This window comes from Falco rusticolus, chromosome 17 (genome assembly GCF_015220075.1).
Source record: "Falco rusticolus isolate bFalRus1 chromosome 17, bFalRus1.pri, whole genome shotgun sequence".
NCBI classification, from domain to species: domain Eukaryota; kingdom Metazoa; phylum Chordata; class Aves; order Falconiformes; family Falconidae; genus Falco; species Falco rusticolus.
The window spans coordinates 1,736,228-1,797,175 of NC_051203.1; the positions used below are offsets into that span (position 1 = coordinate 1,736,228).

Genomic DNA, 60,948 nt, shown 5'->3' on the forward strand with positions numbered 1-60,948 from the left:
CCCCAAGCTGGCAGCACCCTCATGATGCTCCGAACTGCTGGGGGCTGACCAGGGTGGGATTCTTTCATCCCTGCAAATGTTGTGTCCATCCCTGCTCTCTGTCCATCTGGGTTTGTCCGACTGTCCCTCCCTCCCCGTGGCTCTGCCAGGTGTCCCTGCCTGGCTGCAGAGGGTTGGGAAATGCAGGCTGTGCCGCATCCCTCTTGCGAAGGACCGCTCCATCCTCACCCACTCGCCCCGCTGTATTTTTCTCCTCCCCCAATCACAACTTTCACCTTTTAAAAAGCCTTGGCGACGTCTCCCCCATGCCGGGCCCCCTCCCCTGGACCAGTCTTATGAATGAATGGTTGGTGGCCCTGTGATGCCATTTCCATGGTGACAGATGGCAGCCGAAAATGCGGGGATCAGGGTCACATGAGAGCAGCGGTAAATTCAGGCGGTTATTTATAGGCTGCTGCTCCAGCGTTTATGGAAATGCGTCTGTGTTCAACCGTGGTATCAGCCCTTCGCTGGCTCTCCGGAGCACTGCTCTTCCAGGGGAGACATTACTCATGCTCTGCTTTAATCCAGACTGTTCCCGCTGCTCAGGCTGGTGTTGGAAAAGTACCGGGCTCTCTGGGGTTTGGGGTATATATATTTTTTTTTTTTTCCTTTGGAGCCCAAGTCTCTGGATCAACCTCAGCCATAGCCAGAGCTTCTTGCCTGTGGCATCTTCTGTGCCCATCACTGGCACCGTCTGCAGCATGACAGCCTGGGCCATCACCTGAAATTCCAGTCCTGAGCGTGCACGTTCATGGCAGAGCCCGGACCCAGCCTTGTCTAGGTTTTTTTTTTTTGTTTTTTTTTTTTTTTTAGCTCTGATACAGCTGGGGAATCTTTCTGTGCCTCGGTTTCCCAGTCAGCAACACACTTTGGTGATGGTTGCTCAGCCAAAGGGAGTTCTTTACATCCTCAGGGGAGGGTTGGTGACACCTCAAGGTGTCATCGAGTCCCCTGTGCCCCAGGAACTGCCCCCTCCCCAGCTCGAGTAGGCTCATCCCTGCTCGCTGTGGAGATGCACAGGAGCAGGGGAGCTGAATGGCTGGTTCAGCCCCTCTTAATAAGGTTGCTTGATTTCCCTTTGCTTAAGACCCCCTTAATAAGGTCACCTGATCTTCTTTTGTTTAATCTCTGGGTGTGCAGAGAGCTTTCTGCTGCCGGGATTTGCAGCCCATGGGCTCTGCAGCTTCCCCAGCCCTCCCAAGCTCATACCTATCTCCCTATGGAGACAGTGTCGGGGTGCAATAAAAACCTCCACCTCTGGAAATGAGGAAGTTTTTTCTCCCACCGCTGGGCACTTCCCGGTGCCTGTGACGAGCCTGATGCTGGTCTGCACTGGGGTGTCTGGGAGAGTCTGTCCTCACGCCAGCCCTGCATTGGGTTGAATTTCAGTGGGGGCAGGAGCCCCTCCACAACCTGTGATGTCTCCTGGCTTCTCTCCCCCATGGCTTTGTCCCAGACCCCCGACTGCACCCCAACCCCTGGGCAGTTCCCCCATGGAAGTGACATGCTGTGGGGCACGTTTCTCTCTCCCTGCTGACGAATACCTGAGTGCCTGTCCCCTGTGTGTCCCCACAGGAGGGGGCAGGGGATCCCGTCGAGGCTCCGAGCCTCACTTTCCCTTCCCAGCCCAGCCCTCCATCCTTGCCCTCCAGGTTTGCTTCTCCCTGCAAGCAGCAAGCGTGCTCCGCAGGAGGGACCGCAACAAGATTCCACATCAAAAACACGGAATGCATCGTGCCTTCGGAGAGGGGGTGAAAGCTGACTGCAAACCTGAGGGGCTCCTGGCAGGCTTTGACCCACACCGCATCCCTCCCAGGCTGGTTTGCATCCGCCAAACTCCCCTCTGCCCTGCAAAGCTCTGCCGGGGCCCCCGTGAGATGCTCGGAGCCGTCGCAATGAGCTGAGCAGACGCTGGGGATTTTGCAGGGCGGTAAATCAGGAGCACGATGCGTCTCTTCCACTTCCAGCACGTGTGGAGCTGCCTTTCCCTGCCCGGGACAGGCTTAACGGAGCGGAGCCTGGCTTCATGTCTCCCGGGGGGCAGGGGGGAGAGTTACAGCCATCGCTCTGCCGCTGGCTCTCGGTGCAGGCGCTGGCGGAGCTCCCAGCTACCTGGGAGAATTGATCATTTTGTGCCCAATAGGCTGGAAAGGGAAACGGGACCAAAGGCCAGAAACGTGCATCGACATCGGGATCCGGGAGCTGGAAAGAGCGTGGTTTGGGGATGGAGGTCTGAGTCCTCCGGGGTTTGTCTCTTCTGAATATGTTTTTCCTCCCGTCAGGGTTTCTCACAGGCCTGGGAGCTGGATATGGGTACCAGTATCCCTGGCACCAGTAATGCACTGGTTGTGGCAATGTGTCTGGGCTACCCTGCTAGGACAGACTGAATCTGGGTTTTCAGGACCCACAGACCTTAATCTTTCCCACGGGATACTGAATCAGCAAGGAACTCCTTTGAAAACTCCCTTTCCCCACCAGTAAACCAACCCAACAGCCTTCTGGCTTTCCTCATTAACCCAATTAGATGTTTTCTGAGGGCAGGATTGTGGGCAGCACTGAATGGAAGGGGAGGGCTGATTTCTCCAGGTGTGCCACACCGCAATGACTGCATCAAAGCAGCCTAAGTGGCCGTTTTAATTAATTAAGCCTGTCTCAGAAGCTGGGTTTGGGGTTTGCTTGCCCCAAATTGCTGTGGGTGCTGCGTATTTCTGCCTTCCGATGAACCGCCCGGTGCCGCTCCGTGTCCTCTTGGGGTGGGGAGCGGGACCCCTTTGCCTGCAGAATTGCACCGTTGGCATCAAAGGTGGGTTAATTAATGCAAATCCCTCGTCCTGCAAAGCTGGTTTATGCCCCTCGCGCAGCCTGTGCTGCCCTGGGCAAGAGGGAACTGGTGGGGCTGGAGGGGGACATTGATGGAGACTGAGCCCAGCATTGGGTCTGGGGTTCCTGAGTGTCACCAGGCTCTGGGCCAGCCCCCAGTGTCACCGTGTTCAAAGGCTCCAGAGTGACACTGGGTTATGGGGGGCAGCACCTGGGTCCTGGCAGCCCCTCCTGCTTCCATCTGTCCCTGGGTGGGGGCTGAGACAAAGCGACCCCTCTAATATATCTGATCTATTATATATATCTCTGATATAACTGATCCTTGGGGGAAAGGGGTGACCAGATCCGCCCCCCCGAAGCACTCCCCAGGGCAGAGCTGCAGCGGAGGGGCAGGGGGGCACCTCTGGGGCGGCTCTTTTTGGGTAGGGGGGAGCATAATAAAAGGAGTTTTGCTTTTCCCGGCAGCACCAGGGTGGGCAAAGCTGACCCCCCTCCCCTGCCCGCGCTCGCTGCTATTTTTTATTTTAAATACAAGAGCTCCCCTTGGAGATCTGGGAGGGGGGGGTGGTGTGTGCAACCCGGCACCCCAGCTTTGACGTGCAGCCCTGGTGACTCAAGCCTGCGTCAGGGGCTGCGTGCCCCTTATTATTTATTAATTAATTTTTTTTTTTTTTAATTGCTTTGCTTTATTTTTGCATTTTTTTCCCGAGCCGAGGGAGCCGCCTCCCCCGGGCGGCGGTGCCGAGCCCAGCGCGCATCCGCCGTGGCGGCGGGGGGCGGGGGGGGAAACGAGCGGCCACCGGGCTCGGAGCTACCGGTACCTCCCCGCCTGTCCGCCGCGGGGGGCGCAGGCAGCAGCGGCGGCTCCCGCGTTACCGGCGGCTGCCCGGGTCCCTCCAGCACCGGGAGCCACGCACCGGCCCCGCCGCCGCCCGGGCTCAGCCCCCTCCCACCCCGGGGCGGCCGAACCTGCTCACTGTCTGCCGGGAATTTGCTCCGTTTCCACCGGCACCGGGTCGGTTCCACCCCTCCGGGCAGCCGCCGCGCCCAGGTAAGGCTGCGCCCTCCGGTCCCCCCCTCCCCCACCCCCCGGGGTCCCGCTGCCGGGGGTCCCCCCGCCTTGTTCGCCCCCTCCCCAGCGCTGCTGTCGGGGGCAGGTGCTCAGGGCCAGGCTGGGGGGGCTGCTGGGGGGCACACTTAAGCCTGGAGGCACCAGGCGTGGCCCTAAGGGTGGTGGCATCGAGGGCTTGGGGAGGGGGGGACACGGACATCCAGGGACAGCAGATGGCCTCGGTTACCCCGTAGAGGCTGGGGGGAGCCGCCGGGGGGGTGGCAGCGGCTGTGGGGCTGGGGGTGGTGGTGGGCTCATCCCCTCTGAGGATGGGCAGAAATGCAGCTTCCAGGTTGACCTTGACAATAACATTGGGAAGGGAGCAAGCGTGCGGCTGCGAGAGGTGTTTCACTCCCGGCCCCTGAAGTGTTGGGGGTTTGTTTTCCCGTCTTTGATTTTTATGGTGTTCCCTGAATGCGGATGGCTGGGCTGGAGGCAGAAAAATGGGGATTGGGGTCCTGGTTTTGTGCGATTCCCGATACTGGGTGTGGGGAGTCCTCATTCCATGCTGTGCATTTATTGCATGGTGAGATGCGCCCAAAGGTGCATGTTTCAGGGTGGTGGCTCGGCCAAGCGCCGATTTGCATCGCTCCAGGGACGTGGGGCTTAGACCGGCTGAGAAATCTGGTCCTAGCTCTTTGTGAAGGACCCAGAAGGTGAAATCCTTTGGCTTTTCGGCTGCCTTGTGCCTGAGGCACCTGAGGTTTGTATCCATCAGGAGCTGATGCAACTATTTCTGGTTTTGGTAGGAAAAAACCCGAAATGCCTGAGCTATTCTCGGCAGGGCATAGAGTTCCTTGTGGATGTCTCTCTAGAGGTGTCGGGACTAGGTCAAGGAACCTGGATGGCGGTTTGACTGCGAATCAGCTGCCTGGAAGGGAAATAAAATGTGGGTCTGAGCTGTCCTCCGGGATCAATTGGAGCCAGCTCCGCTGAAGTCAATAGGAATAAAAGGGATTGGTTTAAATCCGGAGTGACTCCCCTGCTACTTCAGGCTTGCACAGAGCTGGGAATCTGGGCTTACACTAGAGCCAGAGTCACGAGGACCAAATTTACCCTGGATCAGATGCTGACCTGTGTGTATCCAGACTAAACCGTTGCCTTGGGAGGAGAAGCTCTGCTTTTACCCTCTCCTGGGTTGCGTTTGGACTCGTTTGTTTACAAACGTAGCAGCAGCTTCGTGAATGACAATAGGGAAAAGCAGAGCTTGCAGGGGGATTTGGGTGCTGCCCCTTTGCTGCCTTTTAGGATAAACCTGGGCTGGGTTTGGGTTCAGTTGCTAACCTTCAGCCGGAGGGGATGAGTTAAGGATCGCGGAGATCTAACTGGAAAAAGATCATCTGGTGAATCAAGCGGAGCCCTGAAGGAATCATATGATGGTTGGCTTTGATACGGTGTCACGCTACTGCAGCTGATGTATGTTTTCATGATACTAAATGAGACATGAAAGGAGACTAAATTCGATGAATCAACGGGCTCATACGCTTCGTGACAAACCCAAGCGCCAAGTCTTCCCTTCCTCCGGCGCTGTTGTGTCTGTCTCATGACCCAGCCGCAAAACTGCCCTTTCCGCAGGTTTCTTGGCACCTATTGAAGAAAAGGCTTGGTGTAACGTCACAGCCTGCCACGGGGAGGGTAAAACCCCCTGAACTGGGGGCAGTGGGAGATGCCCCCACCTTTGGGGTGGAGCGGGTGGCTGGGGTAGCCCCACCTCTGCTTGCCTTTGTCGGGGCTGGGGGTTATTTATAACATCTGGGCGCTTTTGCTGGCGAAAGCCACTTAGGTAGGTGTAAGACAGAAGCGGAGGCAGCTCTGATTCATCAGCAAACGTGAACTGCTCCTGTGTCATGATGCAGCCTTCCAGTACGTAACAGGGCCGACAGGGAAGCTGGGGAGGGACTTTTTACAAGGGCATGTAGTGATGGGACAAGGGGAATGGCTTTGAGATGAAAGAGGGGAGATTCAGATTAGATATTAGGAAGAAATTCTTTATTGTGAGGGTGGTGAGGCACAGGCAGCCCAGAGAAGCTGTGGATGCCCCATCCCTCGATGTTCAAGGCCAGGTTAGACGGGGCTTGGAGCAACCTGGTCTGGTGGAAGGTGTCCCCACCCGTGGCAGGGGGATGAAATCAGGTGGTCTTTAAGGTCCCTTCCAACCCAAACCTTTGTGTGAGTCTATGATCAAGCAGGCCTGAGTGCCTGCACGGGAAGGATGCGGTGCAGAGCATCTCCAGCACCTCTGGCAGGGAAATGCCCGGTGTGTGCCATTGAGCTGCTCTCAACCCGGTGCCGGGAGCTTGGTTTCCAGAAAAGCTTCTTGCGGGTGCCCTTGTCCTTGGGCACCCCTGCGCTCTCCCATCTGCTCACGCCAGCCCTGCCCAGAGTTTGTGCCTCCCCACACGTGGGTGTAGGGGAGGGAGCACACCGGGACGCAGCTTGGCTGGTGGGACTGAGTCACAGTGTGTCATCTCCACAGGGCGGTGAGAGCCTGGCACTAATTAACAGGGATCGTTTAAAGAAGGGGAGAGAGGGAGCAGCCCTAATGAGCCCAGATGGCAAAAAAATCTTCCCTGTGCAGCCAGAGAGGATGAACGGGGAGGAGCAAGCCCCAGCACTGAACAGATTTAAGATGGAGGCATCCTGGACCAGCCTTGGCTGGTGGAAGGGAGGTTTGCATGACCGAGGCTGGAGGAAGGTCCTTGGGGCAGGGCTGGCGGGGGGGCGTCAGAGCTGCAGGGCTTCTGCGTTGGGCAAAAATCTCTTCCTGGGGCTTTGAAGCGGAGCTTGGATGCTGCTGGGAGCGTCCTGCCCTTGGTTCCTTGTGGCTTGTAAGAGTGGGATACCCCCCAAAGGACCTGCTCCGCACAGGCGATCCCTCTCCCGTTGCAGATGCGCTTCTGACCATGGGGAACAGCAGCTAGGGGCCTGGGGCTGGTTTTCTCGTGATTTGGCCTCAAAACCGGGATGTGCATCCAGGGCTTCTTCCCTGTTCCGCTTGGCTTTGCAGCGTACAGAGGGATGCTTGCTCCTTCCCTCTGCCTCTCCTTCCCGGGCTCTCTGGCTTCCTGGGTGACCTTGGATCCATCCCTTCCCCTCCCTGCTTCGTTTTCCCCATCAATGCCAAACAGCCTGGCCCCGGTGCAAGGTTTCCCTGGCCCTGTGCGTGTTGGGGAGGATGGGGAGCTGCAAATGGATGCTCAGATCTCCCAGCCTGAACCCGAGAGCAGCCTTCCACCTCCTGAAATCCCTCTGTGCCTCTGGCTCCTTTGCTCTTCCCTCCCTTCCCTGTGACCTTGATGGACTGAGCTGAACCTTCCCGGGTCTGGTGAGCTGGATGCTTCACCAGGAGCATCTTCCCTCTCTCCTTTAGGAGCTGAGGGGATTTGCCTGGAAGCTGAGTGCAGCGGGGATGCAGCTGAAGGAGAAGAGGCAGCAGGGTAGGGAGGGACCAGCAGAGAGTCCCCATGGTTTAGATGTTAATTTTGATTTCACCCAATCTTAGCCTGTGTTTTTTCCTGCCTCAGTTTCCCCTTTATGGACCCAAACAGGGTATAAGTATAGAATTTGGACACAGGAAAGGAGAAATCTTCCCCTGTGGCCATCCTCTAGACCCAGAGCATGTTTGCTGGTGGTGGCTGTTTTCCCCGGAGGCTGCTGTAAATCCCCATCTCCTCGCCTGCCTCTGTGCTCCCAGGCCTAGCTGAAAGCCTTGCTGACGTGCTTCCAGCCTGCATTTATTGCTCCCCAGCCAGCATCCCGAGAAAGCAAGGACGGGCCAAGCCAGGACACACAGCTTGGAGCATCTCTCCTCTGCTGAACCATTTGTGATGCTGCTGGCAGGGCTGGGCTGGGTGATGCAGTGCCCTCTGCTCCCGGAGCAATTCACTCATCCCAAATGGCAGCTTTTCCCCAGTAAGTGTTTCCGTCTCCAACTGGGATCGATGGGAACCTCTGGGCAGTGGTTAAACCCCCGGGGTGTAGCAAAGCAGGAGCTTCTTAATCTCTGGCCCTTCCCTGAGTGGGGTGAATCCAGCTTGTACCACAGCAAACCATCGCTGTGTGCCTTTGACCTGCTGCAGTGGTGGCTCCTGAACTGTCAGTGACACCTGTGTCACCTGGGCAGGGGGAACATGGATGGGGGATTGCTGCTTTGTGCAGGCAGAAGCCCCAGGCTCAGCTGGTGAGTCTGGGGCAGGAGCGGGGCTCGGGGGGTGATGGTTGCTTTGCATGGAGGGTGAGGTCCTGCACGGGGTTAGACATGAAGGCACCCACTGGGGACCGTGAAAGCGGGAATCCCATTCAAGGAGATACCCAGGGACACCGCGCAGTGGGAGATGTAGGAGGTAGGTCATTCCCAGGGACAACCCAGTGATGCTTTCCTCAACATCTCCCTTTGTAATGCCCTGCAGGGTGGTGGCGTCTGCTCTCAAGTGGTCTCTAGAGACACCGTCACCGACCGAGCACAGACTGGTCCTTTCCCTGGTCCTGCTGTGGGAAAAGCCGTGGTGCCTCTCCAGGCACCTATGTGGGTGGCATCAATGCTGGTTTTACACGGGCGAGGTGGCTGGTGCAAAGGCACCCCTGGTCTGGTGGTGCAAGGGAGGTTATTACAAGCCGTGGGCTCTGAAAGACCCTAATCTGTCTTCTAAAGGGAAAGAAAAAAATGCACATTTAAGAAAATTAAGGCCATGAGGGCTAAGTAAACAAGCTGAATCTCCATCTGTCAGTGACAAGGGTTTTCTATCTCTTTCCAGCCCGGAAAGCTCCTGGTTGTCAGCTGATCTGCCTCGTCTTTCTCACAGGGTGGTTATTATTTTTGGCAGATGAATTTTTGATTAAATTGCCTTTTCAATCAAAGAAATGAGTGGGAATACTTTTCTCAGATGGATTTGGACTGCGCTTTCCAGTTTGAGGGGTGTGGGCCTTGGGGCTGATGCAAAATGCTGGGAAAGTTGATAGGAAGAGCCCCACTGGCCTCACTGGTCCCTGGATTGTTCCCTGGATTGGGTCCCTGTGCCCTGTGGGTTGGTGGCTTTGTGCTGGTTCTGGCTGGTTTCATCCCACGGTACCAGCAGGGATGTGGACAGCAATGGTTGAGTACGCTCAGGACATTGCTGTAGGGAATGGTCCTCTCTCCTTTAGACCTGGATCTCCTCTGGGCATCACCACCACCTCCAGGCTGGGGCTGAGCCATCAGGGAGACAGCAGGACCTCCCGCAGGCAAGCCGTGGGGACACAGGGACAGAGCCATGCCAGGACCAAGATTTGGACCTCTGCCTTGGGTTTCTCCTGCTCTAGTGCAATTTGGGTGCATCTCCCACGGGGAGGAAGACTTGTACCTCTGCTCCTTCATCTTCACCTCATCCCCATGCCCAGAGAGCCCTTGCCATAGCCCCAGAAAAGTGGCCAGGCACCCCTTTTGATTCCCATTGATGGGAAAGTTGCTGTCTTGAGCATCCTCCAAGGCTCCGAGAGCCTCTGAGGCTTGGAGGTGTTTGAAGAAAACTGTTCCTCAAGGACCCTCTGTCCTGCTGCCTCTCAGCTCCTAAGGATAACACTGGGGGGGACCTAAACTGAGGAGGGGGGAGAGGTAGAGATCCAGAGAGAGATGCTGTGGGTCTGTCCTGACCCCGTCACACTGGCCTGGCTCAACACCACCTTCCCCGGGGCTGGGCACCTCCCAGACTTTGTTCCAAGGGGTTGAGCTGTCCCAGGAGAGCAGTTTGTGTGCCCTTGCCATGGGCATCGAGCTGTGGGGGCTTGGCCAGCAGATCCTAGGTCTTCTGGGCGCTATCCCTAATGTAAAGAGATAATTTATCCCCCAAGGCTGGGCTGTCCTGAAGGTCTGAGTCACCTTTGCTCCAAAGGAGCTTCAGTAGCTGCTGAGCAGACAGGGTGAAGCAAATAATTTGGGGGTGATTCAGCCAGGTCTGTACTAATTTATCCAGAGCCTAATCCAAAATCGATGGAAATCCCAATGATTTCCTTTCCTGGCTGCTGGATGAGGCCCTTCCCCACCCTCTGTGCCTGTCCCCATCCTGGCTGAGGGTGCTCCAGCCCTGGGCAGCCACGTGCCGGTAATTGCCTCTATCAAGCCATGAGCGGTTTACGTGAATGAGCCCTCGTTAGGAAATTAAACATTGCTGGGCCAGGCTTGAAAGAATAATTCAAACGGCTTCTCTGGAGGAGCCGGATCCAGGAAAGATTTGGAGCTGACACAGTTGCCTGGCAACGGATGCAGCCGACAGCCGAAAATAGCTTTTCTAATAGGAGCGATGCCTGGCAAAGGGAGAACTTTCTTCAGGGGTGAAAAACCACCGAGGTGAGGGTGATGAGGGTGACGTTTCCTGCTGCAGGTGCTTTTCTTCCTCCCACACCACGCTGGGACCTCGGTGTGCTGGTTGGGGATGGGCTGAACCTGCTGCTGTGAAAAGATTTGGGATTGTGGGCTGAATTGGGTCAAAGAGCTGGATGTTTGTCCAAAGGAAAGAAGAGCTGGGGATGGCTCTGGAAAATCACGGGAGAGTTTTCCTTTGGCTCGCCAGAGGGGACAGCAAGGAGATCCATCCCACATCGCCCATCCTGCATCATCCATTGTGGTAAAGACCAGCACGCCCACGCTGCCCCGAGCCTGTGCTGATGGGTTATTTGTGCAGCGTCACCTGTGAGATGCCACCTGGGTCTTGTACAAGCTTTGAACTGAATGAGAAAGCCCCCGGAGTGAGGGGGAGATGATGCTGCAGCCTGGTCGGGGTGGGACAGGTCCTAGAGCACGGCACCATCGCTCTGCCAGCGGCCAGTGTCCAGCCTGCTGTCCCCTGGAAAGTAGGGGTGGAGGGGGGAGGAAAGAAAGTGTGACCCTTGGGGATAGTCATTTTTTCAAGACATGGGGCTTCTTTTGCGCTTTCTGTGTTTTCTTCCCAGCTGGGGTGGGAGCTGCCAGTCTGACCCCAGTTCTCCCAGTATGAAGAGGAGGGATGTGGTTCATTCCTGGCTTGGGGATCCCCAGCAGAGTGGATTTCTCTGATGCCCCCAAGCTTTTTGAGGCAGGGGCAAGCACTTCAGTGCTCAGCTGGGTTGTGGGCACCCCCTGAAATGCCTCTGTGCAGCATCGCTCCGCAGCTGGAGGAGTCCCCGGTGCAAACGTGCAGCTGCCTGTTTGCAAACGCAGCTCACCACGCGCACCCGCTCGTCACCACGCCGGCGGCGAACCCACGCTCCCACCCACGCTCCCTCCGTGGGTCCAAAAATCACCCTGACTGCACCCATGGCATCTGCTGCCGTTGGTTTTGGGAATGAGGCGGTGGGGGCAAACTGGTGTTAACTGGTGTGACTGGTGTGGTGCTCTCCGGACAAGGTGGGTCCGTGATGAGGGATGTGTGTTACAGGATGCTCTGTGAAGGCTGAACCAGGGGGTTGCTCCTGGTCCTTCATGGAGAAGGGGGCCCTTCACATCCCCCAGTCCAGAGGGAGGTCCCCAAGGTGTGGGGTGATGGGGACCCTTCTCCCCCTTGTGCTGCTGGTCCCACCAGCACCAGGACACCCTGGGGGTAAGGCAAAACCCATTCACCCTCTGTTGACCCCTTCCCCCCCACCCAGGTCCTGCTGATGAAGAGGAGGTGAGACCTGAGCTGTAGCTCACACAGGTGCCATTCCCTGCGGGACGTTTATCTTCTCCCTTGACGCCATCCCGCCCCCCGGGGCCACGTGGAGCCGTCCCGATGCCAAAGAACAGCAAGGTGACGCAGCGGGAGCACAGCAGCGAGCATGTCACCGAGTCGGTGGCCGACCTGCTGGCCCACGAAGAGCCCGTGGACTACAAACGCAGCGTCCTCAACGTGACGGGGGAGACCTGGGATAAGCAGAAGGATGGAGATGAGGATCTGGATGCGGAGAACCGGCCAGCGTGGAACAGCAAGCTGCAGTACATCCTGGCACAGATCGGCTACTCCGTGGGGCTGGGCAACGTCTGGCGCTTCCCCTACCTGTGCCAGAAGAACGGAGGAGGTGAGAGATGGGCAGGGGTGGGCTCAGCCCTTGGGGAGGGGGATATGGCCCATTCCTGCCTCCTGGCATGTCAGGGTGTGGGTCCTGGGGCAGGACGGGGGTTACTGGGGCTCTGAAGGAGGAAAGGGGCCACCAGGAGCTGCTCACGGCTGCACGTTCATCAGTTCAGCGATGCGGGAATGGCCTCTTCCTAAAGGGTGTCCACCTGCCCGCTCCAAACTCGGCGTGAATCCCAGGCTGGGAGCCCGGATTTCTTGCTGGAGCCCTCAATTCCTGTTGGGGCAATGTGGGAACTAGGGGTGGGGTGGGGGGAAAGGAAGAGAGAGTCCCTCCATTTCCCTAGGTCCTGAAGCCACTTTGGGTAGGCACCAGTCCCTTCCCAGATCCTCCTTCCAGCCAGCCTGTCCTCCCATCCCACCCTAGGCTTCCAGGAGCAGCCCAGAGGGCCGGGTCTCTTCCAGCCAGGCTGAGACCTGACACCCTTCATGACAGCGATGAGAGGGCATCATTAGGTGCTCATCGTTAATCCAAATGCAGCCCTTGAGACCGCTCCACCGCAGCCCTGACCTTTGCCGTGATGCGAAGCAGCCGCTGCCGAGAGGCACTGAACACGGCCGGGATCAGCCCAGCTTTCCCCTCTCCCGCTTGCCCTCCCCTTGTTCCCGGCACTGCGTCATTTGGCGTGCCCCCAGCCCCAGGGCTGGCAAGCCTGCAGCGCTCTCAATAATTAAAACATCTCTGGTGTCATCTTCACGATGAGTCATTCTCCCAAAGGAAGACCTGTGCAGTCAGCACTTCCCACCCGGGGGCTGCTCGCACCCCCGTTGCCTTCCCGGCTGGGATGGAGCACACTGCGGCCGGTTCCTGCATCCCAGCATCTCCCCAGCCGCTGGCACACTTAGCTCCCTGCGCCCCAGTTTGGGTCCAGGCCAGGCTGGGTTTCGGTGCAGCACAGCTTTGCACGGCGCGTTGCAAAACTGACTGGGGGGTGTCTCAGCGTGGTCTTGGGTTGCAGCGAGTATCCGCAGGTGCTGTGGGGCTCGGGCACCCGTGTTAGCTGCGTTGCACGTGCTGGTGCACGTGTGCGTTGGATGTGGCGGGGAGGGTTGTACGCTGGCCTGAAGGAGGGTGGGGGCAGCACCCCGGTAAATTCGGGGCTGGGATAGATCGATACATCCCTGCTGGTTTCATTACACAGCTCTCAGCATCTGGCCTCTGACTTCCAAGCAGATTTTCCTGATTAAATGAGATTAGGAACGAGCTCAGACCCAGAGGCTGGAGATCCACGGTCCTGCTTCTCTGTAAGCACTTAACCCAGCCGTGCCTCAGTTTCCCCACTGGCACAGCAGTCAATAGCTAACTGTAATTAGTGCAATGAATGAAAATTTCTCAACTTATGCCAAGGTCTCTACTGTCCTGTGTGTCTGCGGGGCTTTAGCCTCGGCTGTCTCAGGTGCTGGGTAACGGGAGGAGCAGCTTGTATTCCCAGGCTGGGATTCATCCTGGTGTATTCCCTAGCAAACCCAGGGCTGAATTTGCTGTCTATCCGTGGGGAGCATTAAGCAAGTGGTTTTAGACAAAAGGCCAGATGGGGACAGAGAACTGAACGTACAGCAGCCCGGAGACCTGCTGCAGCAGAGGAGACGGGTGTGCTGGGTTTGAACCTGGCAGCTTGGCCCCATCCTGCGGTGGGATGCAGGGGCACGGAGCCAGGCAGGGACCAGGACAAGGAGCTGGTTTGAGGTGCTCCTTGCTGTTGCAAAATATCTTCCTGCAGCGGGTCTCAAAAACGGCTTTACAAGCTGCCCCAAGCATTGCTCTGTTTTACAGGTGGGGAAACTGAGGCACAAACTGGGAACTGCCTTGAGCAGCAGATCGCTGAGCTTTCCTGCACTTTTTCTTTTGGCCAAGTGGCATCATCTCCCCTGACCCGTGGGGCAGACACTGAATTTCTGCCTTTTCTTCCAACCATATTTAACCCTCTCGGCCCCTGACTGGGGTTCCCACCGGGCTGTGAGGCCGATGCCAGATGGATGCGGGAGCTGGGTACTGATGGTCGGACCCCCCTGGGTGTGCTGAGCAGCCCCGGGATGGGGTGGTGGCTGCTGCTTTCTCTCCTGGTCCCCAAGCAGGTGTCTGCGGGGGAGGACGGCTGCGTGCTGGTAGGAGGATGGGCTGGAGCCAAATTTCCAGGACTTGGTGTGCCAGGAGCCAGCATGGGCTGGCAGCACTGCCTGCCGTGCTTCCACGCTGGTGCTGCCGAGCGCAGTGATGCGCGGATCGTGTCTGTGGTGCACCACCGTGCTGGCGCCCGTCTTCCCAGAGATCACAGGAAGAAATTCTCCAATATTGGACAAATTTGCATTTGAATCTGTCCATCTGTCTCATCTCCATCCGTCTGTCCACGGGCTGAGTGTGGATGCCCAGGAGGGTTTTGCAGTGACTCGTGGTCCTTCCCGAGTTACACCACGCTCTGTCCTGCTCTCTGCCTCTCCTTTCATCCTCCTCATCATGCTGGGCTGCTGCCTCTTCATTTCTCTCCCCACCTGTGTTCCTAACACATTCATCCCCACCCTGCTGCCACGGCGCTTGGCTCGGGACACTGTTGTGGGCTGAGCTGCTTTGTGGTTCCACTGCGCGGAGCAGCATCAACTGCCACAGGTCCTGTCTGCGGCCAGGGGGTGGTGGCTGTCACCGAGGTGTAAATCCAGCCGGGAATTTGCTCAACACAACCAGGCTCTGGTGTACATATGCTTTTGGATCGCCTGCCGCCCTGTGGGAATGAGCCACACGCTTCCGAGCCTGTTCCTCAGCCCCTGGCAGGAGGTTGGAGTAATTTACGCTGCAGCGTGAGTCATCGCATCCTTTACGGCCATTTGGTTATGCTTCAGGAACTGCTAATTTCTCTCTGGCCTCTTCAATTAGGTAGAGATTAACCGAGTTTCTAATTAGAGCTGTTTCTACCTCTACCGAAGGACCTTGCTGTGTGCCGGGTGGCACGTGGTGGGGTGAATGCTGCTGCTGGGGACATGGGGTGCCTGTGGGGGGGGGTGTGTTGGTGCAGGGGGCTTGGCTGTGCCCACACACGCCTGTGCAGGCAGGACCCGGGTGGACAGGAGGGCTCCTGCACGCCTGTGTGTCCGAGACAGCTGGGAACACGTGCGTGTCCCCATGGATTGGCTTACGGAGGGTCTCCTTGTGCATGGGGCGATGTGCCCGTAGGGATGTGCGGTGTCCTTAGGTGCCTTGGGATCTATCTCACATGTACCCACACTGGCAGGGGATGTTGCACCCTTTCCTTCCATGCGTGTTTGCTTCTCTCCATTGCTGCCTTCTCTGCTCCCAAGCACTGATCTGCACTCCCAGATCTGTTGCAAACGAACCGGTGGACCAGGCAGCGCCTGTCCCAGCTCTGCTCTGCCTGTCCATCCCTGTCCGTCCATCTGTGGCTGCATGAGAGCAGGCAGAGACGGGTCTGTGATGAGCTTTCTGTCCCCTGCCAGGTGCCTACCTGGTCCCATACCTGGTCCTGCTCATCATCATCGGGCTCCCCCTCTTCTTCCTGGAGCTGGCAGTGGGGCAGCGGATCCGGAGGGGCAGCATCGGCGTCTGGAATTACATCTGCCCCCGCCTGGGAGGCATCGGCTATGCCAGCTGCCTCGTGAGTGCACCCATGGGTCCCCTCGGACCCCCACCCTGGGGTGTGCGGGATGGCTTTGGAAGCTGCAAAGCTGGGGGTGGTCTGCAAGCAAACCTCGAGGGGTCTCATGCAGAGGTCTGAAAGGTCAAAGGGAGTTTTTCCAGCTCCACTTGTGGGTCTGGGGCTGGTTTGGGAATGGGCCCATCCCCTGATCCCACCCCCAGGTCCCTGCCCAGTGGGAGGTGTGTTGGGGACGTGGTCACTGCCCTGTGACAATACCGTGTCCTCCTCTGTCCCCCCAGGTCTGTTTTTTTGTCGGTCTCTATTACAACGTCATCATTGGCTGGAGCATCTTTTACTTCTTTAAGTCCTTCCAGTACCCTCTTCCCTGGAGCGAGTGTCCCATTGTGAAAAACGGCTCCGTGGCCGGTAAGGGATGGCCACCGGCATGGTGGGCTGCGAGGGGACAGTTCCCAGTGAAGGGGGGCTGTGGGACACTGGGGACTCCAACATCTGTAGCTATCAGGCTGGGGACACCGGAGGTTGAGGTGTCTCCTGGGGCACTGGGTCCCCTCCAGTCCAGCTGCCTGGATCGTATGGAGATGGTTCCCTTGGACGAATCTCCCCCATGCTTTCCCCTTGGTGTCTGTCCCCACTGGTGGGATTTGATGCCAACTGGGAGATCCAGAGCTTGGGTCTCCAGGCTGCCTCGGTGCTTGGGGCCAGGATCTGACCCGGGGCCGTGGAGGGAGGCGGTGAGACCCAGGCAGGGCTCACCTGGCTGCTCCATCAGTGCCTGACTGAGATGCTGATGGTGCTAATGGTTTTTAATCACATCGGAGCATCTCCTTGGGACACTCTGGGAGGTTTTATAGCAAATGTAAATGTCTCTCCCTGTATTTAACATCTTATTTTTACCTGACGATGGCTTTATGTCCTGTCTCTTCTTCTTTCTGCTAAAAATGAGCCCCATTAATTCCTGTCCTTTAGTTACGGGGGGTGCCTGCCTTCCCTGGCTGGCTCTGGCAGGAATTTTACATTAATTGATGCTCATTCCCTAAGAGACAGCGAACGACTCTCCCCCAGCCCCTCACGCTCTCCTGCCTCTGCTCGGTTGCAGTTGTGGAGACCGAATGCGAGAGGAGCTCGGCCACCACCTACTTCTGGTACCGGGAGACCCTGGACATTTCCAACTCCATCTCGGAGAGCGGCGGGCTCAACTGGAAGATGACCCTGTGTCTGCTGGTGGCCTGGAGCCTTGTTGGCTTGGCTATGATCAAAGGCATCCAGTCCTCGGGGAAGGTGGGTATTGGTGGCCACCTGAGCCTGGCTGGGGTCTGTCCTCAAGGCAGAACCCTCCTGCCTGGACCACACTCTCCTGCCCAGAGCTGGGGTGGCTGGAGGATGCTGTGTCCCCTGGGATGCTCACGCCTGCTCCAGAGCTGGGGGCATCTCAAAAAGGTCAAAAGAGGGTGTAGGGAAGGGGTTGAGTCCAGCTGCCACCTGTAGCCATGGCCCAGGGCTCAGCCACGTCAGGCCACCAAATCTGCCCAGCCCCTGCGTTCAGGGGCCATCAGCGGTCCGGTCCCCTGATGTGTGCCACCTCCATGGATGCTCGGAGGATGCAGGGGTGAGGGCTGAGCCCCCCCTTTGCACAACGAGCATGGGGACTCTGCACAGGAGAAGCAGGGCAAGGAGGAACAGAGAGCTTTGGGAGAGGGATGCCGTTCGCGTGCAGAGGCCACTGACGTTTCGAGCCAGGCTGCGTCCGCAGTGGGGTCAGGTGCAGAGGGGTATGGTCTCCCCGGACACTTGAGCATCCCTGTCTCCAGACTTGCTCTGTGACAATCTGGTGTGTTAGCAGGTAGCAGAGGGCAATGAGACCCCTGCCCCATGGCCCTGAGAGTGGTGGGGTGGGAGGGAGCTGCAGGCACAGGACCACGGCAGCAGGTCTCCCCCAGCCAGGATGAGGTCCCAGGTGCTCATCGCAGCCCTGGGAACGCGCCCCATGCCGGGGCCAGCTGGGGCTGTGGGCAGTGCTGATGGGAGGGGGTGTGGGGGTGCAGAGCTGTCCTTCCCTCGGGCTCCCCCAGCACCACCAGTTTGTTTCAGGGATTTTGGGAGCCAACAGCAGCATCTTCCTGTTCAGCAGCCCCAACAGATTTTCTCTCTTAAGTGTGCCCAAGCACTTTGCACACCCACCTGAGCATCAACGCTTGTTACATCCCGCACTGAGGCGCCCCACAGCTCAGCCATGTGCTGCCCGAGGAGCAGACCTCATCTGGGGGTGTGACACCCCCTCCTCACCCCTGTTGTGCTGTCCCTGGGTTGGATGGGGAGGTGGCTGAGCTCAGCAGGCAGTAAAACGAGCCCGTGCCCACACTGCATCCCTCTTCCCCTAGGTGATGTACTTCAGCTCGCTCTTCCCCTACGTGGTGCTGGTTTGCTTCTTGGTGCGGGGACTTCTGCTGCGTGGGGCGGTGGATGGGATCATGCACATGTTCACACCCAAGGTGAGAGCCCCCTGAGCAGGTTCTCCTAACCAGACTCGTAAGCAGCTTCTCCTCCCGGCTGGTTGCACCCTGTTTTTCCGCATGCTCCCCACCCCAAAAAACCTGAGTACCAACCCCAAACCACCTCGGAGATCCTGATACATCATCAGGATGTGCCGGTAGCACCCTAAACGTGGCCAGGACAGCCAAGAGCCTCGCAGACTCACCGCCCTGGAGCTGCTTGGAGCCTTAGTATCACTCCCGTCACCTTTAGGTGCCCAGGGTGGCGGGGTGGGGGTGCCCAAGGCGATATATTTAAAGACTTCATGGGAAGATGCTGGCTGGCAGCAAAACCTCCGCTGGTGGTATACATCCATTAATTAACAAGCTAATTAATTCATTAAGCAGAATATAGATGAGCCAGCTTAGCTGGTGAGGCTTTTAGAAGATACTAATTATGATTTCTTGACAAATGATGCTCGGAGGCCTCCAGCCTGCAGCTCTGGCTCGCGGGGTGGGGTGGGGGGGATGTGGTGGGGGGGAATGGGAGGCTGAACAAACCCGCTGGCCAAGACATTTCATTTCCAGAGCTCCAGACACTCTGGAGGCAGCAGATGGCCAGGGGAGGATGGAGACCCCATTGTTGGGTGTCATGTGGCTCCCTTGGGTGGAGGGACGGGGACGTCAGCTCTCCAGGGCAGCTGGGGTGGTCCACTGGGAAGCTGTAGGGCTTTGCACTGGGAGACTGGGCACGCAGCTTGGGCTCTGGGGCAGACGGAGTCAGGTAAAACCTTCATCTACTTTTCTCTGCCTCAGTTTCCCCATCTGTGGGAAGACACTAAGGACCTACCAGTGCTGGGTGATGCAAGACCTGATCATGGTGGGTCAAAGCATCCCCATGTCTGTTGCAAAACCAGCCCAGGCTGTTGGCACAGCAGCCTTCTAATTTGCTTCTGGCACCACTGGAACGAGTTGTGGGACCACCAAACCCCCTAACTTCTTCTTATGTCTTCCTTCCAAGCTGGACAAGATGCTGGACCCCCAGGTGTGGCGGGAGGCAGCTACGCAGGTTTTTTTCGCCTTGGGCCTGGGCTTTGGGGGAGTCATCGCCTTCTCCAGCTACAACAAGCAGGACAACAACTGCCACTTTGATGCCACGCTTGTCTCCTTCATCAATTTCTTCACATCTGTCCTGGCCACGCTGGTTGTGTTTGCTGTGCTGGGTTTCAAGGCCAATATCATGAATGAGAAATGTGTGGTGGAGTAAGATTTGCTTTTTTCTCTCGTTGGGGTGGGTGGGTCTTTGCTGCTGCTGGTCGTGGTGGGTCTGGAGGCAGTAGAGTCAGTGCTCTGCAGCTGGGTGATGCTGTGCTTTGGTGGACCCAGGTTGCTGATGGTCAAGACCTGGGATCTCCAGCGATGTCCCATTGTAGCCGAGGGAGTTGGGGATTAGCTCCTCCAAGCTAAAATCCAGCCCTAAGATGGGCTCTTAGTCTGTAAATTGAGGTGAACCCAACATGCCTGGTCACCTCACCTGGGATCCCCCAGTTGCCACTCGTCATGGTCCAGTTGCCTGCAGGGTTAGGGGAGCTGCTGTGCTGTACCCCAGAAGCAGCTGCGGGAGGGTGGATTTGGGCACCTGGTGTGACCTTTAGGCAGTGAGTTGCATCCATAAAAGTCCGGGCTATGCAGTGTGGCGTCCCGGAGCAGGAGATAAACCTGGGATGGACGTGTAAAGAGCCCGTTCACTGGTGGGACCCCGTCTGCATTCTCTGTCTGTGGCCTTGGGAAGATGCGAAGAGGTCCTCGGGCTCAGACCTGGGTAACGCAACCCAGGGAGGTTCATGCTGCCTGGTGCAAAGGGCTTGCACGGTCAGACCCTGTCCTTCCCCCCGGGAGGAAGGGGACACCTCTGGGTAACCAGGCTCTGCTCTCCCTTAGGAACGCTGAGAAGATCTTAGGCTACCTGAACACCAATGTGCTGAGCCACGACCTCATCCCGCCCCACGTGAACTTCTCCCACCTCACCGCCAAAGACTACAATGAGATGTACAGGGTGATCATGACCGTGAAAGAGGGGCACTTCAAAGAACTGGGCTTGGATGCTTGCCTCTTGGAGGACGAACTCAACAAGGTACCTGGTGGCACTCCTGGTAGGACCAGGAGGTCACCTATCCCGTTGCCTCCCCCTGGTAGGAGCTGCTCTACTTGCATCACTCCTGGCACATGGATCTGGAAAAACTGTTTTTAGAGACTCTCCAAGGATGAGGGTTCCCTGTTGCTGTGGTCTTCCTCAGCACACAGTGGTCCTTCCTGGGGTGGGGGAAAGGTTTGCCCATAGCAAGTCTAGTGGGGTCATCACTGCTTCCAGGCTGGTATCCCAGCCTGGAGTTTTCTTTCCTTGAAGAGGGGTTCAGTGAGAGACACCTGAGGCATGCAGGGGCTTGCAGGCTGTGTCCCTGACATGTTTTTTCTCATCTTTTGGTGCTCTCTCCCCCTGAACAGTCCGTGCAAGGAACTGGTCTGGCCTTCATTGCTTTCACGGAAGCCATGACCCACTTCCCAGCCTCACCGTTTTGGTCCGTCATGTTCTTCCTGATGCTGATAAACCTGGGGTTGGGCAGCATGATCGGGACCATGTCAGGCATCACTACGCCCATCATCGACACCTTCAAGGTGCGGAAGGAAGTGTTCACAGGTGAGGTCTTTTCTCCTGCCACCTCCTGGGGAAGGGGTAGAGGGTCGCCATTGCCCTGGGGAGTCACCCCAGAAGAGTGTGGACATAATGGATGCGTACTGGGCCCTGCTGGTGCAGGGAACGGACCTCATGGTGGAGACCTTGTTTCCCCTTGGGGTGCTCTGCTGACCATGCCTGTTTGCTCCCCACAGTTGGTTGCTGCATCTTTGCCTTCGTAGTGGGACTGATCTTTGTGCAGCGCTCTGGGAATTACTTTGTCACCATGTTTGACGATTATTCAGCCACGCTGCCGCTCACGGTGGTGGTCATCCTGGAGAACATCGCCGTGGCCTGGATTTACGGCACCAAGAAGTAAGACGTTTAGTACAACAAAAAGAATAACTGCACCATAACTCCTGGCTAAAAACCCCAACCTCCTTCCAGCTCTTTTCCATATGACTTTTTCCCCAAGAGGCCAACTCCGATGGAGTGAATGCCCCAGGGGCAGCTGCCTTATAGAGGCAGGAACTCAGTTCACCTTGATCCTCTGGCCCTGCCCTAGGTGTAACCCAGCCTCAGGAGCAGGTCCTTCCCGGGGGTATCTACTGTTGGTTGTGATGCTCTGTTGCTTGTGATGACCCTTTTGTCTGAGGTTTGAGGTCCTTCTGGAAGGTGATCTTGTTCCCTGCAGTGCCTGCTTCTGTTGCTCATAGGTTGGCCAGAGCAAAGGAGGTTGTGGCTAATGCTCAAATGTCCTTTTCCTTAGGAGGTTCCCTCCTACAGGCTTGAGGGACCCTGACATGCTCACCTGGATGAGCTGGGTTCTTCTTCAGGCTCTACCTTGAGCATTATTTACAACGGGGGTTCCTGGGAGGGAGCTTCTCACTTGAAGGTGGGGAACGGCGTGGTTCCATCTCTTCTTCTCGGCAGGTTCATGCAGGAGCTGACGGAAATGTTGGGTTTCCGGCCCTATCAGTTCTACTACTACACCTGGAAGTATGTCTCTCCCATCTGCATGGCCGTGCTCATGACCGCCAGCATCATCCAGCTGGGGGTCAGCCCGCCGGGCTACAGCGCATGGATCAGAGAGGAGGTGAGCACAGCTCCGCCCCCCCCAGCCACCTCCAGCCCAGGTCCGGGCTGAGCAGGGGCAGAGCTAAGAGCTGCAGACCACCCTGCTCTTCACAGCTCTGCTTGCTTCTCCTCCCTGCTCCTGCTGGGAGACACCTTGCCTGTGGCTGTTTATCCTCTACAAGGAGCCAGGTTTGTCCACGCTGCCCAGAAGTCTCCAGCTGGGTCTGACCACAAGTTTGAGCTTGGATTTTGGTTTGCTTCCACAGCTACATGCTGTGTGAAGGACCATGTCCTTTTCCTTGATTTGAACCCACCCTCTGATAGCTTCATGTGGTGACCCTGAGGAGCTGCTCCTGGCTGGAGATGTACCTGTACTCTGTCTGGCCACGGAGATGTTGTACCTGGTGTGCATCACCCTTGCTGTAACAGCCCCTTGATGCTAATATCTGTCTCTTCCAGGCTGCAGAGAAGTTTCTTTTCTACCCAACCTGGGCCATGGCTATCCTCATCTCGCTGATCATCCTGGCATCCCTCCCTCTGCCTCTGGTCTTCATCCTCCGGCAGTTCCACCTCGTGTCGGATGGCTCTAATGCCCTCTCGGTCACCTACAAGAAGGGCCGGATGATGAAGGACATCTCCAATCTGGAAGATAATGACGAGACCCGCTTCATCCTGAGCAAAGTGCCCAGCGAGACCCCATCCCCCATGCCCACGCACCGTTCCTACCTGGGTCCTGGCAGCAATTCCCCCATGGAAATGAGTAGTGCCCCCAACGGACGGTACGGGAGCGGGTACCTACTGGCCAGTACCCCTGAATCCGAACTGTGATGGTTGCCTGCCAACCACCCCCACCGGGAGAGGAGGTCACGGGGGAGTGGATCCTGGCTGTCCAGGCAACAGGAAAATTAATTAATAAGGAAGACGAAGAAGAAACCCCTCTTAAAATCGTAACCAAAAGCAGCCATTTCTAAGGTGACATCGGGAAGAAGGGATTGCGGGAGGGGCAGGACTCCTCCGACAACCCTCGGCTGGAGGGCAGGATCCCCCGGGCTTGACTTCGGGGAATGGAGGAGGAACAAGAGAAGCTGCAATATTTTTCCAAGAGTTGTTCTCACGCAGCTCGAATCTGAAGCAAAGAATCTCTCTTTTCTAAGCAGCTGATGGTTGGAAAAAGGACCTGGCATCCCAGTGCTCTTCCCTCCCAGTTTGTTGTCCTTTAGCCGGGAGGAGTCATGGCCTTATTCCAACGAGCACAATTAACCATCGATGTTCATAGCACAAAAAGGTGCTGTTGTTGTCACCATCGTTGTTGTTGTTGTATCTCCTGTAGGTTTTTATAGCTGTGGACACACCCGGACAACCCCCAGGTTTTGGCCAGGGTTGGCAGGGAGCAGCGCGGGGCTGGCTGAGATGCTGCGATGTGCGAAACGGTGGATGCTGGCTCCTTGGTGTTGTTGCCACCGGTGTGGGGACGGCGTCTGTGGGTTGCTCTGAGACATGGAGTTGCCACGTCCGTGGGATGAGGTGGTCGGCATGCCCCGTGGCTGGGCAGCTGTCGTGCTGAGTGGCAGAAGGACCTCTGAAGTGAGTGTGGTTTGGATGTGTGAGCGTGTGTGGGATCTGGGTAGGGCTACTGTGATGGAGGTCAGGACTCGTGACACATGGGATGCTCTGCTGAACCAAAATCCCTGGCATAGCGATCGTCTCCTCTTGCCACTCTCTTTAGATGTCCCAGAGGGACAAGCAAAGCTGTGGGGCATCGAGTCCTCCCACAGTCCTGGTTTAGCTCTCAGGAAACCACCCCCTGGCTTACCCCCCTTGCACCCACCAGCTGAGGTGAGCTGGACAGTGAGCATCTCTGGACGTGCGTCCTCATTTCTCAGCTTCGAGCCAGGGGGGTGTGCATGGCCTCCTGTCACCCCTCCACAGGAGCTCCCCGACCTTCAGATGGGGGTAACCAGCTCTGGGGTCTGCTGAGCAGCAGTTATGGGGAGTCAGTGCCAGGGAGCTCTCGATCCAGGCTGGTGAGCCCTTGTTAGAGCCTAGGAGCCTCTGTCGTGCCCATCCATGTTACTGGGGACCAGACTGATGTGACCTTACGTTGTGTCTCCCCAGGCTGGCTAGGAAAGGTTGGCATCTCCCAGCTCCAAGTCTCTCCCACTGGGAATGAAGGTCATTTCCCTGAATCCTACGTGTAGCCAAGCATTTCTGTCAAGGGTACCAGTATTCATGGCATCTTCCTCCTTTCCCCATGGGGCAGGGTAGCAGCAGCCTGCTTGCGCCCTTTCTCCCTCTCAGCACGTTGCTGTGGCCTCCAGAAGCTGAGGGAGTTCTTCATCCTTGGTTCTGCTGGGCTTGGATCATGCGTGATGGTATTTCAAGCCAGTCGGAAGGCCAAGTTTGTGGCCAGGAGCCCTTGTCTCCGCTTTCCTGTCGATGGGCTTTTTCCACCTTGATTCTCCTTGTGGCTGGGAGGTGAAGGCAGAAATTATCCTGGTCCACTTGCCACATCCTTGACTCCTCTTAGCCTCCCTGGGGCCAGGAGGTGCCGCACAAGGACATTTCTCTTGTGGGTTGTGATCTCTTATTTATAGTCCTTCTCCATGGGCTTGGCTGGTGACCTGGAGACTTCCTGGATGATTAGCTCAGGTCCTTCGTTAACCAATTTTCCAGGGGGAAAATGGAGGCATGGAAGCAGCCCAGTCTTTGATGGCTCTGCGAAGCGCCAGGTCAGGATCAGCCGTGCTCTTGTCTCTCCTCCAGCAGTCCCCCTGTCACCATCCCCGGCGCCGTCTTTCTCCTTCCCCTGCCCGTGCAGAGGGACGCAGAAATATCCCCACGGCATCATCTCTGAATGGGAGAAGCACAAACCCGTGGCGTTTCCCCATCATTAGCCAAGATGTCCCCTCCCATCTCTTCTTTCTCCCTCTGTCCCCAGTTTCCTCCACCCGACCAGCAAAACAGAGGATGAGCCTAATCGTTGCCCAGTGTCACCTGCCCGATGCCCCTGAGCCCAGGGGCCGGATTCCTACCATAGCTCCCATGGAGTTAACGGAGCAGGACACCTCCTGTGGCCCAAGTGCTCAGTGCCATCCGCTCCCGTGGCGTGATGCTCCTCGAGCCCTGGGGGGAAGGATCCGGCCCTCCGTCGCTCCCATCACCATTCCCGAACCAGCCAGGGAGGCGTTTTGCTTTCCTCCCCTCTTCTTGCAGCATCAATAAGAGGCAAAGTCAATAAGAAGGTAACAAAAAAAGCTATATTATATATATATAAAATATATACAGAGCGAGGAGATGGAATAATAACGTAGAGATTCTCTATTTCTATTGTATATTTATTCTGTAAATGTCTCTGTAAATGCTGTTAAATGACAAAACGTATTCCAAAGTGGCCTGTGACCTATTTTCATCCCCCGTGCTGTACAGATCAATTCTCATTGTATATTGGGACATATTTTTACCTTTTTATTTCTCATGCGTGGTGGGTGGCCGTCCATCCCCCCCCCTGCCCCAGCCCCAGGGGGTCCAGCTGCCCTGGGGATCCAGCAAAAAGGAGGAGGAGGAGGAGGAGGGACGTCGCCTTTATTTTTATCCGTGGAGATACTGTATTTCTTCGTGGCATTTGCTCGGTGTTAGGCACAGGGTGTTGGGGGTCTGTGTGTGTGCGCGTGTTAAAATTTTCAGTGATCCGTGTCGTCACCGTGTGAGCGTGCGCGTGTTCGTCCGTAGATGCCGTGCGTGGGGCTGTGCGTGCGTGGATGTGTGCGCGGGTGCGGTTTGTTTAGGATCCACTTCTCGCTGTACTCGGTCACTTTTGGAGCCTGCGTTGGGGGTTTCTCCTGTTCGCTGGGGCAGGTTCTCCCTCCACACACCTTCTGGGGGTCCCGGGCTGCAGATCAGGCCAATCCCCCGTGGCTTTTAGCCCTTAAAAATCACTTTTTATCCTCTTTTTTTCTCCACAGAGGCACAGGGAATAGCTGCTAGTTGTGAGCACAGGCACTTTTCAGTTTTCCTCCAGGCAGTGGGAGAAGGAGGGGGGAACCGCTGCCAATATTCCTGTCCCCCCACGTCAGCTCCCAGCTTGGTTCCCAGCCCCGATCCTGCTGCTGGGGGGCAGGATGGGGTCCCTGGCTGGGGGACAGGGAGGTGCTGGGTAGATCAGGAGGGGTCAAAACCCCGTCCCCTCTCTGGGGAGGGGTTAAATGGGTCTGGAGAGGGGATGGCTGGTGCTGAGGGCAGAAAGGAGCTTTGCAGGAGGGTGCCCAGCCCGTGACGGTGGCTCTGTGGGTCCGAGGGTATGTGCAGTTCCCGGGCTCTGCTGCTGGTGCTGTGGGCAGGGGCTGGATCTGCCCTTGATGCTGGTGCAATGCAGAGGGGATGGCTGGAGCCGGCTGTGCTCCGCTGATTTGCACCATCCTGGGGTGTCCCTTGGCCCCTTCCTCCCAATCCCTCCAAAAGAGCCCCTGCTTCACCTCCTGGCACCCACCCAGACCCTGGCAGGTCATGTTAAACCCCAGCACCTCCCTGGAGCAACTTCCACTGCCTTCCCTCTGTCCCCCAGCCTTCCCTGAGCCTGGGTCTCACTGGTGGGAGTGGGGAGCAGAGCCGGGTGGCCTTGGTGGCTGGGGAGGGACATGGCACAGCTCAGACAGAGCCATGGCAGCAAGCAGGATGTGGCCACTTCCCCTGTGGGCAAGCACAATGCTGGCAACCCCCTCCTCTACAGGTAAAAGCACAGATCTCGTAGTAACTCGTCCCATGTACCCTCGTAGCCGGTGTATTTACCACGCGTGCCGTGCCGTGCCGGCCGGACTCCTCGGCAGTCGAGAGAAACCCTGTAACAGCTGTAATGGAGTCTGATTAAAAGTCTCTTCTTACCAAATCTCTTCTCACCGAGTCTTTTCTCTGCCTCTGTTTCCTTTCTTGGGGTGGGCTTTGGGGTCTCCCTGAGGTTGGGGGTCACAGAGAGCTAAAGCTATGGAACTGGGGCTGTCGGCACCCATGGGTGTCGATGTCTCCATCCTCACCTGTCCTGCCACCGCTACTGTCCTTCTGTCTCCCCTCATCCTCTGATTCCCTTCCTCCACCCAGCATCAGCCCCTGCAAGGGGGTCGCTCAGGGCACAACTCCCCGCAGGTGCTTCAGGAGCATCGTGGAGGTGATCTTCGATCCTGGACCAGTTCAACCAGTACGCACTGGCTTTATGGGATGCATAGACTGGTAAGACGTAGTGTCTACTCCTCTGCACAATGCCCTGCTAATGTTGCTGGTGGCTTATCCTGAGCACTGGGGGTACTGGGAGTCTGGAGGCTGGCACTGGAAGTACTAGGAGTCTCGACACCCTTCCTGGGGAAGGACCAGAGATTTCCAGCAGCCCCAGCTGACTTCAGCTGCTGGGTATTAGCTTGGTAACTGGCTTGGTGGAGAGTAGGGCTGCCCCTTCCCTTCCCTTCCCTTCCCTTCCCTTCCCTTCCCTTCCCTTCCCTTCCCTTCCCTCCCTTCCCTTCCCTTCCCTTCCCTTCCCTTCCCTTCCCTTCCCTTCCCTTCCCTTCCCTTCCCTTCCCTTCCCTTCCCTTCCCTTCCCTTCCCTTCCCTTCCCTTCCCTTCCCTTCCCTTCCCTTCCCTTCCCTTCCCTTCCCTTCCCTTCCCTTCCCTTCCCTTCCCTTCCCTTCCCTTCCCTTCCCTCCCATCTTTTGTTTGGCTTCTCCAGGGCTGATTCAGCCCCAGGGAGCATGAGGAAGGGGGGAAGAAAACAGAATGGAGGGGACCAGGTGAGATCCACCAGCACCAGGGATGCTATTGGGGTACCGCTGTGGCTGTGAGCTGAGCTTGTCCCCACCGTGGTGGCAGCCGCGTAGGAGCAGGGCAGGTTCTCTGAGCACCTCTGCATCACCTGGAGATGTTGGTGCAGGATTGGGGCTGGAGGAGCAGCACTGCTCGTGGTGGAGGCAGGAGGTGACACACGGGTTATCTTTGCCCAGAGGCTCTCCAGAACCTGGTTCTGGGGGTAAAACATCCCCCAGGGGTGACAGCCAGGGTGACGGCACACATAGGGCAGCGCTGACCCCAGCACGGCCCAGTCTGTGGCAGCAGGGATCAAGATGCTCCCAGCTCCTCCTCAGCGAAGTGGCACGGTGGAGGGATGCAGGATTACAGGTGCAGCACCCATCGAGCCAGGCTCAGGGTGATGCCCAGGGCTTTGTGGTACCCACATGTGGTGCTCACTGCTGTGCTGAGCTGGCCGGCCTCAGCCCGCCCCTCTGCTCCCACTGTGGTGCGCTGGGTGGCTCTGCACTTGGGGAGAGGCTTGGACCCCAGACCCAGGGAGGGGACATGTCCCCACCTCCAGACCATGAGGACAAGGTGCTGGCAGGCTGCTGCCACGCCAGCTTGTCCCCAGGCCACCCCCAGCATGGAGGGGCCTCATTTGGTTTTATCCCTCTTTCCTCAGCGCCTGCAAAAGCAAACACTGCAGAACCCCTGAGCAGTGGCTCTGTTGCATCTTTGGGATCGTGGCTGCTCGGGGTGGGGGGGTGTCTGGGCAAGCTGCTGCCGTGGAAAAGCCCTGGCCAGGAGGGTGAGGGGGGCAGGGTTTGGCTTCACCCACCCTGCAGAGCGATGAGGGCTGGGAGCGGGTCCGGAGGGGCCAGAAACATGCAGGTCCCGGTGCCAGGGGCTCCCTGCAAAACAGATGGATGAAACAAACTGAAAAGGTGATTATGGCCCTTGCGGGACTAGAAAAAAGATCCAGAGAGATGGGACCAGATGTAAAATTTAAGCTAAATACATGCTTTGAAAAAAAAATAATAATTGAATTTCCCGTGACAGTGAGGCAGGGAGCCTTCAGAGACTAGTGGGAGGCAAAGGCTGGTGCCATGGGATTGAGGGGTGGTTTTCCGATGTCCCATCTCAAACCAGCTCTGGACCAGGGTATGGACACACGGTGGAGCTGCTAACAGGAACATCTCACTGTGGTTCCCCAAACATCTCAGAAAGAAAAACGGAGACAGTTATCCTGACTCTTCTAGACAGGGAAACAGAGGCACAGCACCAGGTCATGAACCGCTCCCAGCCGTTCCAAAGGCAGACGATCCCCATCCCCGCTCCAGCCGAGCCTCCTCCCGCTCCCAGATTGCTTTTACGGAGCCAAATTGCATCAACGATGACATGGATGGAGCCAGATTCGCCGTCACCCTCTGCCGCCCGCTCCCTCCCTTGCCTCGGCTCTCGCCTCCGTTGCAGGACCCACAAGGTGGCACTGTGTGACAGCAGCATGGGGACCCTGCCACCCGCGGCCTCGGGAGAAATTTGGGGTGCAGGCCCCACGTGGGGGTCGGGGGCTGAGCTAGCTCTTCTTCCAGATGGAGGTCTCGGAGGGATGGGGCTGCAGGCTCTGTCCGTGCAGCCGGCGCAGCCCAAATACCCGTGCTCAGCTGGTGATGAGCAATTGTGGCGGAAAGATTCACCTGGCAGTGATGAACCTTGCCCATGGCTTGCAACGGCTTCTTGGAGAAGACCCACCTCCAGCACAGCGTCCCAGAAGGTTGCCTGGGGCATCAGCACCCTGCGGCGCCGTGGCTGCCACCACCCACAAGCTGGGGATGGACCTGTCCCACCCAAAGCAGAAGGGAAGAGGGCAGAGACCTTGGGTGCAGCACCTAGGCATTGCTGAGGTCAACGTATCTTTTTATTACTGGAATCTGGAGCTGCAAGCACCTGAAGAGGTTGGCTTGTCCATCTCTACCCCAAAACAGGATTGTTTCTCCCTAAAGTGAGCTGCAGCCCGCCTTTCTCTTCCATCCCTCCATGGATGGAGGCATTGCATGATCCCAGCGTGTCCCCAACCTCTCCTTTGGGCCACACAGCTGTCCGAGCATCCCACATTGTGTTGGCCTCGGTGTGCCAACCTGGGGACGTGTCCGATGTGCTGGGCCATGGGCAGGGCTCAGGGTGCTGTGCCAGGGCAGGGGCAGAGACAGTGCAGAGACCTGTGAGGGGGGAACCCAGAGACCCCTTACTGCATCCTCAGGACACACCCAAGTGCTGTGGCTTTCCAGGTTGGAGCTGATCCTCCTTGAGATCTTCCAGGTCCTGCTCTTCATTCCATCCTTCACTTGGATGTTGTCTGAGATGCCTTCAGCCTGGCAGGAGGTCCCTGCAGAAGTGACTCCCTCTTGCTCCAAAAAGGCCCTTATTCATCAAGCTCTTTCTATTTTCTCTCTTTCTCTTTTTTCTTTTTTTTCTTTTTTTTTTTTTTCATGGACATTAAAAATCTGAAGGCATATTTAGAGAGCAGACAGCTTTGGGCGGGTGTTGCTGGCTAAAAGATCTCTTCCTTCCCCAGATACAACCCATTTGTCTGCCTGGCCACCTCCTCCCACCCCAGGAACGGCCGCGCTTGGGTGCACGAAGATCTCCCTGGGATGAAAGTCGCCGGATAAAATATTAGCATCAGGTCGCAGCATTCCTTCCTCCTGGCCAAACTCGCATTACCGATGATGAGGAGCTGAGCTGCGATGCCTGGCTGGTGATGCAAGGCTCGATTTTTCCAGCACGGTTTTCCCTCGGGCTCCAGGCTCTCCCGCTGGTGCAGCCCCGGGTGGTTTGGGTGTGGAGCTACGCCAGCCTCCACCCGCTCAGGATCCGGCCCTGGAAGCTGTCGAGTTGCAGTTACAGTTGGAGCAGGGCTTTCTTGGGGGTAAGATTTTAAGCGCGGCTCTCATGCCTCCTGGCTTTTTGGGTGGAGCGTTTGCCCCAGCCACCCCCACCCCCACCCCCTGGTAAGGGGGTGAGCATGTCACCGAGGGGACAAAGCTGGGCAGGGGGTGAGGAAGGGACCGGGGGCCCTGGTGGGGATGCTCCACAGAGCCCAGAGAGCTGCAGAGAGGGATGCTGGAGTGGGCAGCATCCCCCACTCACTGTCCCCTTGCCCTGCACCAAGGACACCTTTACCCAAGCGCTGACACCCCCCCCGGGTTCACCCCCCGGAACAGGTCTCTGCTGGGCTTGGATCCCGCCTGTGACCCCAAAGCACCCACCTGCACCCCCTCAGCACCAGCAGCGCCAGCGTGGGAGTAAACAGCGCTGGCAGGACCAGGTCCCTCTGGTCTTCGCCTTGGTGACAGGCTTGTCCCCTGGGGCACCACAGCTCCTCCCCAGCCCCAGGAGATGGGGCTGAGCATCACCAGCACCCCGGGAGGGGGGTAAGAGCCCCCCAGGGAGGGGGGTTTAGGGACAGGGCCCCTGGGGCTGGGGGGTTGGTACCCTGAGTGCCAGCCTCGGTGCCTGCGGGTGCAGGTCTGGGGAAGGGGCGTCTGTCACACAGAAGCTGAGGCAGGAGCGGGGGATGCTCGGGGAGGGTCGGGGGAGGGAAGGAGGGCCAGCTCTGCCTGCGGCCCCCCAGCTCCCCGCCAGCCACGGCCCCGCTCCCGGGGTCGGTCTCTCCTGACCTCTCGGCGAGCGAGGGATCGCGAGCCAGGGAGGGATGGGATCTGCTCGAGCCTCTGCCAAGAGCTGGCTCCAGATCCGCAGGCAGCTCTGGGCTGCATTTCCCCTCCGGCGCGAAGCGGAGCTGGGGTGTCCGGGGTTCACTCCGCGCTGACACCGACCCCCCGAGAGCCCCACCTGCCCCTCGGGGAGGTGAGCCGGGGCCGGGGGCCGGGGAGGGGGGGGAGGGGGCGCTGGGATGGGGTGGAGGGGCCGGAGGGATGGAAGGATGGGAGGATGGAGGGAGGGATGCGGGGATGCGGGAGCGTGGTTGGGAGGGAGGGCAGCGGCGGGGGGCGCCGGCGGGGGGCTGTGGGGCTGGGCGCTGGGGCGGGGGGGGGGGTCCCCAGCCCCCCGGCGGGGCGGTGCCGGCTCCCGTAACCCCGCCGCTCGCTCCCAGCCCTATAAAAGCCCCGGGCGGCGGCGCTTCCCCCGCCGAGCCCCGGAGCCGCTCCCGCCGCCTCCCCCGCGCCGGGAGGCAACTGCCGGGGCGCAACAGGCCCCCCCCGGCCCGGCCCGGCGGCAGCGGGGCCCCCCCGGCGCCGCAGCCCCCCCGGCGCCGGCAGGGCCCGGCTGGGGGGGGGGAGCGGGAGGGGAGGCGGAGGGGGCCCATCCCCCCCCGGCCGGGTACCGGGGAGGCGCCCCCCGACCGCCGCCCCCTCCCCGAGCGCGGCCCGGGGGGTCGGGGGGAGCGCGGCGCTGCCGGCGCGGGGGGGGGGGGGGCGGGCGGCGGGGCCCCCCCGCTGGCGCTGCAGGTACCGGGGACACGGGCACACACGCAGCCCTGCGGGGCTCGGGGCTCGGGCCCCCGGCCTCGGCGGCGGCAGCAGCATCCTCCCAGCCCGGCCCGCATCCCTCCGCGGCGGAGCCCCCCCAGCCCTCCCCGCCGCCCCCTCCTCCGGGCACTTGTTGCTGCCCGGCGGGGCTGGGCTGGCTCCTGGTTTAGGGCGGTTTTATTCGGGGGGGTGGGTGGTTTTGGAGGGGGTGGAGGTTGCAGCCTCCCCTGCTGTCCCCCAGCAGCCAGCGGTGCCCGGCTCGGCTCCAGCCTGCTCCCCCCCAAGGCCAGAGCCAAGCCTGAGCCCCCCCTTTTCCCCTCCCCAGTCCCATCTCTGCCCCCCTCTCCTGCCTCTGCCGACCCCCAGCTCCTCGCCCGGAGGAAGGGTGCGTGTAGCGTGCATCTCCCATCCACCGAAATCTATGATCAGCTCGGTGTGTGTCTCCTCCTACCGTGGACGCAAGTCTGGGAACAAACCACCCTCCAAAACATGCCTGAAGGAAGAGATGGGCAAAGGGGAAGAGTCGGACAAGATCACCATCAACGTAGGTGGTACCCGGCATGAGACCTACAAAAGCACCCTACGGACTTTGCCGGGCACCCGCCTGGCCTGGCTGGCTGACCCCGATGCCCAGAGCAACTTTGACTTTGATGGTAAAAGCAATGAGTTCTTCTTCGACCGTCACCCTGGGATCTTCTCCTACGTGCTCAACTACTACCGTACGGGCAAGCTGCACTGCCCCGCGGACATCTGCGGGCCCCTCTTCGAGGAGGAGCTGACCTACTGGGGCATCGACGAGACGGACGTGGAGCCGTGCTGCTGGATGACCTACCGCCAGCACCGGGATGCCGAAGAGGCCCTGGACATCTTCGAGAGTCCCGAGCCGGGTGGAGGGGCTGGTGGAGAGGAGCCTGAAGAGGAAGGGGGTAGGGAGATGGCCCTTCAGCGCCTGGGCATGGATGACAGGCCACCAGGGGCGGCAGGGGCTGCCGGAGGGGGTGGCTGCTGTCGGAATTGGCAGCCCAGGATGTGGGCGCTCTTTGAGGATCCCTACTCGTCCAAGGCAGCAAGGGTAAGCTCCCGAAACGTGCCAGTGGGGAGGCGGGATGGGGCCGTGCTGGGCTTGCGTCTTCATCTCCCCATCCCCGTGGGAGAGGTGAGCTCTCCTAGTGGGCTATATGCCCCCTCCCCTCCATAGCCACCCTCCTCCTACCATGGGGCACGTCGGCCATCTCCCATCCTACGGGAAGTTTTCCCATCTCCAATCCTGTAGGAAGTCCCTTCCATCGCCTCCCCGTCTCCTCCCAGCACATCCCATCGGGGGGAGCTGGGCTGAAACTGGGGACAGGCCCACTCCCTGCCTCCTTTGCACCCTCGGGTGCTGCCTGGGCACCTGCTGGGCACACAGGGATGAGGGATTGTCCTTGGCCAGGCTGAGTCCTGGCGGAGTTTCAGGATGCTCTAGAACAGGCAGGATTGTTCGGGTTCCTCTTGGGTTGTGTGCGTGCCCATGCCAAAACCCACGTTTAGTGGCCCAGGTGTGGAGTGGGGGGACAGGGCTGGTGCCTGTTGGCACCCAGATCAGGTCCTGAAGCAAATGGGATCCTCATGGTTGTCCCCAAGGATCTCCTGCTCCTCTTCTACAGCAGCGGCAGCCCCAAAGGACACTGTGCGCCTCTGCGCAAGCAGCTCTCCCTGTGCCACACAAGTGCCCTTGTCCCCGCACCCCTGTCCCCCACCGTCACCGCGTCGATGCCGCCCCCGCGCAGTCTACGGTGCCCATCAGCACGTGCAAGCGCAGGCACTCAGCCGCGTTAACGCACAGCCCCCCCCCCCACCCCCAGCCCCCTTCATCCACACACATCCCTGGGGAGCTGGTGCACCACGTACACATAGGCGTGAGCACGTACGTGCACAGTGTCCACCCGTGACCCTCCTTGGTCTTGGGGACGAACCCTACCCACAGGCACTGACATTCCCAGGACGGATCCCCCATAACCAGTCGCATCTCTGGGCTCCCAGCCTGACACGGGCACTATTCTGCACATGCGTCTCCTCTCCCAGCTACTCCTAGATCATCCCCCAAATGCTGCCCACCGACCCCCAGACACCCACCCATACCCATCCAGTCCCATCCCTGCGTGCGTGTCTCCCATCATGCCCAGCCTATAAATCTGCTGCACACACACATGGAGGCATTTGGGATCAAAATGAATCCTGGATACATTTAGAGGTGCAAAAAAACCCATCAATGGTACGAAATCCTGCAGGCATTTCACACCCACCAGCAGCGCGCGGGGCAGGGGGTCAGCTTGTCAAGGCGGTGTTTTTGCAGCTAACGTAAGAGCAACACACACACGCACATGCAGAGGATGCCTGGGCAGCAAGAGCTTTACTCGGTTTAAAAGGGGTACCCGGTCCTTTGCCCATCTCTGAGGGCTTGTCGCCTCCGAGAGATGCTCTGCAAAGCTCCACGTAAAAAATAAAAAATAAAAGCCAAACCCAAGCACAGTAATTCAACTCAAATTTTTTCACCTTGTTATTTGGTTCTGCTTTTGCCATGTGCTGGGCTGCTCTTGGAAGGGCGTTTGCATCAGCAGGAGATGTATGCTGGAGGGAGCAGAGATGGCTGTGGTGTGAACCCTGACTGGGATTGGAGTGGGACCAGTCTGCGCTGGGAGCTCCCTGCTTCCTTCTTACTGCTCTAAGATAAACGCTGGACATAGCACTGCCACAGGGATGGTCTCTTTCCAGTGCTAATGCTCGCGGGCTCTCCTGAGTCGTATTTTCCACCCTAAAATATCAGTATAGTTTTGCAGTGGCTTAGGAGAACTGCTTTGGCAGAAGGGGAAACTGAGGCACGAAGCAGTGCAACCAAGCCAAATGAGCACAACCTGCCCCGTGCACCCAGTTAATGCGGGGAACTCTTACTGGTGTGGAGTCATGGATGGATGCTCCGGGACCCAGGAGCAATGTCCGTGGTGCCGCCTGGGCATTTTGGGGTGGCCGAAGTGGGATTTTCCATTTTGGAGTCTCCCCCTCCCTTTTCAGAGCAAAAGGGGTGCTGCCGGCCGCAGCGTTGGGCCCGGGGAAGCGCCGCAGCAGCTGACCCGGTGTGCCTTGCCGGAGCTCGGCAGCAGCGGGAAGGAGAGCGGCCCCAGGTCCTGTGCGTGCCCCCGCTCCCTGGATCTGCGGCAGCCGTGACTAAGGGTCTCCAGGGCTGAGTTTCTCCTGTTCTTGCTCCTCCTCGGCCACGGAGCAGCCCCTCGGGCCCTGACTCAGTTGGCTCCTGGCTGTTTCCATCTTTCCTCCTTCCAACATGTCTCTTCCCAGCACCTCCTGAGCTGGCAACTGCGTGTGGATAGACCTCCCCCTGGTTTTTAGCCTTTTTTCCTTGTAGCATTGATGCCCACAGGATCACTGGCTGCGTGTCTGGTCCAGGCTCGGTGAAAATGTGGTCCCTGGTGCAGCTGCTGTCCCAGCTGGAGTTTAAAACTCTTTTTTTTTCTCCCCATGGGAAACTGCCCTGGTTGGGATTTTCCTTCTATTTCCAAACTGCCTACTTGTAGATCCTCATTATTTTTCCCTTTGCAGACCGACTTGTGGGGTCCTGACCCCACTTCCATTGGGACTTCCAGGCTGGTGACCCCCCGTAGGGTCACGGTTTTTGGGAACCCCCATCTCGAGCTGTTGAGGGCATGCTGAGATCATGCAAATCGTCAGCAGGTCCTGGAGGACTTATTTGCTGCGACTTTTGGTGCTGTGTTGGTAGCTATTGGGTGTATCTGTAGGGTTGTTTTTTTTATTTTTAAGACAGTTTTGGGAAAAAACCCTCGAGCTTGGAGCAGAGGCCAGAGCTGAGGTGAGACATCTCAGGTCAGATCTTCAGCTGACACAAACTGGAGCAGCATTATTGACTTCGGAGGGGGATGATGGCTGGCACTGGCTGTGAACTTGGCTCTCCTATTTTTAGAGGTTGTTTTTGCTCCTGGGGCTAAATCAGATCTCACCTACACGGCTCATGCAGCAGCGCTGCTTCGTTGTCGGAGTGTTCGCAGGGTCTCACTCTCTTCCTTGGCAATTTTTTTTCTTCTGACTTCGCTTTTACTCTTCAGGTTTCCCTGAGATTCCCCATACAGGGAAGCTCGGGCATGTTGCTCAGCCCTCAGCTGAAAAGTGGATTATTTTGGCCATGGCACCGCCGTGTAGACACACTTGCCCGGTTAACTGGCCTTGTTGGTTGTTGTTTTTTTCGGTTGGGTTTGCTTCCCGAACTGTGCATGGCTGATGGGAATGCCAGCATTAGAGCCCCATCGTGGTGTGTGGTCCAGAGTGGTCTGACCTGAGGGGTCTGGAGCATCTCAGCCCACCCTCCCAGCAGGCGTCTGTCACTGGGAGGGGAGAATCATCTTCCAGAGGTTTCTCCATCAGTTAGAGCCTGGCTTAAACTTCACACCTAACTTTTGGGGAGCTGACACTCTCTGTGCCGGACCCACACAGGTTTGCCCTTGGGGACACCCCTCAAGGATGCTCTTGGCAGGCTCAGGGCTGCTGGCACGTTACCGCTGGTGTCCAGGGCCGGGTTTTTCTCCAGCGTGACTCAGGCTGTCTCTGCTGCTGATTCACTCCAGCCGAGGACCTGGGCTGTCATCTCGAGCAGGCTCGCGGCACGGCTGCCTGCTGAACGCAGCCGGTCGGGTGGGTTTGCCAGCAAAAGGTCACATCCTGCTCGGTGCGGGTGGGATGAGTTAGCAGCAAAAGGTGCTGTCACAGGGTCTGCTCCCAGGAAGCCAAACCCACCGTGCTCTTGAGCTGGAGAAAGGTAGAAGAAGGGCTTTTCTGCTCAGAGGCTTTTTTTTTTTTTTTCGGGGGCTCTTGGAAACAGATGCTCTGGGTAATGGACTCATCATGAGCTCATCCTGCCGGGGAGGAGGGCTGAGCAGGATTGAGGGGGGGGACAAAGCGTTTTCTTTCTGACACAGCCTGCGATTTCCACCCTGTGCAGCCGGTCCCTCCTCGCTCGCATCCCGGCAGCGTGCCGTGGGGAGGAGGCGGCACGGAAGGGGACAAAGGTCTCACCGGTGGGGCAGAGGGGGAGAAATGGGAGCATCTGAGTGTCACCAGGTCCAGGCACCCTGAGCTCTGCTTGCTCCTTTCCTCCTCATCCTGCCCACCCAGTACTGGGACCATTCGTGGGCACCTCATCCACCACTGACCCTTAGGGAGCAGGGAAGTGGCAAAAGGACATCTCTGATACATCCAGACCCCAAATCTCAGGTCACGGATGGCTCAAACATTTCACCTGGGAGGTTAGGCTGAATGTGGGGGAAAGCTCTTCAGCTTAGTCCTCTCAAAGTTCCCTTTTCATGTGTGTTCCCAGCGGAGGCTTGCTCCAAACCCAGGCTGCTGGAGGTCTCCCTTCATCCCCATCACTGTCATTTCTGACCCATCTCCAGCCACAGCCGAAGCTCAGCACCTTCCCCTGCATCTATTGTAGCACTTGAAGAAAGGTTCTGGACTGGTGGCCCCAGACACTGCGGTTTGCTGTCAACTCACACGACAGGTCCAGGGAACCCTCCCCGTTCTCCATCCTTGGTCTTGAGGAGCAGGTGGCAGCAGTGTAGCTCCTGGGGTGGTTTTGAGTCTGTTGTGTTCGTTTTTATTGAATGAGGACTTCTCCCATCCCTGCTATTGCTGTTCGCTAGCAGGGATTAGAAAAAATGTACCAAAGGCAGGTGACACCAGGAGTATGTCTTGGGCTGCCCCGAAGTTCTTGTAGTGGTGGTTCATAAAATTGCTGCTCTCCTCCAAAGAGGGGAGGTTGACCCCAATCAGCTAACGGCCCATGTAATTTCTGCTTTTGCAGGTAGTTGCTTTTGCCTCGCTTTTCTTCATCCTGGTCTCCATCACGACCTTCTGCCTGGAGACGCACGAAGCCTTCAACATCGACGTCAACGTGACGGAGACCCTTGTGGTTGGCAACACCACGACGATCCTGCTGACGCATAAAGTGGAGACGGAGCCCATCCTCACCTACATTGAAGGGGTCTGTGTCCTGTGGTTCACCCTCGAGTTCCTGGTTCGCATCATCTGCTGTCCAGATAAGCTTCTCTTCGTTAAAAACCTGCTCAACATTATTGACTTTGTGGCCATCTTGCCCTTCTACCTGGAGGTAGGTCTCAGTGGCCTGTCCTCCAAAGCTGCCCGGGACGTACTGGGCTTCCTACGGGTTGTCCGTTTCGTCCGGATCCTCCGGATCTTCAAGCTGACACGGCACTTTGTGGGTCTCCGGGTGCTGGGCCACACACTCCGGGCCAGCACCAACGAATTCCTGCTCCTCATCATCTTCCTGGCTTTGGGGGTCTTGATTTTCGCCACTATGATCTACTACGCCGAGCGGATTGGAGCCAAGACGTCCGACCCCCGTGGGAGCGACCACACTCACTTTAAGAACATCCCCATCGGGTTCTGGTGGGCTGTGGTCACCATGACGACCCTGGGCTACGGCGACATGTACCCCAAGACCTGGTCAGGCATGGTGGTGGGGGCTCTCTGCGCGTTGGCCGGGGTGCTCACCATTGCCATGCCCGTGCCCGTCATTGTCAATAACTTTGGGATGTACTATTCCTTGGCCATGGCCAAGCAGAAGCTGCCAAAGAAGAAGAAAAAGCATATACCCCGTCCGGCCCCGCTGGACTCCCCTACCTACTGCAAATCCGAGGAAAACTCCCCCCGTAACAGCACCCAGAGCGACACTTGCCCGTTGGCGGTGGAGGAGGGGGCGGCTGAACGGAAAGGGTCAGGTGAGACCCCAGAGGTGGGGCAGAGGGAGGGGCAGACCTCCGGGAGACCCCAGGGCAGCATTTTTAGCCCCCTGTGTCCCAGGGTCCTTGGGGACCTCCCTGCCACAGGATGTGGCCCCCAGCTCTTGGGTTGGCGAGACGTTGGTACAGAAGGGGCTGGGACCCTTGGGTGTCCAGGTGTTGGGTGCTGTGTTGGTGGACCAGGATGGTGCAGAGCAGGATCCCCCGCTAGGCAGGGGGGGAAAGGCCATGGCCTGCTCTCCTGGTGGCATAGATGGAGTCACCGCGGTGTGATTCACGGTGTCCCTACCTCGCCCACCTCTCCCTCACACTGACAGAGGTAAGACCCTTGTCCCCATTCCCATCTTAGCCTGATGATGCCCTCAGATCAGGTTTTCTTTTGCTTCCTCCCACCATAAACCAGGGCAAGCTTCACTAAAATGGATAAATCCATAGATATTCCCCTGGGTGTGGCCCACCTCCCCGTTCATCTTCTAGTAGCGTCCCTGCATGGCAAGGTCAGCGCTGCTCCAAATCCTTTTTTTTTTCTTTTTTTTTTTTTTTTCTCTGTGCTCACAGAGGAGCAAAATCAGCCCCTGCATGTTTATATTTTGGTCTCGTGCGCTGAGCTGAAGTTTGGGGTTTGGCCAGTCTTTCCTTCAGGTGGGGAGAGGGCATGGCCCCAGCTGTGGGGGGCTGTCGGTGGGCAGCATCACTTGGGCTAAGCTTGGGGGACCACCAGAGCCCCGCTGTGGTATTGTTGCTGGCCACAGAGGCTGCTTGGCCCCTTTTCGTCTTGGTTCGCTGCCAGCGACACCTCTGGAGCAGCCAGCTTTGCAGTGCGGAAAGAGGAGGGACCGTGGTGGGATGGGGTCCTGAGCCAACATGGCATTCACTGAGGTCAGCCCCGAGCAGCTGCACATCTGGCCACATGTGTTTTGTAGTGATGGTCCTTCGCCTGTGGGGACACAGGGAGCTCCAAATGCTGTTTTCCTTTATAAATATCCCTTCTCCACGTGCCTATGCATCCTGAGCAGGGAGAGCAGCTCTCCTGCTCTGGAGGGGCAGGTCAGCCCCATCCCTTCCACCCCAGCACCCATCCAGACCCTCCCCTGGTAGAGCATCCTCCCAGCTAATGAACCACCGAGTCAGATGACATAAATTAGCACTTACCTGAGCAGCCAGTATCCCAGCAGTGTGAATTTTGGAGAGCTAATTCGCACCAATTAGGTGGGTGGATCTCAAGGACCAGGGGTGGTTTTTCCACTGGCTAGAACCCTGCTGGGCTTCACACAGGGCAGATAATGCTCAGCAGGACCAAGAGCTGCTGTTTGCTGCTTGGGATTAAAATATGGCGTGGTCCTGCTCCCTGGTCACTCTGAGTTAGCATCTCCAGGCTGGGATCCGTACCTGAATTTGCAGGTGTTGCTCTGGACCATCTGCAATCTGGTGTCCTGCTTCCTTGCGTGGTGTAAACAAACCCTTGGGGCCACCCCAAGCACCTTGTCCCCTGCGTTTATCAGCTGCTGATGGGTCTGTGCCACCTTCTTGCAGACTCGAAGCAGAACGGTGAGGCCAATGTGGTGCTGGCAGACGAGGAGCAGCCGCTGTCACCAATGGATGAGGAGAAGCGGCCCATGCGGCGCTCCAGCACCCGGGAGAAGAACAAGAAATCCTCCACGTGCTTCCTGCTGGCCACGGGGGATTTCTCCTGCGCAGCGGACGGAGGCATCCAGAAAGGTATGGCTGGTGCTGGAGGTGTGAGCCGCTCCGTGGGCTGGGGCGGGTGGGGTGGTTGGTTGCATTGGTCCAAGAGGGTGGTTCATCTCCATCTGCCTGCCTGGCTATCGGTCTCTGCTCCCGGCATCCACCTGCCTTCCTGCCTCGCCATCTGCTGCATCTCCGTCCACCGCGTCTCGCCGTGCTAGCTCTACACTTTGTTTTCTCCTTCCCTGGTTGCCACCATCCGGGGGCTGTGACCCCACACTGGCCGCGCTGCCTCTTCTGGGGACAGCTCTGTCCCCCTGCTCCCCAGTGCTCCAGTTTCTCCCATCCCTCCAGCTCCTCTCCCTCAGCTTCACCCACCCATCTCAGGGTGGAGTGAGGTGAGGGGGTAAGTGAAGGTGGTCAAGAAGGGTTTTGGCAGGGAAAAAAAATCCACAGGCTTTTCCTTTCCTCTCCCCCTCTGATGTCTCTTGGTGGGTTCGAGCATGGGGAGCTGCGATGTGTCGAGTGCTGCCGTGCCAGAAGCACCGGGCTGCCAGAAAGGCTGTCTCCTCTGGGTTTGGAAAGGGAGCTTTGCTGAGTGTTGAGGTTTTCTGTGGCAAACTGTGGGGGAGATGAGTCAGGAAAACACAAAACTCTTCTTCCCATGACAAAACAACAGTCCTCTTCAGCCTGGTCCCTTCGCGCTGTCCTCCAGCCTTCTCCGCTCCACCAGTGAGCGTGACCTGTGCCCAGCACCCAGCCCCTGGGAGGCTAAATCCAGCACCTACCTTGAGCCACAAAATCCAGCTACATCCTTGATCGCTGGGATAATTCTCAGGACGCAGCTCAGTTTTTTTAGTTCTGTGGATTTTCTTGTGTGCCTGGGGTGGTGTGGGGTGATGCAGCTGCAGAGCTGACCTACCTCTGATGGTACCTCCCTGGTACTGTCGAATGCCAGTTACAGGGAACAGTGCATGTGAGCTGGCACCAGGCAGGAGAAGAGGTGATGGGCTACGTCCCTGAGCTGTGCGCCGGGACCTGTTGGCTTGTGGTGTCACTGCTTTGGAGACCCTCAAGGGTTTGCTGCTGTGGCTCTGCTTGGGATGGTGAGGACTGGATGGGCTTGGGGCATAGGGAGGTGTTTGGGGGCAGTCACATCTGTCACATCAGTAGAAGCAATTTGGTTGCTTCCTCCTGGGAAACTGAGGAATGCCCCTGCCATTCCTGTTCAACCTCATCCCTCAGAAAGAGGAAAACAATGAAAAGCTTTGCTCATCTTCAGGCAGAAGGGTACTATACAAATACTTGCTTGAAATGCCTCGTGTTTGTTTCCTGGAAGTGCCTTTTTCTGTGAAGTTGGTCTCTTTTCTTAACACCTGCTACTGCAGAGAGGTGAGGGGGCTCTCATCCCACTCCTGACTGGGGGGGATGCTGAACTGGATGGGATGAAGGACAGGGATGAGAGCCAGTGCTGATCTTCATCCTTACAAGATGCTCAAGTCAGGCATCTCTTCAGCTGAAGCATTTGAGCTTAGTCCCGCTGAAGCCAGAACCAGAGTAGATCCAGGAGTTGAGGACCCAGTGCTGCTCTCGCCGGGCTCCCGAATCGCAGGACTCGGTTGCGGGAGACCAGGAGGTTTTTCTCCTTGCACGGTGGCAGCAACAGCTGTTTGGAAGGGCACTTCGGGGAGCTTTCTTGGTTTGTTCGGGTGTCTTTCTTCCAAGATCAGGGTGCTTTTCACAATTAAAAGTAGATGTGTATGTGGATCACTTATCCCCACCTTGCTGAAACGGTCTTGCACCTGGAGAAAGGTGGATCTGGTGTCCAGAGGGGCTTGAGTGACGTGCAAGACCAAAATCTGGGGAAGAGGAAATGGCAATAGCTGCGTCCTGCTTGGGCTGTTGGGGATGGACCGGTGGGATGGTCCTGGGAGGTCAGGGCTGATGCCTTCCCTGATGAAATGCTCCAGGGTGGTCAGGGTTAGTGGTGACCAGAGATGGTCAGAGGGGCAAAGCAGCCTCCTGTGCCCCGGCCAAAAGCCATTGGGAGCCACAGAGTTGCCTCTTCCCTCGGTCCTGATTTATCTCCTGCTGAGGCTGTTTGTTCTGGTACTGGGATGTTGGCAGCTCTGCAAATTGAGATGAGCTTGGTTCTGAGCCCAACTTGCTGATGGCCATCTGTCAGATCCTGGGACAGGTACTGATGTCTGTACAAGCTGTGGAAATCAGGAGATGGAGCTGGTTCAGGAATATGCTGCAGATCTCGGCATCCATCATGGTTCGAGCCCGATTCCAGCGGTTGGTCTCATTGGGGCAGCTCAAAGAGAAGAGCTAGTCCCTGCCCACCACCCCTTGGACCTGGGCCCTGCAGAAGTCTGAGCTGGATTGCAGTGGATCGGCATGTGGCATGTGTTTCTTGTCCCTATCGCTGCTTCCAGTGGTGTCACCTTGGTGCCTTGCTGCTGGGGCTGGCTTCGGACCCCTTATCTCCCTTCAGCACTCAAGTCCTGCTCAGCAGTTCCCCAAAATGTGTCCTGGCATGGGTCTGTCTTGGCACGTGAGCTCCTGTCCTTTGCTTGGATGGAGGGATATGGCGGCAGGATGAGTCCGACAGCCCCCCTGCCAGCAAGATTGGTTATGATGGTGTAGGAAATGGTAGTGGTTGAAACCAGAGTGGGATTTTGAGAGAAGCCACAGGGCATGTGGTTAAATGGAGGGAAGGGGATTTACCTTCCAGCACCTTCCTTTGACGGCACACCGGCATGGCAAAGCAGCAATGTTCGGCTTGGTTGCCAGAACCCAGAGCATCGTGCTGCTGCCTTTTACTCCGCTGCTAGCTATCCGCGCAGGGCCATGACCAGCATGTGGCTTGGGCGGTGTGGCATCGAGCGCGGGGATGCTCACGGGAGTGATTCTTGGCTGGGTGGGGGGAAGCGAGGACAAGCCCACGTTTGCACGGGGACAGGCGTGTGAGTGTGTGCAACACACAGACGAGCGCCAGGCCGCCGTTATAAACAAGCACAGGCGTTCCTGGGCAATGCTGCCTGCTTGCATTACCCCGTCCCCATCTGCTGCCGGCTCCAAGCGTGTGTGAGCCTGCACGTGTGCCTGGGTGCCGCGAGCGTCTGCATGTGGGGAGCACGGCATCGCCAGGGCCTGGCCAAGAGCCCCCGGGGGTTACACGCTGCCCCACCACCCTCTTTATAAGATGCCTCTATACAGCTCCTTGGCAACAAACCCGTTTACAAAGCAATCCCGGTGCCCTTGGTTTAGCACCTATGCGAGTTGCTGGAATACTGGCTCCGTTAACCGGTGGCAATTAGCAGATCACAACCCTCTGGTGCTTTGCAGCCTGAATCCGTGGTGGCACCTGGCCCTGAGCTTGGTGGAAAACCGTGATGGCCTTGAGGGACGGACTGCTGAGCTCCTTCCCAGGTGCTCCGGTGAGCATGGCTTGGGAATAAATTGATGGAGAAAATTAAGTGTTGGGTTTGGGGCAGGTTTGCCCTTGGAGTCCTGTTGCAGAGGGGCCCTGGGGCAATCAGGCATCTTTATGAAGTGCTGCCCCAAACAGTGATGCTTGAGACTTAATCAAAACTGGCAGCGTGATTTTGGCCCTGTTCCTACGCCCATTTGCATCCTTTTCTATTCAGTCATCTGAGCAAGAATGCAAAGAGCATCCCTATAAAGTGCTCAGCCGCATCAGTGGGTCCTCACATAGCCAAGGCAGCTGCCAGCAAGCCCCGACCCCATAACACCTTCCTGCCAAACTGATGTTGTTGGGGTGCTGGAGCCACCGGCAGCCCCAAGCTTTCGGGGACCGATTGCATCTCGGCACGGTTGCTTCCCATGTGCATGGCTCAGGGTGGCAGGGAAGCGCGTGAGCCCTTCAAAGAGCCTCAGTGCTCCCAGGAAAAGAGCAAGGTTTGCTGAAGGGGGAGCCCGGGGAATTTTTGAGTGGATTTTGGGGGGGAGCCGGAGGTTTTCGCATCAGCTGCTGTAGGTGGGAAACATCCCCAGCTTCCCCCGGCCCCGACTCCGGCTCAGGGCTGTGCTCGCTTCCCTCCTTGCAAGTGTGGATTCGTGCCAAACTGTAAATAAGGAAATTGCTCTTCTCTTCGGGGCCTGATTCTGGTCTCGCTTCCACTGTGGGAACTGGAAAAGCTTTGCTGAAGTCAGCAACAGGTTTAGGCAGATGGCCCTCTGTCCGCTGGCCCTGCCGCTGCTGCGGAGCCGGAGGAGCAGGGCATCCTCAGGGGTTGAAGACTCCGGTGCCTCCTTGCCGGCTGCTCCGGTTGGGAAATGATGAGGGGGGGGAAAAAAAAGCATAAAAAGGGGGTAAAAATCAGATTTAAATGGGTAATGCTCTGGAGCCCTTTCCAGACGCTGCTCATGTCTCAGCATCCTCCTCGGGGGCGTGTGTGTGGGGGGTGATGCCGTGATCGCTCCGGTGGGAGCGTTAATCCACGATCCGAGCCTGGAGCAGCCTGGCCAGGCCAGCACCCGCCGCTGGTGCCTTCGCATCGAAGCAGAACCCGAAGATGCGCCATTCACTCCCCGGGGGGAGGGATGCGGGGATGGTTTCAAGCTTGGCACTGCCGAAGGGGCCATCCATCACCTTGTTTTTCTGCTGTCAGGGAGCTGCCGTGTGCACACACAGGCTTGCTGCTCGGAGCTGGCTGTGCTTGCGGGGAAGGGAACGGCTCGGCTGGATTCGCTTGCCTGGGCGCTCTCGGGGAAGACGCAGCCAGCATGGCACAGCGCAGGGAGGTTGGGCTCATCGCGGCCGGGAGCGTCCTTAATTTTCCATATTTTGGCAGCAGAGCTGTCCCCACAAGGTGCGGTGATCCAGAGAGCAGATCTTGGGTCTCGTCTTTGAACAGGGCTGCTGTTTGGACCTAAAAATGGAATTTTCAGTGCAAATACTTAGTTTCTTTCCAGAAAGAAAAGGGGCTTTTGACCTGTGAGAGCATTTTTTTTTTTTTTTTTTCTGGCTGTTGCTTTTCAATAACAGCTGGAGCAATTTCTGGCTCTTTGGGGAAATGTGAAGGGTTCCTATGCTTAAAGCAATAGAAATATTTGCTCTTTAATGCAATTTCTTGTGGAAAATAATGAGCACGTCTACCTGCTCCTTTCTGTACAGAAAGGTGTCAGCAGCAGCCTGCTGCGACAGCCAGCTTGAAAAACAGAGCCGGGGGAATAACTCCTTCCAAATCCCATATTTGTTTGAATTCTGCTGCTTTTCCCTGTTTGCTTCAGCCCACAAAATCCCCAGACTCATTCCTCATTCAGAGCAATTTGGGGAACAAAACCCACCGCCCCCAGGACCGCTTCGGTCTCCCAGCATCGGATGATTCCTGGGTCCTGGGTTTGGCTGGCGCTGCTGGACTGCACGGGGAGCCGAGGGGTAGGGAGGGGAAGGTCTGGAGGATCTGCCGAAGCTTGGCTGCCCTCCAGAAGCCCTTCCTGAATTTTCTGAGGGGGTTGAACTGGGGTGTGGGACTGGGCGATGCTCTCCCTGGCGCTCTGTGCTTTCCGAGCCTTGGGAAGGAGGCTGCTCGGCTCTAACCTGTCCGTTTTCTTCACCAAGGCTATGGAAAATCCCGAAGCCTAAGCAGCATAGATGGTGTGGCAGGATCCACGGTGGGCTTGGCTCCCCTCACGTCCCGCTGCAGCTCTCCCTGTCCTCTGCGGCGTCCCTGCTCTCCCGTCCCCTCCATCCTCTAAAACGCCGCCTGGATCCTGCTTTGTCGTGTCGTGTGTGTGTGTCGCTCTGTCCCCCCCCGGTCCCCGTGACGCCGTGTCTCCGGAGCGGTGCCCGTGCCCAGAGGAGGCTGAGCTGGGACATCTCCACCCCCGAGAAGCGGGTTCTGACCCTCGCCAGCCCAGCGCTGCTGCCCTGCTCCCCTTGCCCAGTTTGCAGGACGTGTCACGTCTCCATTGAACTTGTCTCATGTCCACGTGTCTGGGACAATCCCTGAAGTAGGTGTTGGTTGCTTCTTTTTTCCTCCTCCCCTCCTCCCTCCCCTGTTGAAACCTTATTCATCCTAAATAAATTGGGCCAACCCATGCGATTCCCTCTGGTGTCGAGCCCTCCTTCCCGTGGGCCGTTTGCACTTGGGCTAAAGGGTGGTGGAAATGCAAGGAGGACATGTTGACTCATAAAATTATATATCATTGTGCTGGAAATGGCTGAGTTCATATAATTTTAGGCCTTTTTTTTTTTTTTTTTTTTTTAAACAGCCTCAAGTTTCTGGAGGCAACAGATGAATAAACCTCTATTCCCTGCCCAGCAGCTGTTCCCCTCTTGTTTTGTGCCTTTTTCTGCCTGAATCACACTTGCTCCTTCCCTGCTTGTGTCTGCTTCTCCATCCAACCTCAGGCGTGGTCCTGGGGCTGCAGGTGGCTTTGGCAGCCTTGGGAACCAGCCCCGAGGTCCCACGGAGGCTGTAGGGCCCCGGGCTGGGTGGGGGGAGCATGCGGAGGCTGGGATAAAGGATTGGCAAAATATAGGTGTGATGCTCCTATGGAGAGGTGGGAGGTGGTGGGGAGAGGGATGTGGGTCCCTGGAGCGGCTGGGGAAGCTGCTGCAGCTGTTGGGTACTGAGCAACTGAGAGACTTGAGATAAAATGATGCCTAAATGGATGGGGGTGGGGGTGTGAATCCTCTTTTGAGCTGGGATGCAGGGTGGTGGGGCAGAGCATCCCCCTGGGGATGGGAGCTGGGTTTGAGCCAGGTCCTTGCCCATCGTGGAGGGTGAGGGTGGGGCGCCAGGCTCCCTGTTGCTCAGGTTTTGCTCAGGTATATTAATTAGTTTTTTTTGGGATGATTTTCAATGATCTTCGGTGTCTTCTTGAACTAGAACAACACCTTCGCTCCCCTGACTTGGGTCTCATTTGTAGCTCTGTCACCTGGCTCTGTGTGTCCCCTCCCCTGGAGGTGTCTGGGTCTGGGGGGGCTGTAAGGGGCTGGTTTGAGGGGGGCAGCCCCGGTCTCCACGCTCATCCTGCTGCTCTCTCGACCCCCTTCCCTTACTCTAAGCAAGTCCGCCTCCATGGGGCTGGAGCCTGGGGACTTCCAGCTGGAGGATGGGGAGCAAAGCTTAGCTTTAGGTGTGTTAAAAACCCCCCCCCGACAACAGCCCCAAGAGCTTTTTGGGGGTCAGGCCCTTCCCCTCCATCACAGCCAAACCGGAGCTGGTGCTCTGGGGGTGATGCGGAGTGAGGGTCCCCTTGGTGCAAGGCTGGTCCCTGCACCCCGAAGGAGCCAGGCTGGATTTTGGCACATCCCACAGCCAGGACTCTCCTGCTCCACCCCAGGCTTCCCATGCCTCAGTTTCCCTCTGTGCAGAGCACGGTTAGGACCGAGAGCCTCTTGCAGCCAAATTCCTTGCTGCCACAGTGGAGGAGACTAGGTGAGGAGGAAGCATTAAATGCCTTACCTGGCTTATATTTTTCCTCCCCACTGAGCTGAAGGAGCTGCCAGGAGGAGCCAGTCACAACATCTCCAAAACAACCCCCATCCAAGCCCTGCCCGGGGCCCACAAGAAGCCCTCGCCTTTTAATTTGTTTTTTTTCTTCCCCTGCCCCAGCTGCGTGAGCAGAGCAGCAAGAGTCGAAGGGACCCAGAAAAGAGGCGAAAAAACTTGGTGCCGTGAACTGGATCTTGGGGCTTGATGGCAGGAGCCGAGCACCACACAGACCTAGTGCTGGAGCTGGAATTTCTCTGGATTTGAGGAGAAATTAGGATGAGCTGCATCCATGCTCTGCTCGGGATGTCCCGTGGTGGTTTCCAACCCCTGTGCTATGGTGGTGACTCACCCCTCACCAGCAGCACCTGAGTTTACCGTGTGTTGGTGGTGTGGCTGCATCCCTTGAATTTCTGTAATTAAAGTGTGTTCCCACACCGAATGGCCGGGGAAACTCGGCAGGTTTGTGAATCGCCCCAAAACCCTGTGAGCTGGGCGAAGGGGTGAGTACGGCGGCACCTTTGGCGCATCCCCCCCCTGGAGGGGGCTCCTCTCGAGGCAGGAGGAGCTGGAATATCCCCAGCCGGTGCGAGAGGGAAGGTCACCCTCTGTGATTTCAGTGGTCTCTGAATCATAAATGATTTAACCAAGGTCATGCGCTGACTTTGGGGATGAGCCAGGCATGAAAAACCAGCTCTGCTGCCCTGTCTTTTGCAGAAGCAGCGGATCAAAAGACTCAAACTTTGGGGTTTGAGTCTCTTGAAAGCAGAGGATTAACCCTGGAGCAGAGGCAGCCACAGATCCCAAGAGATCACATCCTCTCTTTTCCCAACCCCAGGCTCCCAAAGCAGCTCATCCAGCCGCTGGAGCTGGTTGCCTGGTGTGGCAAACCCTTGGTGGACACCCCCCCCCCAATTCTCATCCCCGCCGGAGCGATGCGGGTTGACTATGAGAGCTGACATGGAGCCGGTGCGATGCAATTTTTAGCAGTGGCGTTATGCAACTTGGGAGAAGGGATGACTAATGTGCAAAAAGCTCCTCTGAAACAACCGAGCCCCGAATGGGAGACGGAGGGATTTCAGTGGGAGGCACCAAACTGTTGAAAAACCCATTGCATCTTCTCCCTCTTCCTCCCCGCCTTCTTCTGAACAAGTGATTTGGGGGATGCAGGAGGGGGAAAACAGCACCTTGTTATTTTTAGGTGGGGTCTGGGTTGGTTGGTTGGGGGGGGGTGTGTGTGAGTTAGCAGGAGTTATTTCCCTGGGTAGGATTATGAGAGGACCTGTAGTGGATCAGAAGAGCAGACCACTAAATATCTCTGTAGCCCAGGGTTTTATCTCAAACCGTGGCCAAAATTGGCTGCCTAGAGAATAGGATAAGAATAGAGCAAGAATATACGATACTTCCCCTGAATATCCTCCCAGCCGCTTATCTATGTTTAGGGATCTGGCGAGGAGCGCACGTTCCAGCGAAGGCGAAAAGCAGTGAGAGAAAGCAAGGTTGTTTGATTTATTCTTGACGAACTGAATAAATCCATAGGAGTCCGGCTGCCTCTGCCCAAGTCCTAAAATGGCATTAAAAAAAATATTACAAAATTGGTGTGTAGCGACTGTCAGGGCAGTGAGCTCGCTGCCAGCATCCCAGCCTGGAAAGGAGAGTTTCCCATGGGATGGGATGAGTGTGTCGGGACTGAGCTGCTGCCTTGTTCCAGCAGGACGCTGTGATTGAGCAGGAACCCAGGGATAAAGCACTGCACATACCACACATACGTGCCCCTTGCAATGTATAGTGTGATGCCTCCAGCATGGTACCAAGGGCAGCTTTAGCGCCCCGTGCTCCTCTCCCCGTCGTGGCTGCAGATGCAACGTGATCCTCAACAGCGGGAACAGGATCAGGGATGCTGCGTAGCATCGGGCTGCCCTGGTGCTGTTGGAGTCCTTGCATCCCTCCGTCTGTGTGTCTGTCTAGACTGTCTGCCGAGACCGGCGGCACTGTGGGACACGGATCGGACCCCTGTAACCACCTGCAGCCAGTGCAGCAAGCAGCTGTGCAAGGAGCAAAGGCAGAGCAGCCTCATCCTTTGGATCCGGAGGGATTTGGGGGCACTTCACCCCTTCCAGCAGCAGCTTCTGCCTTCTTCTTCCCTCCTGGGAGACCTGGAGTCCAGTGCTGCGCTGCCATCCCCGGTTGCGTGCAAAGTATTAATTGTTATTGTTGCAACAACTGCTCTGTTTCTCAGGAGATGCCTGAAAGAGCTGAGAAAATAGAAAGGCCTGTCAGGCAGCCGGGCAGGAGGTTAAAATGTCAAGAGAGTAATTGCTCTACCCAGAAGCAGCCTGTTTCTGGCTTCCCCAGCACTGCCAGGAAAAATCCTCAGTGCTTATTTGATGACAATAAAAAAATTTGATGACAATAATAAAAAAAAATAATAATATAACAACCCCATCCCTTCCCCGTGCTGACGAGGAACAGGGAGAGCAGAGGCAGATGCAAAATAAGATGCAGTTGAGCTTATAAATAGGTGCCTCCCCGCTCCCAGTCTGTTACTTCATTACCTCCGCCCGGGCAATCGATCCTTACGCTTTTCCCCCACGAAAAGGTAAATGGAAGCTCAGAAAGTGTTTTGTGAACTGCTGGGGAGCATCTCATGCTTGTGTGGGACAGGCTGGGGCAGGGAACACGTCCTGCGGGCTGTGAAAAATAAAATAAAATAAATAATTCTTTGGCTTTGGAGAGTGAGAGGGGAATCAGCCCGATAGCAGCACCACGCGAGGCTTGGGACCAGCTCTGGGGATTGTGTGGAGGATGCTCGAGGCGGCTGCGCACCCCCCCAGGGCAGCATCTGTGGTCCTTGCAGCACGGGAGTTGGCTGCATCGCCATGAAACCCCCCATCTTTACATGGTCTGTGGAGATGGGCGCCGGGGGGGGGGGAGGGGGAGATGCTGGCGGGAGGTGAGCCTCTTGGCTGCAAACAAAAAGAAAAAGGTGAAAAAAGAAGAAGGGGGAAAAGAGAAGCGAGCATACCAGCAAACCAAAGTGGAGTTAGTGTAGGACCTACCCAAACATCGTGCTGGAGCAGCTGGAGGCAGCGCTTAAGGGGGCTGGGGGGGGTGCTTGGAGGGGGCAAGTGGGACTGTGTGAACTCACCATCCCGGGAAATGTGGAGGGGCTGGCCCCGGCAGCACCGCAGCAAACCCTGGGGATTTGGGGGGGTTGGCTGATGGCCGGGCTGTGCCAAGCCTCCCGCCTTGGGGCATCACCCCGCTGTCGTCGGGTGGCAGATCTGCACCCAAAAAAAAGGGCTGAGGAGAGACCCGTGTCCCACGGAGGGTCTGCGAGGGGGAGGGGGGCTGGAACCCGCCGGCCACGCGCAATCGAGACGATCATGATAAATCAAGACAGGCGAGCAGTTTTCTCTCGGCGGCTTTCTCTGGGGGACAGCAATTAAACACCACCACCACCACCACACAAAAAGCTCGGCTGTTGTTATTTATTTTTAGTCATGCTAATTTTTTTCCAAGGCTGGGAAGCTGCTTTCCAAGGCAGGTCCCTGGGGGATGCGGGCAGCAGGTCTTGAGCCAGCGCACAAAATGGCTTTGAACGGAGAGGAGGAGATGGGAGTTAAAAGCTGAGTCGTGTCCCTGGTAAATCAATCGACCTGGTGGGGAATGTTTCTAGCAAGCCACGAGCCCTGCCATGAGCTTTTAGCTGCTTGCAGGAGTGACTGAACCAGGAGCAGTGATATTTTTTAGCAGCCACTTGGTGCGTGGCCGGGGCTGGTCCCCAAACTGCTGCTGGGGGATGATGCTGGGTCCCCTGAACTGGTCCGTCGTGGCAGCCCGGGAGGTGGGGACATCTGCAAGCCCTGGGATTTAGGGATTTGAATCCCAAGGGTTTTTCTGGGATGTGTGGCTTTGAAAAGCCTCCGCGTCTGGGCACTACTCACCCAAGCTGCGCAGTGATGCTCGATGGAGGATGCGACCTTTATTTTGGGGAAAAGGAGACAGTTTTGGAGCGGTGTTGGGTCTGCAGAGGGGGAAGCTGGGTCAAACCCCTGGTTGGGAGCTGAGGTTGGGTTTTGCAGCAAAATCCCTGGCTGGGAAGGGCAGCTCCAGGGCTTATCGGGTGGATCAGGTGCCGTCTCTCCGTCTGACGGCCCCTCGCCTGGAAGCCAGGTCCTGGCACATGGGTAGAGGCAGTGCTGTGACTCAGAACTCCAATCAATGTTAATTAATTCAATGATAACGAACGAGAAGGAGAGAGAGACAAGAAAAAACACTGTGGGATATTAATGCACCAGGCTTGGCTTTGGGACATCTGGCTTGGGGTTGGCCTGGGAAGTTTTGGTCCAGAGCAGATTTCTGGAAGGAGAGGGCTGCAGGGATGGCTTCTTTCTTCTCCTCTTCATTTTTGCCCTCAAAATCACCCTGACTCCATGTCTGGTTTCTCTTGGAGAGTCATTTCCCAAGTCTCTATCTCTGGGTCCATTCTGAGGCTTTTTTAAAACATTTTTTCCTGATTTACTGATGGAATAGCAGCATTTTATCCCTCTGGAAAAGGCCATTTCACTTTGTAGTTACACTATTTTCTGCACCCTGCAAAGCCTGGGTCCCCTGGAAGCTCAGTCTCACTCTCCCTCTCCTATTTTTCCACAAATAGCTGATGAAAGCAGTGTTTAACGGTGTGTTATTACTTGTGTTTTTAATTGCAGACACCTGTCAAGATGTCCTCTCTTCCAGTTACCCCCAGGGTGAGGTGGTCACCTTCTCCTGAGCCCCAGCTGGATGCAGGCAGTGCCCCGGCGAGGGATGCCTTCCCGGAGGGATGCTCTCCCCGAGGGATGCCTTCTCCTAGGTGGAGGGATGTGTACCCCGAGGGATGCTTTCCCCAAGGTGGAGGGATGCTGTCCCTGAGGCTAAGGGATGCTTTCCCCAAGGGATGCTTTCCCCAAGGCTCAGGGATGCTCTCCCTGGGGCCAAGGGATGCTCTTCCCAAGGCTGAGCGATGCATTCCCCCAGGGATGCTCTCCGCAAAGTGCAGGGAGGCTCTCCCCAAGGCCAAGGGATGCATTCTGCAAGGAAAATGCTCTCCCTGAGGCTGAGGGATGCTCTCCCCAAGGCTGGGACATGCATGCCCCCAAGGGATGCTCTCGCTGAGGCCGAGGGATGCAATCCCCAAGGGAGATGCTCTCCCTGAGGCTGAGGGATGCTCTCCCCAGAGCCCAGGGATGCTCTCCCCAAGGCTGGGACATGCATTCCCCAGGGATGCTCTCCCTGAGGCTGAGGGATGCTCTTCCCCAAGGAGATTTGCTTGCCCACCACAGCAGCCCAAAGCTCCAGCCGCCAGCTTTGTGGCCAGGGGGGTTGGCAGCCTCGTCCCCCCCCGCGAGGTGCTGCAGAGCAGCAGGGCTGGGAGGGGGGGTCAGGGTGCTGGGGGCGGCCCCACTCCCCTGCCTGCTGCCAGCCCTGCCACCTACACGCTGCCTCTCCCCAGCGCCCCCCCGGGCTGCCCCCCTCCCCTTGCCCATGCTTTCGGATGCACCTCGCCCCTCTGCCTCCGGAGACTTGCCAGCTGCTCACCAACACGTCGTCGTCACCCGCGGCTCCATCCATGCTCTGACCCCCTCCATCGTCACACGGCCGCTGGGGACCCCCCTCTGGGGTTTCGAAGGCTCCATCGAGGTGCTGTGAGTGGGTCGCTGCACCATCGCCCCCCTCCCATGGGTGCTTCCCCTGGGGTGCAGACCCCGAGAGGATGGGGGGGACGAGCGGGTCGGTTGGGGCGCAGGGATGGGGATGGGATGCAATAGGTGAGTGAGGTGGGGTGAACCTGGCTGGCCTGGAAGGGTCAGTGTCTTTCTAATGCTGTTACATATCTCTGTGATCAAGGCAATACTACTCCCATTTCCGTCTGTCCTGTACGCATGCCTCTACCTGTCCAACCGTACTAGAGTTCGAATAAAGACATCCACGAGCTGAGTCAGCTCCCGTACCCCCTCCTGCCTCCATCCATCCTCGCCACCAGCTCCCTGCGTGCCCACGGAGCCCTGTCCCCACCCTGCATGTCCCTGGCAGCAGGGGTGGTGACTTCAGCAGTGGCATTGCCTGGATGTTGTGGCCGAGCTCCTGGCTTTCTTGCAGGGCTTGGAGCAGAGCCCACTGGAAAGCCCATGGCAGACTGTTTTCAACATCCACGCGATATTCGTTTGTTGAAGGAAAGGCGCTGCAGAGCTGACAAACGCGTTGGCTCTGCCCGCTCTGACTATCAAAGTTGAAATAATCAGCATTATGGCCACAGCGGTGCCATCCTTAGGTTTCAGAGTGAACGCTGCATTGAGGTGAATGGACTGGCCGTCCACAGGCTGTCTGGGCTGCCTGGCTACAGAGCCGAGCAGATGGCACTAAGTTGATTCATGGGTCTGGGGTTAATATTTCCCACCCTTTGGGGGGCTGGGGTGCCCCCTGGCCGGCTCCCAAAGAGATTTAATCACTCCGCACCCCCCAAGGCACAGCGTGAGCTGCCCAAGAGACCTGGCACCGCTCCGATGCTCTAAATCACTGCTGCAGTGATTTGGAGGGGCCTCAGCCGACACCGCCAGGATGGAGATTTTGAGGCTTTACCTGCTGACAACCCACCCCAAGGGCACGAGGTCTTTTATTTGAGACCTGTTGCGCAGGGAGAGGCTGGGATGGTTAAAACCATGGCGGGGGGGGGGCGGGGGGTGGAATAGAAAAACTGCCACAAAATTGCCAAGGAAGCCATCACAAGTGTGAGCAATCAGTGGCCGGGGGCCAAAGAGTAATTAAAGCAAGAGCCTTCCTGCGAGGGTGGGAGCGAGGTGTTCTGCTTCCCGCTGCGGCTGCAGGGAGCCCAGGCAAGAGCCCCACGGTGCTGCTGAGCGTGCCGGGCCCTTCCCCGGTATGGCCGTGGTCACGGATGGATCGTCAGGATCGATGCGGACTGCTTGGGTTGGCTGAGCCGGGATGCTCGGTCAAGTGATGCTGAGCACCCGCATCCCCCCTGCAGGGTCCTGCTCATGCAGCATTTGGGGACCGTGAGCGCTCAGAGCATCTCGGTGGTGCTCAGGACCTGCCAGGATGCTTGAGGGTGGCCCCAAGGGGACTGAGACAGCCTGACTCTTTGGGAGGTGGGTTTAGGGACAGGGTGGTCACGGTGTGGGTGGTCAGTATGAAGCTGGCTGGACATGTCCCCTCTAGTGTCCCCCAGCAGCAGGATGAGGTCCCATCTCCCACCTCGACAAAGCCTCTTCCCATCACCCTTCTGTACCACAATGGCTGTTTGCAACTCGTTCCCCACGGACCCCTGTGCAAAAAATTAATCAGGAGGGACAAACCGGTGGCTCAGGGACCGAGTGTGTCCCCAGGGATCCCCCGGCTCTCCAGGGTGCCCCTCTCTTTCCTCCTCCCTCTTTGGTTGTTGGCTGGGAGAGAGAGGTAACCCCCCCTGCACCCCCCCGGGGGCTATAGGGGGAGGGTGTTATGGCCCCAGCCTGGGTGTGGGGCAGGAGGGTGGGTGTGAAGTGCTGCCGAGCCTTTCTGAAGCTGCACAAAGGTGGACGTGAGCCATCACCCAGGTAAGGTCCTTCATCCCAGGACACCGTGGGTGTCACAGGAGGGGGGTGAAGCCCCCATCCCACACCCACAGCCAGCGCAGGGCTCCCTGAGCTCATGCTCTGGATGCTCCATCACGCTGGGCTGGGGCTGCGCACTGGGCATGGCCATGGGCACCCTGAATTCCCAACGGACTGTGGAGACACAGGAGGGTCGTGGCGGGTGGGGGGTGGAGGTGGGAGAGGGCAGACCCCCGCGGGGGCAAAACGCTCTTGGGGGAGCACCAGGGCCAGCCATGAGAGAGCCCAGAGGGGAGCAGAAAGGCTGGTTTATCGATGCCTCGGCTGTCCCCATGAGGAATTCAAACCGGTTTTGGACCCAGGCGTCTGGCTTCCCAGCGGGATGGTCCCGGCGTTCCCCATATCCCCATGGAACAGCCCATCCCTGCTGGTGGGTGATCCCAACCGAGCCCAGCTCCAGCAGCCCCAGCCCGAGGCTGGCAGGGATTTCGTTAGTGCTGCCGCTCGTTTGGAGCCACGAGGCTTGGGTCCGGGCACTGCTGGCACGACTCCCCTCTTGGCCCGAGTTTCTTGGCTCTCCCTCCCTCTAGGTATAAATCCAGCACCAGCCAAGTGGGAGAAGGGGGACAAGGGATGGGGACAGAGCCTCGCACACCCTGACACCAGCCCCTTTCTTTTCCCAAACAAAAATCACGCTTTCCCCCATTTCCAGGAGCATTTTTAACACTTTTCCTTTATTTCTGAAGCCAAGAAAAGACCAAGCAGGGAAGGAGGCACAGGGACACACAGCGGGGAGCGAACACAAGCAGAAGGACCTGATCTAGAGGTGGGGGACAGCGACAGCATCCCCGGCCTCGGGGCTGGGGTTAGCCATTGGGTGCACTTAAAGGAATTTTAATCAGTGAAAGACGCTGCCATCAATAAAAACAAGCAAGAGGCTCCGTGGCGCCGCGCCAAGGCAATGAGCGCATGATTTTTAATCTAGGAAAGTAGCTGCTGGGAGGGGAACAGCACGCGGCCGGGCAGCGGCTCCCGAGGAGCTGCATCCACACCAGGGATAACGGAGGGGCCGGATCCGGGCTGGGAGAGGGGGTTCCCACCCGGAGCCAGGCCACCTTTGGGGTCCTGTTTCAGGGGGAGGTGGTGGGGAAAGGTCGTTGCATGGGGCTGTTGGGTTTCTCTGCAGCTGGTTTGCTCGGGTACCATTCTCCCGTGCCTCAGTTTCCCCTTTCCTAAGTGAAGATGCTTAGTCACCCCTTTAAGACAGATTTTCTTCTTTCGAGTGGGGACACAGCTCGATGTGAGCAGACCCACGCGCGCTTCCCCGCTGGCTGGAAGACGCCTGATAAAAATCAGCGTTATCCAGTTATCCTGAGCCCTGGCCGGGAGGAGCTCGCCCCGCTGCTCCCTGTGTTTCTCTTGCAGTGACCTGAGCAGGGTGACAGCTCTCTGGTGGCCACGCAGGCCCCCAGATTTGGGAAATTCCAACCCCCTGGCACCTGCTTAGGTCCCCACCAGGTGCACATGAACCCAGCAGTGATGCTCACGTGTTCCCTCCCTTAAACAGCCCCAAGCAAGGGGCACCTTCCAGTGCGCTGCATTGCCTGGTTGACTTGGCCTCACAGCAGGCTCTTCCCTGGGGCTGTGGCATTGCCGGGGGGGGGGGGGGGGGGGGGCGGGGGGTGGTGGTGGTGGTGGTGTTTGGAAAGGGGGGACGCTCCTCGCTCCTCGGGAGCCAGGTGTGTATCCTCCTTCCTACTGAATACCTTTGGAAAGAGGAGGAGGCTGCTTCCCTGCCCTAATCCCAGCTGTTAATTGAGGCTACCTGTGCTTGCCGCTGCCTGGAGGAGCCTGGGGGCTGCAGGAGCTGGGGCTGGGGGCACTGGGGGTTTATAAACCCACCCCCAGCAGCTGTGGGGGCTGCCCAGTTTCTGGTACAGTTGGTATCACTGATGGTGGCTTCAGAGCAGGGATGGCGAAGGTAAGAGAGATGCTGCAAGGGGCTCCCTTGCTCTGTTTGGGACCGGTGGGACCCTGCAAAGCCCCTTTCTCCTGCAGAGCCCTGGGTGCTTGTCAGCATTGGGTGGGATCCCTCTCCCCACGCTTGGTGTGATCACTTGAGAAACCCCTCGGAGCCCCCCCTCCAGCCTCCTGGCAGCTTTGTTCCCACCATCTTTTTTTTTCTACCGGTGCATTGCAACACTTCAGAGCAACTGGAACCAGTTTGCTGCTGGGAAGGGGGGGTCCAAGACTTCCCCCGATGGGGTTTCAGTGCCTAGTGAGCTCACTGGGGTCCCAGCACCCCATTGTGCCTCTGCCTGGCAAACTGCTGCTGTATGCAAGGGTGCTGAGCCAAATGTGGGGCTGGGGTGGATGAGCCCCCCCCCCTTCTTCAAGCCCCCCCTGCAGATTTACAGCTGCTGAACTGGGCAGAGGTCCCCTGCCGCCCCATCTCTGCGCGTCCCCCAGCAGCGATGCTTCAGGCTCTTAGTTTAATGGGGCTGGCGCTGAGGGTTTTGGCATGGAGGGCTAGGGATGGTGGCGGGGAATGTGTCCAGTTCCCACTCTTTTAATGTGATGAAACTGAATAAATATCTCAAGCCCAGAATGACGTTTCTGTACCATCAAGGAATGAATGAGACTTGCAGCCTGTTTTGAGCTGGGCTGCGCAAGCCTTGCATGGATTTATTGCTCTGGCTCTTAGAATCCACAAAAAGTGACCAAAAATGTTGGGGTTTTTTCCCCCATCCCTATTTTGCACTAATGTAATCTGTGTTGAGAAAGCCAGACAAGCAGGGGAGAGGCTTAGGAGGGGATGCTGGGGATGGCTGAGCCCTGAAATGGTTTTTACTGGGGAACTTTGGGCAGGGCAGGGGGGAAATGTTCTGCTTGCAAAACCCTGTTTAGCACCAACCCTAGATCCTCTGACTGTGAGCTGACCATGGCATGTGCCCTGCTTCTCCCATTCCCAGGGGAAATAAAGGTTTAAAGCAGCATCCTGGGAATGCTGGCTGTTCCCCTGCAGCCGAGACAAAAGTAAATGTGTAAATGCAGAATTTCCCCCAGAAAAATCAACCCCAAGTTTCCAGCTGGCTGCTGCATTGGATGAGCCTCCACAAAGCCACCCAGATGTGGATTCATCCCCCTGCTCTGGGCTTTTGAGAGCCTTTTAATTATGAGGCAGTGCTAATTGAGGGTAGGAGAGTTTCTGCGATGGATGGGGGAGGGTTTGTAGGCTGCAATGCTTTGGAGGTGAAGGGCAATACTTGACACCCAGCTCCCAGCATGGCTGGTGGGACTGGGAAACCTGGATTCGCTCCCAGCTTGCAGACAGGTCTTGAGCAAACAGGCTTGTGCCTCAGTTTCCCCTTCTGGGCGTTCCTTCCCAGGGAAGGGTGTGCTGCTGAAAGAAAGCCTTATAAAAAGGAAAAAAAAAAAAAGGTGTTTGTGTATTCTGCAATAAGAAGCTCTGGGAGTCAGCTGAGGACAGTCCCAGCTAATTGGAGAGAGGAAAGCATGATCTTATTTGCCTATTACGGTCCCAGTAACACTGGGCTGACGCGGTGGTGAGCACAGCGAGGGCGCTGGCAGCGTAGGCAGCCCCCATGTCCCGCATCCCAGAGGTAACCATCTGCTGGACCTTGTCCTTTTTTTTTTTTTTTTTCTTTTCATCAAAGATGATGGGGGTGAGAATGGAAAGCACTGTGCCAGGTCCCGGCTCGCTAGCGGGCAGCCAAGGTCACCCCTTCCCCAGATTGTCCCCAAAGTCCTTGCTGGGGACAGTTGGCTCCTTCCCCCCAGCCTGCATTAGTGCTACGTGTTGAGCTTGGCGTGCCGATGCATCCACCGCTCCTCCCAGCTGGCTGGGCACCCAGAGAAACCTTGTTTTCTTGCTTTTACACCTGGAAAAGGGGCATCTTGGAGAGGTGAAACAAAACCCCAAGGACCCGTGCGGTGCACATCTCCCGCTGCTCCTTCTTCTCCATCCCTGGGGTGGGGACATGCCCTTCCCCACAACGCTGGTGCTCCCCACACCGTGATGAGGAGGAGACCCCACCATTACCTCCCCCAACCCTTTTATTTTTTTTATATATTTTTTTTTTTAGCTGATTCATGAAATTTCTGCTCTGGCAGCACCATGTTGCTTTAAGCTGTTTACGCGAGTTCAGGAGGCGACAGCGTGTAGGGTATTTTTAGCTTGCTGGGTAGCAGAGCGGGATTAAAATGCAGTCAGTGTTACAGACGCTGGGGCTGAATCAGTATTCCTGCACAAGCGTCTCCGTGCCAGCCTTTTCCATTGAGTGTCTGAAAAACCCAAGTTTCCATGGAGACTCAGCTCCAGGGCAACCCGTTTTCCTTGGGGGGAAAAAAAAAAAAAAAGGCAAAAAAAAAGCAGCAGGTAGGGAGCTTATGCAAGGGATGGCCAAGCTCTGGCTCCAGAAGGAGAATGGTGGCTATAAATCCCGGTCCTTTCCCACCCGGGATGGGGGCGTTGGGTTGTGCAATGCTGTTAAAAGGTGGTTGGGGGTGAGCTGCGTTGCTTGTCCCACCCCGTACCCCTTTGGTGGGGCTTTTTGGGGGTTGGATGTGCTTTCTGGGTGCTTGGTTGGTGGCGGAGGCTAGTGGGAGGTCTTGGTGCCTTGCTACGGGGGAAAAGGAGCAATGCGGTGCTGAAGAGATGGGTTTGAGTTTGCTCTCCTGGAATGGTGGAACGAGGAATTTGCCCCCCATCTCCAGGAATGAAATGAGCTAAGTCAGCAGATCTTACCCATGTTGGGGCAGTGTTCTCCTCTGCCTTGAGGAGCCTCTGAAGCAGCTTTGCCAGGGGCTGGTTGTCTCCAGTCCACAGTGTGGGGGCAGAGATACTCTAAGAGGACATGATGATGATGATGAAGGTGATTGCTCAGGGTCACATGCAGGACCATCCTGTCTCTGTTTGCCTGTTGGCCAACACAGACATCAGCCACAAGAGTCTCCCATGGAGAAGAGACTGGAACATTGTTGTTCTCCTTTATTTTCTAGCTTGGCAAATCTTCCCTTCTCCCCTTCTTGCTGCATCAATCTTGGAAATTTCTAGGGGAAAACAAAAAAGAAAAATACTAATTCTTGCTAGACATTTATATATATTTTCTCCTGTCTGTCCCCAGCACTGTGGTTAGGACCCATCCCTGCTGGCACAGTGACAGCGCTGGGTGGTAAAGCAGGTCAGTGTACAGAAAACCCAGCGCTCCCAGTTTGGCACTGGGGAAGAC

The 60,948-nt window shown here is 57.4% G+C and overlaps 2 protein-coding genes across 4 annotated transcripts; both read left to right on the plus strand.

Moving 5' to 3' along the window:
- The first annotated feature begins 3,650 nt into the window (after positions 1–3,650).
- SLC6A17 (solute carrier family 6 member 17) lies at positions 3,651–26,734 on the plus strand. 2 transcript variants are annotated; one of them, XM_037410827.1, is made up of 12 exons: positions 3,651–3,913; positions 11,573–11,980; positions 15,484–15,641; positions 15,923–16,049; positions 16,741–16,922; positions 18,023–18,133; positions 19,134–19,375; positions 20,054–20,246; positions 20,618–20,810; positions 21,002–21,161; positions 21,720–21,882; positions 22,323–22,691. In XM_037410827.1, the coding sequence occupies exons 2-12, from the start codon at positions 11,695–11,697 to the stop codon at positions 22,689–22,691; spliced, it is 2,184 nt and encodes a 727-aa protein (XP_037266724.1). In that variant the 5' UTR covers positions 3,651–3,913; positions 11,573–11,694. The 2 variants fall into 2 exon arrangements, with proteins under 2 accessions (XP_037266724.1, XP_037266725.1); XM_037410828.1 differs by lacking the exon at positions 3,651–3,913 and having other exon boundaries at positions 11,695–11,980; positions 22,323–26,734.
- A 5,063-nt stretch (positions 26,735–31,797) lies between these two features.
- KCNC4 (potassium voltage-gated channel subfamily C member 4) lies at positions 31,798–54,093 on the plus strand. 2 transcript variants are annotated; one of them, XM_037410866.1, is made up of 4 exons: positions 31,798–33,197; positions 37,992–38,928; positions 40,483–40,668; positions 52,817–54,093. In XM_037410866.1, exons 1-4 carry the CDS (start codon positions 32,547–32,549, stop codon positions 52,876–52,878), a joined length of 1,836 nt encoding a protein of 611 aa, XP_037266763.1. In that variant the 5' UTR covers positions 31,798–32,546; the 3' UTR covers positions 52,879–54,093. The 2 variants fall into 2 exon arrangements, with proteins under 2 accessions (XP_037266763.1, XP_037266762.1); XM_037410865.1 differs by lacking the exon at positions 52,817–54,093 and adding an exon at positions 46,226–46,674.
- The last annotated feature ends 6,855 nt before the right edge of the window (positions 54,094–60,948 follow it).

Coding starts and splice junctions, on each gene's coding strand:
- SLC6A17 (XM_037410827.1), top strand. CDS start 11,695: ATGCCAAAGAACAGCAAGGTGACGCAGCGGGAGCACAGCAGCGAGCAT. Junction 11,981..15,483: donor GTGCCAGAAGAACGGAGGAG/GTGAGAGATGGG, acceptor GTCCCCTGCCAG/GTGCCTACCTGGTCCCATAC. Junction 21,162..21,719: donor TGGATTTACGGCACCAAGAA/GTAAGACGTTTA, acceptor TCTTCTCGGCAG/GTTCATGCAGGAGCTGACGG.
- KCNC4 (XM_037410865.1), top strand. CDS start 32,547: ATGATCAGCTCGGTGTGTGTCTCCTCCTACCGTGGACGCAAGTCTGGG. Junction 33,198..37,991: donor ACTCGTCCAAGGCAGCAAGG/GTAAGCTCCCGA, acceptor CTGCTTTTGCAG/GTAGTTGCTTTTGCCTCGCT. Junction 38,929..40,482: donor GGCTGAACGGAAAGGGTCAG/GTGAGACCCCAG, acceptor ACCTTCTTGCAG/ACTCGAAGCAGAACGGTGAG.